Source organism: Microplitis mediator, chromosome 9 (genome assembly GCF_029852145.1).
Source record: "Microplitis mediator isolate UGA2020A chromosome 9, iyMicMedi2.1, whole genome shotgun sequence".
In the NCBI taxonomy this organism is placed as follows: domain Eukaryota; kingdom Metazoa; phylum Arthropoda; class Insecta; order Hymenoptera; family Braconidae; genus Microplitis; species Microplitis mediator.
Genome location: NC_079977.1, coordinates 17942159 through 18014247, shown reverse-complemented (window position 1 = coordinate 18014247; position 72089 = coordinate 17942159). Strand labels below are relative to the sequence as shown.

The 72089-nt window shown below is 29.0% G+C and overlaps 6 protein-coding genes across 11 annotated transcripts in view; 5 read left to right on the top strand and 1 right to left on the bottom strand.

Annotated features, from left to right (window-relative positions):
- The window catches only part of LOC130674697 (bifunctional 3'-phosphoadenosine 5'-phosphosulfate synthase 1), a 13262-nt gene extending 3597 nt beyond the window's left edge, over window positions 1–9665 (top strand). The window contains exons 1-4 of one of the 2 annotated variants that reach the window (XM_057480110.1): window positions 1018–1038; window positions 5538–6983; window positions 8954–9236; window positions 9327–9665. In XM_057480110.1, coding sequence (XP_057336093.1) covers window positions 1033–1038; window positions 5538–6983; window positions 8954–9236; window positions 9327–9427 — 1836 coding nt within the window. In that variant the 5' untranslated portion in view covers window positions 1018–1032 and the 3' untranslated portion in view covers window positions 9428–9665. Of the gene's footprint in view, window positions 1–1017; window positions 1039–5537; window positions 6984–8953; window positions 9237–9326 lie in introns of those variants that run through there. The other variant, XM_057480109.1, reaches the window with a different exon arrangement.
- Window positions 9666–12596: 2931 nt separating this feature from the next.
- Window positions 12597–17894, top strand: LOC130674804 (eukaryotic translation initiation factor 3 subunit M). The gene is made up of 6 exons (XM_057480228.1): window positions 12597–12757; window positions 12930–13109; window positions 14134–14228; window positions 14373–14860; window positions 15760–15903; window positions 17349–17894. The coding sequence occupies exons 1-6, from the start codon at window positions 12713–12715 to the stop codon at window positions 17570–17572; spliced, it is 1176 nt and encodes a 391-aa protein (XP_057336211.1). The 5' UTR covers window positions 12597–12712; the 3' UTR covers window positions 17573–17894.
- A 3260-nt stretch (window positions 17895–21154) lies between these two features.
- LOC130674125 (nucleolar protein 56) lies at window positions 21155–26196 on the top strand. Its single transcript, XM_057479382.1, has 2 exons — window positions 21155–21372; window positions 23975–26196. The coding sequence occupies exons 1-2, from the start codon at window positions 21370–21372 to the stop codon at window positions 25466–25468; spliced, it is 1497 nt and encodes a 498-aa protein (XP_057335365.1). The 5' UTR covers window positions 21155–21369; the 3' UTR covers window positions 25469–26196.
- Window positions 26197–26464: 268 nt separating this feature from the next.
- LOC130674124 (clathrin interactor 1) lies at window positions 26465–36185 on the bottom strand. The gene is made up of 8 exons (XM_057479381.1): window positions 36017–36185; window positions 35675–35772; window positions 34113–34192; window positions 33861–33982; window positions 31655–32702; window positions 29578–29697; window positions 29271–29495; window positions 26465–29203 (listed from the first exon to the last, which is right to left on the bottom strand). Exons 2-8 carry the CDS (start codon window positions 35713–35715, stop codon window positions 29136–29138), a joined length of 1704 nt encoding a protein of 567 aa, XP_057335364.1. The 5' UTR covers window positions 35716–35772; window positions 36017–36185; the 3' UTR covers window positions 26465–29135.
- Window positions 36186–38718: 2533 nt separating this feature from the next.
- On the top strand, window positions 38719–55296 carry LOC130674122 (liprin-beta-2). Of its 5 annotated transcripts, XM_057479380.1 has the most exons (10): window positions 38719–38961; window positions 39682–39842; window positions 44114–44277; window positions 48453–48614; window positions 49476–49607; window positions 49688–49952; window positions 51659–52038; window positions 53413–53961; window positions 54615–54968; window positions 55060–55296. In XM_057479380.1, the coding sequence occupies exons 2-9, from the start codon at window positions 39704–39706 to the stop codon at window positions 54774–54776; spliced, it is 1953 nt and encodes a 650-aa protein (XP_057335363.1). In that variant the 5' UTR covers window positions 38719–38961; window positions 39682–39703; the 3' UTR covers window positions 54777–54968; window positions 55060–55296. The 5 variants fall into 5 exon arrangements, with proteins under 5 accessions (XP_057335363.1, XP_057335360.1, XP_057335359.1 ...); XM_057479377.1 differs by lacking the exons at window positions 38719–38961; window positions 39682–39842; window positions 44114–44277 and adding exons at window positions 45630–45811; window positions 46830–47443 and having other exon boundaries at window positions 54615–54711; XM_057479376.1 differs by lacking the exons at window positions 38719–38961; window positions 39682–39842; window positions 44114–44277 and adding exons at window positions 45630–45811; window positions 46830–47443.
- A 9755-nt stretch (window positions 55297–65051) lies between these two features.
- LOC130674222 (uncharacterized) lies at window positions 65052–71069 on the top strand. Its single transcript, XM_057479490.1, has 3 exons — window positions 65052–65642; window positions 69812–70636; window positions 70709–71069. The coding sequence occupies exons 1-3, from the start codon at window positions 65052–65054 to the stop codon at window positions 70970–70972; spliced, it is 1680 nt and encodes a 559-aa protein (XP_057335473.1). The 3' UTR covers window positions 70973–71069.
- Window positions 71070–72089: the final 1020 nt, after the last annotated feature.

Here is a 72089-nt window from a genome sequence, read left to right as displayed (position 1 = left end):
GAATAACTCTCGTGTCTTGACCCGAAACTATATTATCTTCAATCGATACTATCGAATTCTTCAAGCAAGACCACTTGTCTTCAACTAAAAATGTCGTATTATTATTTTAAGAACTTTAAATTTTTGGTTCAAGTAATAATTCCTTGATAGAAGATGTTTTTAAAGTAATGAAAAAAAAAATTTTTTTTTAAATAAATTTCTACTTTAACATATCTGAAGTAAATGAATGTAGTCATAAAAAATCACTTTAAAACTTTTTATTTTTAAAATAAAAAAAAAAGTTTTTTTTCAAGCTGAGTAAATTGATATCTTGATTTAAAAACCTCGCCATTCTCGAAACGAGTCGGTAATGTCTTAAACCTAGATTTTGCCTATCTTAATCCAAGAGCAAGAAATTCTTGAACGAAATATGTCAGAATTTTGTTTCAAAACAAAAAAGGCTTCATCGAAAAATCAAATTCTCAAACAAAGAATTTTTTTTCTCTATCCGAGAATTTCAATTTTTTGGTTCAAGGACTTATTTCTTGCATTAAAACAATTAAAAATTTTAAAACAAGAACCACATTTTGAAGAAAAAATTTTTCTTGAATCAAGATAGTTTTTCTATCAGTGTAAGTTGTAAAATTTCAAAGTTGAAAAAAAATTTTCCCATGTTATTTAAATGGGAAATCCTATTTAAGCGAGCACGCGTTTGGTAATTGCGTTAAATGGCCCAACTTAGTACCCTATTTTTTTTATGTTGCATTCAACGTATGGGACCGAAAAAAAAACAATTATAATTGACATAGTCTTATATATATTCAACGTAAAATTTTTAAGTATCGAATTGAAAGTAAGCACTTATTGATTATTCAAACGTTTATTTTTTAAACAATATTTTTTTTTACCAGAAAACCCCTTTCTTTTTTATCATATCTGCATTGAAAATCAAAATTCCTCTCTGTTTAGCGGGAAAAAGTCGTCTTTTTTGCGCAAACAATCAGCGCATGCGCTATTCTTCTCTTAATCAGCGGCAAAAATTTAAACTTTTAGATGCAGGTATGGTGTAAAATAGTCTCTGATTAAAATCTCCGATTAAATCCAATTGAATCTGATTGAACCTCAATTGGGTTTCTGTCAGATTCAATCGGAAACGAACATTCAATCAGAATTGCTCGAAAGTGTTCGAAATATCCGATTTACATTTTTCAATCGGATTCAATCGGAGATTTTAATCAGGAGTATACACACCAGGAAAGAAGGTATCACTCCGAGAATTCAACGGTATTTTTTACACAAAAATTTATAAAAAATTTTTTCTAGTAATATTAGTATGAGAACAGTACACGGAAAGAAAATTATGGGAAGTTTTCCTATGCATTATGGGAATGGTTTCCATAATGGTATGGGAATAGTACCTATACTACTATAGGAATGGTTCCCATATATTATGGAACCATCCCCATAATAGTATGAGAATAGTTCCCATACTATTATGGAAATGTTTCCCATAATGGTATAGGAACCATTCCCATGCCATTATGGTAATCATTCCCATAATATTATGAGAACTATTCCCATATCATTATGGGAATGGTTCCCATATTGGTATAGGAACTATTCCTATAATATTATGGGAACTATTCCCATAATGTTATGGGAACCATCCCTATAATATAAAATTTTTTTTTTTGCACAATAGTGTAGAAATTTCCCAAAATTTGAATTTTCTTGAATGTTTTGTGCTGACAAAAAATTCTTGTTAAAAATTTTAATGTTTTTTTGCCATATACGATTTTTTTTTTCAATGTTTGAATTTTTGTTTTTATATTTAATAATATTTCTGTGTATTGTAGAAGTGATTAACACACTTCTTTAAATTAATTTTTTCATGATAATATGGGAACCATTCCCATAATATTATAGGAATGGTTCCTATAATAGTATGGGAACTATTCCCATAATATTATGGGAATGATTCCCATAATGGTATACGAACCATTCCAATTGCATTATGGGAATCATTCCCATAATATTATAGGAATGATTCCCATAATATTATAGAAAGTATTCCTATAAATTATAGGAACCATTCCTATAATTATAGGAACCATTCCTATAGTGTTATGGGTATCATTCCCATAATTATAGGAACTATTCCTATAATTATGGGAAACATTCCTATAATTATAGGAACCGCTCCCATAATTTATGGTCGTAATTCCTATGATGGTATAGGAAAAAATTTCACAAAATTATGGGAACCGCTGCCATAATTTTCTTTCCGTGTATGGAATTATAGTAAAAATTACTGATAACGTAGAAATTGTCAGAATACATTGAACAAAGTTAATAATGTGCATTTTAATTTTGACAATAAAGTAACAGATTTAATTTTATTTCTGAAATGTTTACCAGCTGCATCGTAATTTACGATGCTAAATTGTAATATTTAGAAAAATATTAGTTAAGAATAAAATTAAAGCAATAAATTAAAAAAAAATTATAATTAAAAGAAAGCCAGAAAAATGGATTAGGTGCATTCATTAGCCCGACATACGTGCAACCACTTAGAGCCAGTTTCTCAAACCGGGCTTATTTTTAATCCGGATTTAGATTATTATTATTGGTATATCTATACATTATTAATATACAGATATACCAGCAATATTAATTTAAACCTAGATAAAAATAAACCCGGTTTGAAAAACTCGCACTTGATAGCAACGAAATATTTATTTGAATCAACGTAAAGTTCTTTGGGTGTAGAAAAGTTCCAATTGCATGGTTGCCACTTTCGCGTTCGACTTAAGTAGGCAATTATCCACACGAATTGGAGTATCCTACTTTTCATCCTCGGTGTGTATACGGAAAAAAATAGATAGGAATGGTTACTGTGCTAGACAAGAATTACCGTAAAGTATGTAAAAATTAATCTTAGCACATTACTAGTTCTCGTTATAATAGGAATGGGTCGTTATTACATACGACTGAGTACGATCCACCATAGCAACCGTTATTACGTTACACCGACGATCAGAGTATAATCTGGGTATAATTCTTAAAACATACCGAAATATTTATCAATTTCTACTACACCGGAAATTAACCCAAAAGAAACTTAAATTTTCGGTATAAACAAATTCGCTAGGGATACGACTGAGTACGATCCAACATAGCAACCATTACGATGTTACACATTATATCGAAAACATCCCTAGCAGACCTGAGTTACCGTAAATTCACGGTATTTTTACCGTAAATCTACCGTAGAATACCGTAAAGTTCGAGTAGATTTACCGTAAATTACGGTAAATCCACCGTAAAATACGGTAAACCCACCGTAAATTGCGGTAAATCCACCGTAATTTACGGTAAATCGGTACTTTACGGTGGATTACCGTAAATTACGGCGGGTATACCGTAAATTTACCGTCGAATACGATAAATCTACCGTAAAAAAATTCGCTTGGATTACCGAATTACCGTAGTTTACGGTGGATTACCGTATTTCCGTATTTTACGGTAAATCCACGGTAAATTACGGAAAACCCACCGTAAATTACGGTAACACCACCGTAAATTACGGTAAAATCACCGTAAATTACGGTAAAACCATCGTAAACTACGGTAAATCCACCGTAATGTACGGTAAATCGGTATTTTACGGTGGATTACCGTAATTTACGGTAAGTTTACCGTAATTTGGGTCCGTTAGGGATGACTGGTTATCGTGTTCACAGTCACTATTCGCTTTCCAGATAATACAGGTTCCTTTCAGCAGTCGATGTGTTACTATATAAAATCGGTGTAGGTCCTGTGTGGAAATGCGAAAGACTCCCCGGATAAATGCGTTCCATTGTCGTTCAGCATAGTAACCATTCCTGTGCTGGACAGGAATTGTTGCTTTCAGTCACATGTCTGACTACTGTTTAGCGGAAACTAATGTTGTAAGCAGCACTCGGACATGTGACTCAAAATAACAGTTCCTGTCCAGCACAGGAATGGTTACATGCTGAACGACAATGGAACGCATTTGTCCAGGGAGTCTTTCGCATCCCCACACAGCGCCTATACCTATTTTACGTAGTAATACATCGACTGTTGAAAGAAACCTGTATTATCTGGAAAGCTAATGGTGTAACATAGAAAGCGACATAATGTGTAACATAGTCTACTACAGCCTCAAGACTTCACCGTCCTAGACAAACTGGGTCTGATACAGGACAGTTTGAACGTGCTAATCTTGTATCACAAAAGCCGTCACAAAAGCGATGAAGCCATAGATTTGAACACGTTCAAATCTAAGCCAAACATTTACTCGACCATCATCCCGAGAAAAGACCAAGCTGACTTCCACAGACTGGATGCAGAAAAATATTGATGGACCGATAAAAACTCAACAGAATACAGAGAACTGATTCAAAAGAAAGCCATCTTACATCCCTGATTAAAAAAAATGATTAAAAAGTATTTAAACTGATTTGTTTTTTAATCATTTTAAATACTTTTTAATCCTTCAAATCATTTCTAATCCTGTCTCTTATGGACATTTAACGTGTGAAATCATTTTTAATCATTTTTTTTAATCAAGGATAACCTTAGACGAGTTAATAACTTAAATATACACTTTATTCAAAATAAACTGAACCAAATGAGATAAAATATTATAATTATTATTATAATAAGTGCCTTCTCATGTAAATATGTAAATATGTACAAAATTAGTATTAAGTTAGTAATAAGTCAAAATTATGTGATTTAAGCTAAGGTTTTTTAATTAATGCTCTTTTTTCCCATACAGCTTATCAAAAAGTGATTTAAAGATAAATAAACCTCATTATCTTCAATTTAATTCAGATTTAAATATATTATAAAAAGATTGTTAGAAACCGAGCGCTGCTAACACCAGCCAGAGTTATCTCTAATTTATTATAAATTTAAGAAGATTTTTATTTAGTTTATTTACTTCATAATTATGTACGACTTTTCATTTTTGGCAATAATAAAGAAACTTTTAACAAAAAAAAAAAAAAAAATGTGTAACATAGTAACGGTTGCTATGTTGGATCGTACTCAGTCGTATATAATAACGAACCATTCCTATTACAGTCGACTCTGTCTAAAGGTTCTCTGCCTAAAGGTTCCCGCTGTCTATAGGTTCCAGGATACATTGCTTAAAGGTTCCCGGATGTTCCCCTACCCGCTTTCTCGAGTGACGAATCATAATTCAGTTTTCGAGCGCTAACTTTAAATGCACGTTTTTTTGAGGTTATGTTTACTGCGCAATGTGTTCGTTTTAGCGTGCGCCTCGGCGCTCGAGGGGAATATATTATAGGGGAAGTGCTGAGGGTGGGGAGGGAACCTTTAGGCAATGGTCCTGTCCCGACGTGGAACCTTTAGACAGAGTCGACTGTATAACGAGAATTCGTGATGTGCTAAGATTAATTTTTACATACTTTACGATCATTCTTGTGTAGCACAGTAACCATTCCTATCTATTTTTTTCCGTGTAATATACAAATTTCTTAGGTTACAAAATTTTAATTTTCCAACAGACTTGTACGAATGTTTCGGCTCAAGCCCATCAAGTTTCACGAGGAAACAGAGGTGATAAACTCGGTAAAGTAAGAGGATTTCGGGGTTGCACAGTTTGGCTAACAGGTTTATCGGGTGCTGGTAAAACGTCAATTGCCTTTAAAGTAGAAGCTATTTTAGTCGAACGAGGAATAGCTGCATACGGACTAGACGGAGATAATGTTAGAACAGGATTAAACTGTAACCTCGGATTCACTCCTGAAGATAGAAAAGAAAATATACGTCGTGTAGCAGAAGTTGCTAAACTATTTGCAGATAGTGGACAAATTTGTCTATGCAGTTTCGTGTCACCATTTGAAGAAGACCGTCAGATGGCTCGTAAAATTCACAAAGACTTTGACATTCCATTTTTCCAAGTATTTGTTGATACCCCTCTGCCTATTTGTGAAGCAAGAGACACCAAAGGGCTGTACAAAAAAGCACGTCAGGGAATAATAAAAGGATTTACTGGAATAGACCAAGTATATGAGGAGCCATCTAATCCCGACTTAGTTATAACGACTGAATATTGCACATTAGAAGAATCAGCTTCTAAAGTTATTGAGCTTTTAGAACGTCAATGTGTAATTCCTGCTTTACCTAAACCACAATCATTAATTAAGGAACTGTTTGTTCCTAATACAAGAGTATCCGATGCTAAGAAGGAAGCAAATGCGTTAGTTAGTATTGAAATAAATTATATTGATGTTCAATGGCTTCAAGTATTAGCCGAAGGATGGGCTAGTCCTCTTACTGGTTTCATGAGAGAGAATCAATATCTTGAAACCCAGCATCTAGGATGTCTGATTGAAAATAATTGTGAAATAAATCAATCAATTCCCATTGTCCTGGCTATCAACAGTGAGGACAAGAATAAAGTTGAGGAACACTCAGCAATAACTTTAAGATATAAAGGGCAGCCATTGGCAATATTAAGAAAACCTGAAATTTATCCTCATCGTAAAGAAGAAAGATGTGCGAGGCAATTCGGTACTACTGACATTAGACATCCCTATATTAGAATAATTTATGATTCGGGCGATTGGTTGATAGGAGGCGACATCGAAGTTCTTGATAAAATAAAATGGAATGATGGTCTCGATGATTATAGATTGACACCAAACGAAATAAAAGAGAAATGCAAAGAAATGAAAGCTGATGCAGTGTTTGCATTTCAACTAAGAAATCCCATTCATAATGGACACGCAATTCTCATGCAGGATACAAAGCAACGGTTATTAGATCGAGGGTTCAAAAATCCGGTATTGTTATTACATCCTTTGGGAGGATGGACAAAAGATGATGACGTTCCTTTACACACTAGAATTCTTCAGCATAAAGCTGTACTGGAGGAAAATGTTTTAGAAGAAAATTCAACGCTGTTGGCTATTTTTCCAAGCCCTATGATGTACGCTGGACCAGTTGAAGTAAGCTACTATTTAATATTTTTATTATTTAGACTTCCTGATAAAAAATGACCATATTTATGTACCTGAAGATCGAAACGTTTTCCGCGCAACGAAAATGAAAAAATTCATGTAATTTGACTATTTGCGGGGTAGTTCTGGAGATCGGGGGTGGCCTAAGATTTTCAGCTGACATACCAGCATCTATGTGCAAAACATTTCACAAATCTAATCATCCGGTAGATTTTTTACTTTCCGGTTTTTTTTTTGTCAGGCGAAAAACGTTTCGATCTTCAGGTGCATTCATATCTAGATGCCCATACAAGAATATAGTAGATAATCTTACCCTAGTCTGCTCACCAGTGCACTAGTTATCTACGTCTTTATATAACTATAGTTATATCTGATTGAACCTGAGCAAATATAAACGGTGGTTGGCCAGATATAATGAGATCTGATCATGTCTAAATATTTGATCTGATCAGATGTAATTATATCTGGTCAGATCTAATCATTTTCCCCGGGTATGGAATTTTTTTCTATTATCAATAATTATTTTAATACTTTCTCAACCTTAGCAGACCTGATTTACCGTAAATTTACGGTATTTTACCGTAAATCTACTGTAGAATACGGTAGCTTATCGTAAAATTTGGGCAGATTTACCGTAATTTACGGTAATCTACGGTAGATTTACAGTAAATAAATAAATTACGGTGGGTTTACCGTAAACTACAGTATTTTTACCGTAAATTTACCAGAGAATACGGTAAATCTACCGTGAAAAATAGGGCGGATTACCGAATTACCGTAATTTACGGTAAATCGGTATTTTACTGTGGATTACTGTAATTTGGGTCCGTTAGGGAACGCTTCAAAACTGCTTGAGATTTTGTAATAAATAGATAAAATTATCCGTTAAAAATTATATGTCCTAATGTATTTTGATAAATATACTATAATAACATACAAAATCTTCGAGTAATTTTACATTCATTATACAGCATTAAGCAATGAATGGATCTAATGTGAAAGGTCTTCAACTCGCATTTTAAAAAATGGTCAAATTCAATCACTGGTCTCCAAAATTATAAGTAAAACCATATAAACAACAGAAATGATCAAATATTTCCTTAATTGTCGACAAAAATTGAAAAAAAAAAAAAATCGAGTCTAGAAGTAAGAAAATAGCTGTCTTCAAATTTTTTGATTACGCTCTTCCAAACATCATACAAGTAACTAAGTTATTGCCAAATTTCAAACTTATCATCAATTATTACCAGAAATCAGGGCCAGATTTAAACTTAATTCCGCCCCTGGGCACCGGAAAAAATCCGCCTCAATACTGGAATTTTACTTAAACTTATAGTTCATATATTTTATTTTTCAAAATTTGCCGCGCTAAAAAATTTGCCGCCCTGGCCACTTGCCCCGGCTGTCCCTAGTGTAAATCCACCACTGACCAGAAATGTAAATATTCAAAATTTAATTTAAAAAAATACATGTGTTTTCCCATTTAAAACTTCCGCTGTCTTGGGGGCCGGATTAATATTAAAATTAAGAGCTACAGTCGAACTTCATTAACTCGAATTTCATTATCTCGGAACTTCCCCTCAATCTTGACCCCTACTACGAGCTACGCTGTCTCTCACCCGACACTATACATTTGTATGTCTCTGTCCATATTTATCTATACATCATTCATGTATATGCAAGAGCGCATGCGTTGTAGTTTACTTTTTAGAAGAAGGGGAATCCGTTAACTCGGAAATTCCAATAAATTTCCGCTCCTTCGTAAACCAACTGTCCGAGTTAGTTGATTTCGACTGTATTTGGAAGAGTTTGAGGGCGCGTAACAATCAAAAGTCAAAAGTGACCTTTATAAGGAACACCCTACTGATTACATACAGTTAGATCCTGCCAATATTTGGATCTCGATCTATCCGACTGTTCAAATTTTTAATGCCAAATAATTATTAAAATTTTAAAAGGTCCAATGGCATGCAAAAGCCAGAATGAATGCGGGTGCCAATTTTTATATCGTTGGAAGAGATCCTGCAGGAATACCTCATCCAGATAAAAATTCAACACCTGATGGCAATCTTTATGATCCAACTCATGGTGCCCGAGTCCTGACAATGGCTCGAGGATTATCTAGCCTGGAAATAATCCCTTTCAAAGTAGCAGCGTATGATAAAAAACATAAAAAGATGGCTTTTTACGACCCGGAGAGGAAGGAAGACTTTGATTTCATTTCTGGAACAAGGATGCGAGGTACGTCTTTAAATATCGAGCCTTCTTACCCTGATATAAATTCTTACGCAAGGAGCAACATACGAATTTAACACCAATAATTTTTTACAGGTTTGGCGAAAACGGGACAGAATCCACCGGATGGTTTTATGGCCCCGAAAGCTTGGCAGGTTCTAGCGGATTATTATAAAAAAATTGATCAGAATATTTAAGTATTATGTATATATATTTTACTATATGGCCTGAAGATGAGCCGCACATCTTCCGGTTTGTAAAATTGTATATTTTGTGTGGCAGGGAATTTAAAAAAAAATCAACTTGTTACTTCTCTTAGTATAAGCAAATGAAAATAAAATGAATTAATAATTATTTTTCAAATAAAAGTTTATGTAAATACACAATATTAATTATGTTATACGATAAATAAATGAAAGATCAAATTACTAAAAATTTCAAGTGACAGTTTGATTATAATTTATAATTATTATGATGAAGATATGAGATGTAAAAAATTATGCGAGAACTGACCAATTTGAGAATCTAAGAAAAAAAATAAACAAATTTTATGCAACTAGATCTAATTTTATATGAAATCCTATAAAACTTTAATAAAGTTATCATATACACGGAGAAAAAAATATTGTTCTCAGAAGTATACTGTATAGTTACAGTAACAATACGCTATAGTTATCTACTAGATTGTTACTGCAACGATTTACTGTATCGTTCTGAAAACAATACGGTGGATAGCTCTGAGACCTATACGGTATCGTTCTGAGCCCTATCTGACGTCACGCGCGTTGCAAATTATATGAGATATTTAAAAACCTTTATCATTCATAAATAAATGATAAGCAAATAACTTTGATTAAATAAAATAATTCATAAAACTGATTTATTAGTTAGTTATAGTCTAAATAAATTTTAAATATAAATATAAATATATCTTTTAATTTTCCCAATTTATTTATTAGTAATTTAATTTTAAATTTAATATTAATTCAGATCTCATTTGTTTATTGATTATTTTTCTTCTATTTACGTATCACATTTAAATTATAAAACATCGACTATATATAATATTTAGATTTTTGGTTATGAATGTATATTTGATTACAAAAAGCATAAAAAAACACTTATCAATAAATGTATCAACATAGTTATGGAGATTCTACTCTGTTAATTTATTAATTACCCGTGGGTCCATATTTCAACATCACAATTATTTTTTACACTATTTTTTTTATTAAACGTCTGCTAGCAACAATTATACAATATTCAAAAGTTGGCGCGAAAATGGATGTTTAGTTAGGTTAGACGGTGCCGTGTGAGGTGACGACTACGGAAAGTCGTATAGGGCTCACAGCTATCTAATAGATAGTTACTGGAACGATACGGTATTGTTACCATAAGCATACGTATTGTTGTGGTAACGATCTACGAGTTACTATACTTTAGATCGTTCGAGGAGCAATATTTTTTTCTCCGTGTACAGTTATTCAGGTTATTAAAGTCGTTTTGACTCAACTTCAACCTTGAATAACTTTCGAAAGAGTGAATTTAGCAAAAAATGTTAAGAAACCTCTTTTGTAGAGCATTAAATTTCCTTCAAAAATATGTATCTTGACTAAGAAAAATTTTAATATTTCTAGTAGTTACAAAAATCCAAAATAGAAACAAAGAATTAAAAAAACAAATTAATGTTCAAGACAAGGTGACAAGGACACAGCTCGTTTTACGTCAATTTACTAAGAGAGATTTTTTGTAGGGAATCTAATTTCCTTTAAGAATGTAAATTGTTCAAATGTTTCTGATGGATGATTTACGAGTTTTGGGTAAAAAATGAAATTTCTATCAAAAAACTACAAGTCGTAACGATACTCCTCTTAATATCAATAGTGAGGGCTCTAACTTGCACAATTATTTTTTTTGGTCACCAGGAATAATATTTTCAGTATCGAAAAAAAAAAAAAAAAATAGACGATTTTTTTGGCCCAGTCTAATATATATATTAGGGTGAGCCAAAAAAAACAACCTATCGAATTTATGTCTTAAAAAGGACCTATATATCGAGAAAAAAATTCTCCCATTGGGTAAAATTTTTAGCTCAATTTTAAAAGGTGTCGGTAGCCATTTCAAATTTCCCATTTAAATAACATGCAAAAAAAATTTTTTTGATTAAAAATATTATAACTTTTGAACCGTGTGAGATAAAAATTCGGCTCTGGAATATTCTTGTATGGCATTAAATTTCTTTAAAAAAAGTCTTAGGAGTCGAATTTGTAAACTTGATATTTCGTATACTAACAGGCCATCAAAGTCTATAGTAAACAGAATCATACAAATTTAAGGCTTTATTATTAAAAATATCAATACTACGAGAAAATTTGTTCTACATGTAGTGCAATGAAATCACCAACAATATCCACGTTGTTAGAAATAATATTTTGTTATCGATCACAATAAAAGAAAAGTATTTGGAAAATCCAAATAAAACCTTAAATTTGTATGATTCTGTTTACTCTAGACTTTGATCGCCTGTTAGTATACGAAATATCAAGTTTACAAAATCGACTCTCAGGACTTTCTTTTAAGAAATTTAATGCCCTACAAGAATATTCTAGAGCCGAATTTTTATCTCACACGGTTCAAAAGTTATAATATTTTTAATCAAAAAAATTTTTTTTGCATGTTATTTAAATGGGAAATTTGAAATGGCTACCGACACCTTTTAAAATTGAGCTAAAAATTTTACCCAATGGGAGAATTTTTTTCTCGATATATAGGTCCTTTTTAAGACGTAAATTCGATAGGTTGGTTTTTTTGGCTCACCCTAATATATATATTAGGGTGATCCGTTTGGAATGACTATTTTTTTTTTCACTCCCATTTGAAAATATTATAGTAGACTGAAAAAAAAAATTACTTGCAAGTTTCAGCCTTTACTCTTAATTTTAAGTACTTTACATTGATTCTGAAGTTTTCTCATTTGAAATACATGTTCATTCCTTCAATAATTTTATAAAATCATACATAATAATATATAACCATCCAGTTATAATTGAATAAAATTTTTTCCCGCTCGCACTCGTAATTTGACACAAGAAAAAAACATTAAAAATTTTCCGAGCGGGAAATTAATTCAAATTTGAAAAGATATCAGATCATACAGATCCGCGAGCTTAAAAACTGCCGCAAAAGGTCAATTTTTTTTAGTCAAGTTTGAATTTTACCGCCAGTAAAATTTCCCGCCATTTTTTCAAATCTCATATCGCTGCCGGCTATTTCCTCAGTATTTTAAAAACTACTTTACCTCTTGAGATTAAATACTTTTTTTTCTCTTACCCCACTCACCCCAACCCCCACCAATTATTTAAAAGACAAAATGGCCGCCATTACGTGTCAACCATCGATGAATTAAAATATTCAATTTAACGAAATAGTATTGAGTAAAAATTTTTTTTTAAAGAATAGTAAATAGTTTATAAAAAATTACCATGACTGTACCAGCAGTTTTTATGGATCTTCCACCCGAGGATCAGGTAATTAGTAATTTTATTATTTACCATAAGAATTTAAGTAAAATATTTTATTTTTTATTTCTAACCTTTGCGGCGTCTGCTTTTCTACCGAAAATTTTTTTTTGTTATCGCGACAGAAAAAAAAATTACTATTTTGGGTTAAATAAATAATTTAGTAATTAATTAACTACAGGCACAGGAGTTGAGAATTTATTTTAAAAGTCTTGGAGCTGAAATAAGTGAAGAAAAATCACCACGTGGAATTGAAGATGATTTACACAAAATAATTGGAGTTTGCGATATTTGTTTCAAGGAATCCAATGAAGCTGATATTGAGAATACATTAAATGATATCGTATCAATTTTAATACATGTAAGTACTCAATTTTATTATTATTGATTTTTTGTTTTAATTTTAAGTCGATTTTGTTATTACTATTAATTATTCATTCGTAATTTGAAGCCTAGGGCGTTAAATATTGAGTTAATGAAAAAAGTACAGAGAGCTTTTTTGTGGAGAATTTAAAGAGCTACAAAAAAGTATCAGTTGATTTTTTTGATATTTTTTATATTTAAGCTGAAATTTGAATTTTAAAGTTTCATGTCAAAGTTTTTTATTCAAAAATTTTTTTAACTTATGACTTTTTTACGATTTTTGTTTATAGAGCCGTAAATATTCAGTTTATGAAAAAATGTATGAGGACCTTTTTTGTAGAGAATTTAAAAAGCTACAAAAAAGTATCAGTTGACTTTTTTGATATTTTCTATATTTAAGCTGAAATTTGAATTTTAAAGTTTCATGTCAAAGTTTTTTATTCAAAAATTTTTTTAACTTATGACTTTTTTACGACTTTTATTTATAGAGCCGTAAATATTCAGTTAAGCAGCAAATTAAATTCTAAAGTTTCACGTTAGTTTTTGATTAAAAAATTTTTTTAATTTATAAAGATTTTTATTTTTTAAGCCTTAAATATTCGTTTTATAAAAGAATGTATAAATATCTTTTTTGTAGAGAGTTAAAAAAGCTACAAAAAAGTATTGGTTGACTTTTTCGATATTTTTGGTATTTACGCTGAAATTTGAATTTTAAAATTTCATGTTGAAGTTTTTTGTTCAAAAATTTTATCAATTTTTGAGTTTTTTATTTATAGAGTCGTCAATATTTGTTTTATGAAAAAATGTATAAAGATCTTTTTTGTAGAGAATTTGAAGAGCTACAAAAAAGGTCCTCATAAATTTTTTGATATTTCTGATATTTATTGATAAATTTAAATTTTTAAATTATTGTTTATTTTTTTCCAAAGAATTAAGATTTTCTTGCAACCGATAAAATAAAATTATTTGAAGTATGACCGTATTATCCGATGGATATAAATTAATTGTAAATTATTTTTCAGATCCCAGTTGAACGAGCTGAGAATTTAATTCTTGTATTTTGTGACAAATTAAAAAAAGCTCCTGGACAGAAACTTGGTTTAGTTTGCCTCAATGCGTAAGTTTAATTTAGACATTTTTCTAATTAGTACCATTCAATTACACGGTAAAAATCCATTTCAAAACACACGCATGACTCAAAAAAATATTGATAATTTTTTGAAAAAAAAAAATAATAAATAAAATTTAAATTCTGATACAGACTATGGCTGCTCTTTCAATCACTTGAAGAAAAGTCACCGATGCGATACCATGTGTACTATCATTTAGTTCAAGTCGCACGTAATGTCGGCCAAGTACACGCAGTATTCAGCGGAGTCGAGCAATTGAAAGAACAATTCAAAGCTTTCCCGCCAAATAACGAGCAAATGCAAAAATTGCTTCGTCTTCTCCACGAGATTCTCCTCAGCTGCAAGCAGGGCGACCAGGCAGCCGCAGTAATGGTCGAGTTACTCGGTACTTATACTGCTGAGAACGCTAGCGAGGCTCGTGAAGATGCTCAGCATTGCATTCAAGCGGCTCTTGCTGATCCCAACACATTTTTACTTGACCCGCTTCTGGCATTGAAACCCGTAAGATTTTTGGAAGGAGAATTAATTCATGATTTACTCTATATTTTTGTGAGAGAAAAATTACCTGCTTACCAGAGCTTCTATAAGGATCACAAAGACTTTGTTGAACACACTGTTGGTAAGTTGATAATTCAAATTTGTGTTTTAATTTTTCAGGGGATTTTATTTTTTTTAATTTGATCCCGAAATCGGGTAATTAGGAAAATTCCTTCTGGAAAGAGTACCCACATGACTATACCTCAGTAATTGTGTGACCTAGTAAATTGTTGTTTAAAATTAAACACTTTAATTTTCCAAAAAATTGGATTTCTTTGGATTTTACTACAGATTCGGGTAATTTGTGTAATTTCCTCTCAAAAGAGTACCCACATGACTATATTTGGATAATTACGTAACCCAGTAATTTTTTGCTGAAAATTAAAAATTAAAATTTTCGAAAAAAATGAATTTTATTGAATTTTACTACAGAGTCGGGTAATTTGAGTAATTTCCTCTGGAAAGAGTACCCACATGACCATATTTAAGTAATCGTGTAACCCAGTAAATTTTTGTTCAAAATTCCAAATTGAAATTTTCTAAAAAAATTTAATTTCTTTTAATTTTACTACAGAGTCAGGTAATTTGTGTAAATTCCTCTCAAAAGAGTACCCACATGACTATATTTGGACAATTACGTAACCCAGTAATTTTTTGTTAAAATTAAAATTTTGAATTTCTTATAAAATTTGATTTTTGTGTAAATTAACTTCATAATCTCGAAACTGGCACAAATTCCTGTAGAAAGAGTACCCACATGACCATATTTGAGTAATAATGTAACTTAGTAATTTTTAATAGAAAATTTCAATTTTTCAAAAAATTGATTTATTTAAAATTTGACTGAAGTCTTGTTATTTAGACAATTTCCTCTGAAAAGAGTACCTACATGACTACATTCAAATAATTAGAAAATTACTGAATTTTAGGTAAAATTTAAATTATTAATTTTACTTAATTGATTTTCTTTTATTATTCTAGGGTTAAATCACGAGCAGAACATGAAGAAAATGCGTTTATTAACATTCATGCAGTTGGCTGAAACAAACCCGGAAATGTCTTTTGAAACAATTCAAAGTGAATTGCAAATTGAAGAGAACGATGTCGAAAGTTTTATTATCGACGGTAAGTTTATTAATTTTCCAAATAAAGTTTTGAAAAAATTCCCAAAACAAGTTTTTAATTATTTTTATGATAAAAATAATTCATTTTGTCATGGGAAGAACAAAAGAGTTCATACTGGCTTGATAATGATTCAAAACATCATCAAGTTATCGAATAATTCGACAAAAACAAAAATCATTGAGTAATTTAATTTTGAAAAGTTGGTAAAAATTAATTAATTTAAAAATTTGATCGTGGGATCGAGAAGTATTCAAAAATTCCTTTGAAACGAGTACCCACATGACTACAGTCGTACGACTTTTAAACTCGATTATTAGATTGTCAATAAAATTTTTGAATTTTCGCAAATAGTCAATTTTGTTTTTATTCGAAGCCACCGTCGTATTATTTAGACAGTTTCCTCTGAAAAGAGTACCCACATGGCTGTGTTTTGAAAATTCGAATGCTTACATATTTTTAATTAAAAATTAAAATTTTGAAATTTTTATAAAATTGAATATTTTTGTAAATTAACTTCATAACTTCGTAACTGGTACAATTTCCTCTGGAATGAGTACCCACATGACTATAGTTAAATAATCACAAAACATTTAAAGTTTCAATTAAAAAGAAACATTTTTTAGTTTTTCAATAAAATTAATTTTTTAAAATTTTTACTCCACAGTCTTGTAATTTATAAAATTTCCTTTGCAACGAGTACCCACGTGACTGTATTTTGAGAATTCTGAAGTTTACAAATTTTTGACCAAAAATTAAAATTTCAAAATTTGACATAATTAAATTTTTTGTAAATTAACTTCATAACCTCGCAATTGGTACAATTTCCACTGGAATGAGTACCTACATGACTATATTTAAATAATCACAAAACATTCAAAGTTTCAATTGAACCAAAAAATTTTTTAGTTTTTGAATATTATTCATTTTTTCAAATTTTTAACTCCTCAGTCTTGTAACTTATGAAATTTCCTCTGAAATGAGTACCCACATGACTATATTCACAGAATTATAAAATTTTCAAATGTTCACTTGAACATATAAATTTTTTATTTCTCAAAAATATGGAATTTTACTGATTTTTACCTCACAACCTATAATTCCGATCATTTTATCTACATTGAATAAAAAAAATACTGAATCAATTTTTTTTTTTTTCATTAGAATCAAATTTTGAAAATTTTACAAAATTTCAATTTCGAAAAATCTAAATGTAAAGTCTTATTTTATAGACAAATTCCTCTGGAAAGAGCACCCACATGACTATGTTTAGAAAATTCTAAAGTTTACAATCGAATGCAAAATTAACTTTTTTGAAAAAATTTGATTTCTTCAAATTTTGACTTCATAATCTTGTAAATCATAAAATTTCCTCTGGAATGAGTACCCACATGACTATAATCAAATCAATACCAAAAATATTCTAATCACTTTTTTTTTAATTACAGTCTTGAAAACAAAATTGGTACGCGCACGTATGGACCAAGCAAATCGTAAAGTTTTGATTTCCAGTACAATGCATCGTACATTCGGACGCCCGCAATGGATGCAATTGCGAGACTTGTTGTCCGCATGGAAGACAAACTTGACCAGCGTCCAAGAAGGAATGAAGTCTGTCGCCAGTGCACAAATCGAGCTTGCATCTAAAGCTCAGTCAGCCGTCGCACATTAATTTATTCAGCGCAATTTCATTCGACACCAGACATCCGACTTCCAAAATTTAAAACGATACTGAAGTTAGCCGACGTTTAATAATTTTCGGATTTTTTCAAAAATGATAAAACATAAAAAAAATTGCACATATAGTTTTTTAAATTTTCTACATGTGCATATTTTTATTTTTTTATTTTTTTTTGTAATTGATTTGTTTAAAAAAAAGTCCGAAAATTGTCAATTGTCTGCTAACTTCAGGAGCATAAATTTAAATTCGGTTTTTTTTATTTTTAATTAAAATTGTAATCAACTACTTTATAAATTTACATTAATTATAATATTAAGAATTATTCATAAAAATTTGTAAAATTTTTTTTTTCTCAATAAAAAATTTTTTTCTCAAAATTTCTATAATTAAAAAACCATTAAATTTTTAGAAGTCAAAATTTAATTTTTTTAAAATTTTAATTGAATGAATTAATGAAAATTCGATGACCCTGAAGTTAGCAGACATTTGAAATTTTTAGAAATTTTGTTTTTCAAAAAATCAAATGCAAAAAAATAAAATGAAATTATGCACTTGTAGAAAATTTTTAATACTGCAGGTACAATTTTTTAAAATATTTTTTTTTCCTATGGTTTATCGTCCGAAAAAAAATTCAAAAATTACTAGACGTCTGCTAACTTCAGTATCATAAAATTAGATTTTAAAATAAAGAAAAAAAAATGCACACTAATTATTTGATTACCTCAGTGTGCATTTTGTTTATTTTTATTTTTTTTTATTTAAAAATCTAAAAAATTTTCAAACCTCTCCAACATTCATATAAAAAAAATATTATCCTGCAGTTTGCAGATGATACTGAAGTTAGCAGACGTCTAATAATTTTTGGATTTTTTTTTTAGATGATAAAACATAAAAAAAAAAATATTTTGAAAAATTGCACATATAGTTTTTTTAATTTTCTACATGTGCATTTTTTTAGTTTTTTTTTTTTTTCATAAATTTGTTGCAAAAAAAATTCCTAAAATTATAAATTGTCTGTTAACTTCAGGATCATAGTTTGCAGACAATTAAAACTTTTAGGGTTTTTTTTTAACAAATTAATCATGAAAAAAAATAAACAAAAAAAATGCACATGTAGAAAATTAAAAAAGCTGTAGGTGCAATTTTTCAAAAAATTTTTTTTTATAATTTATCGTTTTGAAAAAAATTTAAAAAATAATAGACCTGAAGTCAACAGACACTCACGTATTTTTTTTATTTTTTTTTCATCAAATCAATTACAAAAAATCAAAAACTAAAAATATGCACATGCAGAAAATTTAAAAAACTACAGGTGCATATTTTTCAATATTTTTTTTTTTTATAATTTATTGTTCAAAAACGAATCCAAAAATTATTAGTCGCCGGCTAACTTCAGTATCATAGTCGGCAGACATTTAAGAAAATTTGAAAATTTTTTTTCGACAGTTAAATTTAAAAAACTGCAGGTGGATTTTTTCCAAATATTATTTTTTTAAATTTATTGATTTTTTTAAAAATCCAAAAATTATTAGTCTACTAATTTCAGTATCATATAAAAATCAAAAAAAGTACTCATGGTTTTTTAGCCATAACTTTAAAACCATGGGTCCTAGAATATTGTTTTTGCGCTCATTCAATTCCTTAGACTTCAAGCTTTAATTTTACTACCAACTTTATATCTTTCCACAAACTTTTCAGTCATAATTTTATATTTCGAAATTCAAATTCAAATCCTCTCCCAATCCCAATAAAAGAAAATTTCTAATTTTTCCTCAAATCTTCCAATTAATTATCAACTAAAAAAATTTTATTTTCTTCTCATTAAATTTTCCATACTTCAATCTACAATTTTACTGCCAAATATATATATTTTCATATATTTTTAACTCATAATTTTATTTCAAAATTAAAACCCAAATTCTTTCCCGATCCCTATACAAAAAATTTTAAATTTCTCAAATTTTCCATCGAACCCTTGAATAAAAATTTTGATCTCATACCAGCCTTCTAGTTTTAATTAATTTTAAGCGAATTATATAAAAGTTTTAAAAACTCACTCGAATTTTTAATTCTCAGCAGACGAGCGGCAAAAAAATTTAATCACTTCACTCAATAATTAATCACTTACACAAAAAATATTGATCGTGAAGTTAGCCGACACCCGCCATTTTAAAAATGAAAAAGCTTATAACTTTAGAAAAAAAAAAATTTTCAAATTTAAAAAAAATGCTCGTGTAGATTTTTCAATTTTCTAGACGAGTATTTTTATAAAAAGATCAAAAAATAAATACTCGAGGTACAATTTGAAACTAAATTTTAAGATTACTTATTTTGTATTCAAAAAGTTTTACAAACCTCATTACTTTTTGATTTTTATATATAATTTTTCGAAATCTAGACGAGTATTTTTTTTATTCTTAACTTTTCCAATTTTTTAATCTGGAAATTAACCGTTTTCGAATAAAATGTCTTGTAATTTAAAAGAAAACAAAAATTTTGAAATTTCGAAAAAATACTCGTGTAGAGTTTTCAATTTCCTAAACGAGTATTTGTTTTAAACGATCAGAAATACTCGAATTATTATTTTAAATAAAAATTAATTAATAAAAATATCAATTATAATTTTTTTTTTATATTATATTTTTCAAATTATTAAAATAATTATAACTCGGACTTTAGCGACTTGACTCGTAGGACTTTTTTCGAAGGAAATAAAATTTCCTATAAAATTTCTATCAACATTTTTGATGTCCTACGAGTCAAGTCGCTAAAGTCCGAGTTATAATTATTTTAATAATTTGAAAAATATAATATAAAAAAAAAATTATAATTGATATTTTTATTAATTAATTTTTATTTAAAATAACAATTCGAGTATTTTTGATCGTTTAAAAAAAATACTCGTTTAGAAAATTGAAAACTCTACACGAGTATTTTTTCGAAATTTCAAAATTTTTGTTTTCTTTTAAATTACAAGACATTTTATTCGAAAACGGTTAATTTCCAGATTAAAAAATTGGAAAAGTGAAGAATAAAAAAAATACTCGTCTAGATTTCGAAAAATTATATATAAAAATCAAAAAGTAATGAGGTTTGTAAAACTTTTTGAATACAAAATAAGTAATCTTAAAATTTAGTTTCAAATTGTACCTCGAGTATTTATTTTTTGATCTTTTTATAAAAATACTCGTCTAGAAAATTGAAAAATCTACACGAGCATTTTTTTTAAATTTGAAAATTTTTTTTTTTTCTAAAGTTATAAGCTTTTTCATTTTTAAAATGGCGGGTGTCGGTTAACTTCACGGTGATAAAAAATAATTAAATTGATTGATTAATCACTTAATTAGTTTTAATATCTCATACATTATATTTAATTAACGTCAAACAATTACACAAAAAGTCGATTTCACCTCCGCAATGTAAGCGCGCGCCATTTTTATTTGACAGTTGACTAGCGACGATGGAGGGAAATTCAAAAACTACAGGCGGCGCCGCCAGCAGCACAAATTTGAATTAAATTTATTTTTTCAATTTTCCGCGCCTGCGCAGTAGGATTTCACGGAGACGGACTTCCGGAAAGATAGACGCGTGTTAAAATTGCGAGCGTGTGTTTTATTTAGAGAGCACATGCACCGCATGTGCCGAATTATTAATTTAATAATTACTTTTGTTATTAACTATTAGTAGTTATCAATGTGATTAACTATTTATATAAAATATTATTATATATTTTATTAATTTAAATAATTAATTGTTATTTAATTACTTCGTCAACTGCAGTTCCAACGATGGTAAGTTTTTTTTTTCTAACCCTAAAATTATTTCTTATTTTTATTATTAATCATAAATTAAATTTTGGAAAGTCTTTCAATCAATTTTATGAAACTAAAGTTAACTGACGTCGGATAATTTTTTTATTTTTTTTTTTTAATGAATCTCGAAAAATAAATATTTAGAAAATTTCCACCCGAAGTTTTTTTAATTTTCTACATGTGCATATTTTTTATTTTTAAATTGATAATTTGTTGGAAAAAAAGTCCAAAAGTTTCTAATTGTTTGTTAGCATGAGGTTCATATCAATTTCAGTTTTTTTTTGTAAATAATTTTTGTAGTTTTTCGACAGTGAATTGAAAAAAAAAAAAAAAAAAAAAAATTTTTTTTTTTTTTTGAAAAATATTTTTTTGAAAAATTAATTGGGAAAATGATGAGGATTTTAAAAGTCTTTTGGAATGAGTACCCACATGCCCATACGCAAGTCTGAGGGAAAATCAATAATGTGAGGGAGTTGGTGTTATTGATTTTGTGATATTAAAAGTTAGGGTTAGAAGTGAGGACACGGTTTTGTTAGTAATTAAATTTCCTCTTGAATGAGTACCCACATGACTATGATTGGAGAAAATGGTGATTTTATAAATTTCGAAAAAAATGAAAATTTTGATTTTTTTTATTTTAATGATAACGCAAAGTAGGGAAATGAATTTCCGTTTGAATGAGTACCCACATGACTATGATAATATACTTTGATTTTTTTAATTTTTGAATTTGAAATTTTGATTTATTTTTTTTTGATGGCTTAGACTTGTAGGTAATTCAATCTCAGTTAAAACAAGTACCCACATAACTATATTTGCGTAATAAAGCAATTTTTTAATTTGAGGGTAAAACTAAAGATTAAAATTTTTGAAATTCTATTTTCTTCCAAATTAACAATGCACGGCTTCAGAAAAATAAATTCTTGTTTGAATAATTACTCATATGATGTATTCAAATTTTTTGAAACCTCTATGGAGAATAGTAAAAATTTTGATTCTTTGAAAAAAATATTTTTAGTAATTCAACGCCCTAATTTTGTAGTTTATTAAATTTCCTCTCGAACGAGTACTCACATGACCATGCTCCCATAAGTACATAATCTAAAATTCTTAACTCAAAACTAACATTCAAATTTTGACAATTTTCCAAAAAACAAAACCGTAGTTTTGGAAATCATCAAATCGCTTTCAAAACAAGAATTTACACCCTCAGTAAAATTTCTCTCAATCAAAAACCAAATTTTTTTTTCAAAATTTAAAATTCAAAAATCACAGTCTTATAAAAAACAAAATTCCCTCTCAAAAGAGTACCCACATGACCATACTCCCATAACTACACAATTTTGAATTCTCTACTCACAAATAAACAATTCAAATTTTGAAAATTTCCCAAAAATCGAAACTATAATTTCAAAAATCACCAAATTGCTTTCCAAAGAAGTCCCCACACCCCCAGTCAAATTTCTCCCCATCAAAATAAAAAATTTTAAATCTAATTTTTTTTTTTTTTTTTTTCAAAATTTAAAATTCAAAAATCACAGTCTTATAAAAAATAAAATTCCCTCTCGAAAGAGTACCCACATGACCATACTCCCACAGCTACATGATCTCTAATTCCCCACTCAAAAATAAAAATCCAAATTTTGAAAATCTTCCAAAAATAAACACCATAGTCATCAAAATCACCAAATCGCTGTAAAAAAAAAAACCGTCAAATTTCTCCTAAACGAAATAAGAAACTCAAAATCCAAAATTTTTTTTTCAAAATTCAAAAATCACAGTCTTATAAAAAACAAAATTCCCTCTCGAAAGAGTACCCACATGACCATACTCCCACAGCTACATGATCTCTAATTCCCCATTAAAAAATAAAAATCCAAATTTTGAAAATCTTCCAAAAATAAACACCATAGTCATCAAAATCACCAAATCGCTGTAAAAAAAAAAAACCGTCAAATTTCTCCCAATCAAAATCAAAAACTCAATATCCAAATTTTTTTTTTCAAAATTCAAATTATCACAGTCTTATAAAAAACAAAATTCCCTCTCGAAAGAGTACCCACATGACCATACTCCCACAGCTACATGATCTCTAATTCCCCATTAAAAAATAAAAATCCAAATTTTGAAAATCTTCCAAAAATAAACACCATAGTCATCAAAATCACCAAATCGCTGTAAAAAAAAAAAACCGTCAAATTTCTCCCAATCAAAATCAAAAACTCAATATCCAAATTTTTTTTTTCAAAATTCAAATTATCACAGTCTTATAAAAAACAAAATTCCCTCTCGAAAGAGTACCCACATGACCATACTCCCACAGCTACATGATCTCTAATTCCCCATTAAAAAATAAAAATCCAAATTTTGAAAATCTTCCAAAAATAAACACCATAGTCATCAAAATCACCAAATCGCTGTAAAAAAAAAAAAAAACGTCAAATTTCTCCTAAACGAAATAAGAAACTCAAAATCCAAAATTTTTTTTTCAAAATTCAAAAATCACAGTCTTATAAAAAACAAAATTCCCTCTCGAAAGAGTACCCACAACCCAGTCACTAAAATATTTTTTTACTTCCAGAGTCGCCTATACGTCTTGTACGAGCACGCAGCAGGCTACGCGCTCTTCTCCGTCTCCGAGTTCGAAGAAGTAGGAATGCTGCTTCCCCAAGTGGAAGCCTCAGTGACAGACCTCTCCCGCTTCAACTCAATCGTAAAACTCATAAACTTCACGCCCTTTAAATCAGCCTTGACCGCCCTCGAGTCAATCAACGCCATCTCCGAAGGACTTCTTCCCGAAGATTTGAAACTTTTCCTCGACACCGCATTGCCGCCGAAAATTTCATCAAAAATAACCCTGGGAACCGCGGACCCAAAGCTGAGCGCTTCCATAACCGAGGCATTGTCCATAAAATGCGACCACACCGGCGCGATTCCTGAGATAATCCGCGGAATTCGTTTCCACTTTTCCCGCCTCGTCAAAGGTCTCACCCCCCAGAGTACCGGCGTCGCGCAACTGGGTCTCGGTCACTCGTACTCCCGTGCGAAGGTAAAGTTCAATGTCAACCGGGTCGACAACATGATCATCCAAAGTATCGCTCTCCTGGACCAACTGGACAAGGACGTGAACACTTTCAGTATGCGGATTCGCGAATGGTACTCGTACCATTTCCCAGAATTGATTAAAATCGTACCCGAGAGTTACATGTACGCACGCGTCACTAAATTCGTAAAGAACCGGAAGCTATTGAGCGACGACAAACTTCCGGAACTCGAAGAAATCGTGATGGACAGCGCGAAAGCACAAGCGATAATCGACGCGTCTAAATCCTCAATGGGAATGGACATTTCCCCAATCGATTTGATAAACATCGAGATGTTCGCCAGTCGCGTAATAGCACTCGCTGATTACCGCAAGCAATTGGCTGAGTATTTGCGCACGAAAATGGCCAGCGTCGCTCCGAATCTGGCGACGCTCATTGGCGACCAAGTCGGGGCCCGACTTATTGCGCATGCGGGCTCGCTCACTAATTTGGCGAAATATCCGGCCTCGACTGTCCAGATTTTGGGGGCTGAGAAGGCGCTCTTTAGAGCTTTGAAGACTAAGGGAAATACTCCCAAGTATGGGCTGCTGTTCCACTCGACTTTCATTGGCAGGGCGGGGGCTAAAAACAAGGGGAGAATTTCGAGATATTTGGCCAATAAATGCAGCATTGCTTCGAGAATCGATTGTTTCACTGACACGCCATCTAGTATTTTTGGAGAGAAGTTGAGGCAGCAGGTGGAGGACAGGCTCAAGTTTTACGAAACTGGGGACGTGCCGAAGAAAAATATTGAGGTTATGAAGGAAGCGCTCGCTGAGGCGGCGATTAATTTTGAGGAGGCGATTAATGGGGAGGGGGTTGAGGGAGAGGTGGAGGGGAAGAAGAAGAAGAAGAAGGGAAAGAAAAGGAAAGCTGATGAGCCTGAGCCGGAACCTGAGGAAAATGTCAATGGGGCCAATGGAGGGGAGAATGGGGAAAATGGAGAAGTTAAGAAGAAGAAAAAGAAGAAGAAGAAGAGCGAAGCTGAGTAGGGTCGTTTATTTTTTTGGGAATAGATATATGTTGTTGGTACTCGTTTGAGAGGAAATTTGATTTTAGATCTTTTTTTATTCTTTGGAAATTTTCGTGGGATCGATTTTTTGGAAGTTACGATTTGGAATCAAATTTTTTTTTTTTTAGATTTTGAAATATTAATGTGAGGAAAGTTTTCAGAAGATTGAGAGAAATTTGATTTTACGTATGTCAAAAATTTTTTTGATTTTGAGTTTGGATATTTTGAAAATTTGGAGATAAGTAGGGGTTGTTGGTACTCGTTTGAAAGGAAATTTGATTTCCAACAATTTTTTACTGAGATAAAAAAACGGTAGGATTGATTCCTTAGAAGATATAATTGATTAATTGATTTAATGAATTTTGAAAAATGAGTGGTAGTTAGTATCTTCTAAAGTATTGGGTTTAGGAAATTTTTCAAAGAGACAAAAGTTGTAGAGAATTAAATTTCCGGTGGAAAGAGTACCAACAACGTGTACTTAACTTTAAGAATTATAAACTTGTAGTAATTATTATTTTAATTAATTATAATTTGGGAGAGGATGAAAATAAAAATTTTATGGATTATTTTATACCAGCACCAAATGAGCATTTAATTAATAATAATTAAAATATATATGTATAAACAATTGACATAAACATTTTCTTTTTTTTGTATAATAATCATAATAATAAACAAAAAAAAACGGCAAAAAAATTTATTATAAATGTATTAATCATTACTATAATTAATTAATTACTATTAGTTGTTAATTTTATCTTTATAGATTTTTTTAATATCAATGTACAATTATATAATTATTCATTATCAAATGCATTAATTATCGCATATGTACATCTAAAAAAATGATAATTATAATAAAGACAAAATGATTAAAAATTATCCTGCTTAAATTAATTAACAATTTGTAATGGTTAACATTTTTTACTTTAAATAAAATTTCGATATATCGATTTATCGAATCACATTTCGATGTATCGATTTATCAAATCACATATCGATTTATCGAATCACGTTTCGATATACCGATTTATCGAATCACATTTCAATACATCGATTTATAGATTCACATTTCGATACATCGATTCAAGTTTCGATCTATTAAATTTTTATTCCGATTTCTTTAGTTCAGTTTCAATATACATCGAACTTGAAATTTCAATAAATCGATTTCGTTACATCGATTAAAAGTTCGATATATCAAATTTATGATTCGATATATTTAATTAAAAATTCCAAAATATATATTTTTACTTTTATCGATTAAAATTTCAATACATATCGATCCTAATTTCGATATATCGAACCAAAAGTTCGAATCGAGACTATGAATCCTTGAAATACAGCTATCGAAAAATCAATTCGAGTTTCGATATATTGAAATACAAATTACGATAAATCGATTCGAGATTTTATACATCGAATATAAGGTTCGATGAATCGAATATTTTGATAAAGTTTTGATAAATCAACTAAGAAGTTCCGATATATATTGAATACAGACTTCGATCTATGGATCGAAGTTTCGACAAATGGATTCGAGTTTTTATAAATCAAATTTAAGATTCGATTGATCAAATCGAGTTTTAATCAATCGAATTACGAGTTTCGATATGTCAAATTTCGGGCTTCGATTTATCGATCTAAGTTTCTCAGTATCGATGTATCGAATATCAAAGTTCGATATATTGGTTTACAAATCTCAATATTTTGATAAAGTTTCGATAGATCGATTGTAAATTTCAATATATCGATTATAAGTTTTGATACATCGATTGTAAGATTAACAATTTATCCGAATACGAATTGGGATAATATATTAAAGTATCAGTTTATCGAAAAAAAAATTTTGATAGTGATTCCAATTTCGATATATCGAACAAAAAATTTAAATCGATCGATCCAAATTTCGATAAATCGATTCGAATTTTTATATATCGAATTTAAAGTTCAGTAAATCAAGTGAAGATTTGATAAATCAAATCATTACAAGTTTCGATATATTCAATTACATACTTCGATTTATCGATCTGAGTTTCGATTAATCGATTTAAGAACTGATGTATTGAATATCAAAGTTCGATGTATTGAATTACAAATCTCAATATATCGATTGAAAATTTCGATATATCGATTGCAAATTTCGATACATCGATTGTAAATTTCGATATATCGATTGTAAATTTCGATATATCGATTATAAGTTTGGATACATCGATCGTAAGTTCATCAAGTCTCAATTTATCGAAATACAAATTTTGATAGTGATTCAAATTTCGATATATCGAATAAAAAATTTTTTACTCTACCTAATAATTAATACTAATTAACTTTTCTTTAACGCAGACAACCGATGAATTTTTATCTCTAACTTATTTTTCTTTCAATTAATTAGTAATTATAAATATACTTCTTTAACTTATCAGTGATTTTATTGCTTAGCAATTTAATACAGTCAATTAATTAACAAATTAACTAATTGTTATATGAAATATTGTACAGATATGTTTTTTTTTTTTTATTAACAAGTGATGTTTTTATTAATATTGTTTCCTTTTATTTATTCTTTTGACTTATTAATTCAATCTATTAATTCATTTTACATACCATTAATTATTTTCTTGCTAATTAGCTATATATCCGTGTAATTTACATTTATATATATTTATTTATAATATCGATAATCAATCTTTGTTATTTTTGGAATGATTAAAATAAAAAAACTTAAACAAAATTATTTTTATTAATTATTGCATTTTTAATATTTGGAATGATTTTAATTTTTCGTTTCTAATAAAAAAACCTTTCAAAAACACGAAATCGATTATTATAATCCGCTTCGTCTAGGACTAGAGCCGATTATCATAAAAAAAAAAAAAACGATGGGTAGAAAAATGGGCCATAATTTTTTTGAAATTGAAAATTTTGTAAAATAAAAATTATACTCGGAAAGTCGATGAAATTTCGCGTAAAATGAGTACCAACAACCCTGGATTTAAACCACAGCTTCCTGCGATGAATCTAGTTATTAATTAATCAATTATATGTTAATAATTTTTAATTGCGTGCACTTTTTTTAAATATATCGATGTGGGTACTCAAACGACAGGAAATTTTACTACAAATTTAACCCTACGAAAATTTTTGTATAAAAAGAAAAAATAAAAAATTTATTAATTCAAAATTCGAATTTTTTTTTTTTTAAATTTGAAATTTGAATTCGTGATAAAATTCCACGTTAAATGAGTACCAACAACCCTATGCTCCTATAAACATTTTCTCTCTCTGCCCTTAATTAATTAATCATCTTAATTATCATTAATTTGCACCGCGTCCGAAAATATCGATGTGGGTACTCATTTCACTCAGCATCGCATTCTCTAGCCCACTAGACGATTTATTTTTTAAAATTAAAAAATTACAAATTACAACAATAACATTTAACGTAAATGAATTTTCATATTTCACTTAAATTCGTTTCGGAAGCTTACGGTATTGTCTTTTTATTATTAATTATATTTTATAAAAAAAAAAAATTCTTTATTTTCTAATATCGTAAAAGACATTTTTAGCTGCAAAACTTAATACTTATTTATACTTAAAAAAAATTTTCAAAAAAAATTTATTAAAAAAAAAAAAAATTATACTCAAAGGAACGAAGGGAAAGTATTTGGATTTTGTTGGTTTCCTATTGACTGCATTCTCAATGTTGATTCTGAGAAATTATTAATTAAATTTTAATTATAATTTTGAAAATAGAAAAAAAAAAATTCAATACTTACGAAGTGGTTGATGTTGGGGACTTGTAGATGCTAATTGATTCATAGTAGGCGCTGGACCAGAAGGTTTATTTTTATTGCCCATTAAATTGTCTAAGTCAATTTTTAACCCAGCGCCGGCCCACGTCGATCCGATTTGCGATGGTGTCGTTGCTGATGAGGTTGTCAACAAATCGTTTGTTCTACTATTCATTGGTATTGGAGATAAAAATCCGGTATTGTTTGTACCTAGGGAAGGATTCTTTGTTAATATCTATGGTTATCCGATGATAAAGTGAATGAATTGTAGGGTTAATGGGTGGTAACTTACATGACAATAAATTGGCACTGTTGTCAAGTGTAGAATTATTAAAAATATTGACGTTTTGTTGTGAATTATTGGTAAATGAATTAAATCCGTCAAAATCTGATAATAAATCTGTTGATAATCCTGTAGAAGAGAAAAAAAAATTTTTATAAAAAAAAGTTCGATATATCGATTTGAAGTTCGAGATATCGATTTGAAGTTCGATATATCGACGTTCTTATTTGATATATTTTAAATTCGATTACAAAATTGTAATTCGATACATCGATGTTCTAATTCGATACGTGGAAGTTCTAATTCGAGATATCGATTCGCAGTTCGATATATCGACGCTCTCTTTCGATGTATCGACAGTGTAATTCGATGTATCGTACCAAAATTCGATTTACGAAACTGTTATTCGATACATCGATGTTCTAATTCGATATGTGGAAGTTCTAATTCGAGATATCGATTCGAAGTTCGATATATTGACGTTCTTATTCGATATATCGACTTTTTTCTTTGATATGTCGACGTTCTTATTTGATATATCGATTTAAAATTCGATTTACGAAATTGTAATTCGGTACATCGATGTTCTAATTCGATACGTGGAAGTACTAATTCGAGATATCGATTCACAGTTCGATATATTGACGCTTTCTTTCGATGTATCGACAGTGTAATTCTATGTATCGTATCAAAATTCGATTTACGAAACTGTTATTCGATACATCGATGTTCTAATTCGATATGTGGAAGTTCTAATTCGAGATATCGATTCGAAGTTCAATATATCGACGTTCTTATTCGATATATCGACTTTCTTATTTGATATATCGACGTTCTTATTCGACATATCGATTCAAAATTCGATTTACAATTATTGTTATTCGATACGTGGAAGTTCTAGTTCGACATATCAATATAAAATTCAATATATATATTTGACATTATATATCAATTCAAAATTCGATTTATCGGAGTCAAAAGTCAATGTATCGATTGAAAATTTGATGTATCGAAGTCCAAATTCGATATAAAGATACATCGATTTTATTCTTCGATACTGGGAATTCGAATTTTAATATCGAAGTCTAACAATGGTGAATTAAAGCTTCACTACATCGATTTAAAACTCCGATATATCGGTACAGAACATTTATATATCAAAATATCATTTAGATCTATCGATTTAGAATTTCGATTTCAAATTCCGATAATATTAAATTCAAACTTAAATATATTGATTTTTAACTTCGATATAATATTTTGATAAACTGAATTAAGTTTCGACATTTTTTCGACTGAATTTTGAGATTTACTACATCGACTGTAAATTTTGTCAATATTAAACTCCGAGTAATCGATACAAAACTTCAATATATCGATATCAATCTCTAATATATCGATATCAATCTACGATATATCGATGTAAATATTTGATACATTGACATTGAGTTACAATGACATCAACCGTCGATATATCGATATTGACCTTCGATATATCGATATAAAGTCTCGATATATCAATAATAATCTTCGATGTATCGATATTATTCTTTGATATATTGATATTAATCTTTGATATATCCGTATCAATCTTCGATATATCAACAATAATCTTCGATATATTGACATCAATCGTCGAAATATCGATATTGACCGTCGATATATCGATATAAACTTTCGGTATATCGATAATAATCTTCGATATATTGACATCAATCGTTGAAATATCGAAAGTTCATATCGATATGTCGATAATGATCTTTGATATATCGATATAAACTTTCGATATATCGATCATAATCTTCGATATATCGATAATAATCTTCGATATATTCACATCAACCGTCGATGTATCGATATTGACCTTCGTTATATCGATATAAACTTTCGATATATCGATAATGATCTTCGATATATTCACATCAATCGTCGATGCATCGATATTGGCCTTCGATATATCGATATGAACTTTCGATATATCGATATAAACTTTTGATATATCGATAATAATCTTCGATATATCGATATAAACCTTCCATTATAAATTTTTTAACTTCAAATATCGCAAAACATAAAAAAAACTTACCAGTATTATTATTGTTGCTCCTCGTAACCGCATTGTTCCCGAACAAATCACCCGTCGTATCTCCTGCCGTTACCGTTGGTCCCGCCGCCCAGTTGTCTATCGTAACTCCCGAATTGAACGCCGAGGTAAAGTCCGCAAACTCATCCGTACCATTACCTCCAGTCTTAACCTCTTCCTTCCCCTGTTTATCAAACGTCGCATTGAAATCAAAGTTCAAATTTTTCCCGCTTTCAGCGCTGTCTCTCGGATTAAAGTCATCGTCATAACCTCCGTTGTTTTGCGAGTCAAAAATATCATTAAATATATTTTTACTTTTCTCACTACTAATTTTATTATTATCCACATTGACAATATCATTATCCTTAACCTTATCTTTATCTTTTATTTTATCTTTATCTTTGTCCTTTTTGTTATCGTTAATAATATCACGACCATAGTGCGCAGCCGCACCCAGATCAACTTTTTTTAGTTGACGAGTACGACTTGGAGAATTATTTGTCGCTCCAGTCGAAACATTTGTGGCCGTCAATTTTCTTATTTTATCTAAAGTATCCAATGACTCACGTAAATCTTTATTTACGTTATCATTTTTTTTTGGCGACCGCGAATTGTTGACATTATTATCGTTATCCGAATCTTCGCGCTCTCCATCATCTGAATTATTGGTGTCGTCGTAATTCCGCCTGGTGTCGCCCCAGTCGTTGTAAGCTGAAGTCGGGGTGTCATTTTGTTTATTAGTCTGCCATTTTGGGTTATCGGACCACCGGTCACCCGAAGGGAAATTCATTCCCATCGCGTCGCTTGACATCCCAACATATTTATCTTTATTTTTCTTGGCTTTTTTACGCTCGTCCCTCAATTTATCGTCGTCCTGAATAAATTCTATCAATTCTCTCACTTTATGCCGTACATTAATACCCTGATCTTTGCCGATCTCGTCGACGAATGTGTAGTTTTCCAGAGACCGAAGGTCATAAATATGCTCACGAGATGACGTCACTACCCGCTCGGACCCATTGCGTACTAAATAGTTCAGCAACAGGAGACTCTAGATAGAAAAACATTTATTATGGATTTCTATTCTAAAAATTTGGGAAAACGAAGCGGACGTTTTTGGTAATTTTTGGGTAGGGAATAATTTTTTTTTAAAAGTGACCGAGATACTCTTTAAGAGCTCGCCATGGCGAGTTAAATGAGTACCAACATCGATGTGTTCTGATGAAGTTATTGGTAATTAATTAATTCGTTAATTACATCGACCATTTTGAAATTTTTGATATTTGAATTAAAAATATAGATGCGGGTACTCATTTTACTCGGTATTACATTTTCTAGCCAATAGTATATTTAATTTTGAAAAAAAAAAAAAAAAAAAAAAAAAAAAAAAAAAAAATAGTCATAAATATTTTTTTGAGTTTGATTTTGTACTTTTTTGAAAAATATGAATGTGGGTACTCAAACTACAGATAATTGTATCAGAAATTTAAATGAACCCATGATTTTTTATTTTGATAGACCAGTAAAAAAACTGACCAAAAATTTTCAAAATGACGAAAATAAAGTAATAATTAATACATTATTTCAATAGCTGTTCAAATTCTCTGTAAAATGAGTACCAACAACCCTATGATCCCAAGAAATCATCAAGTTCAAATTATCCATTAATCAGCAATTAATAAAAATTGCAAATTTTAATAAAAAACGACACACGACCAATCTTATTGATGTGGGTACTCAAATTACAGGCAATTGTGTCACAAATTTCAGTATACCCTCGATTTTATATTTTAGTAAACTCCGAAAAAAAAAAAAATAAAAAAAAAAATTTTCGAAATAAAAATGAAAGTGGAATCTTTATTTTTACAGTTGATAAAATTCCCTGTAAAATGAGTACCCACAACCCTATGATCCCAAAAGATCATCATTTTCAAACTACCCATTAATCATCAACTAATAAAAATTGCAAATTTTAATCAAAATCGACCCACGACTAAACTTATTGATGTGGGTACTTAAAGTTTCGGAAATTTTCCGACGAATTCAAAAATTTGACTTATTTTGTATACAAATTAAACCACAAAAAAAAAATAACTACTTCTGTGTTATTTACCGAGTTTAATAAAAAAAATTGTTAATGATACCCTCGGTATTGCCTTGTCATGTAAAAATATTAAGATATAAACAAAAAAAAATATGATAAATTTACCTTGTAGGTACGCCTCCAATTACGTTTATTTTCTTGCAACATACGTTTCCAAAGCATTGACATAACTTCAGGAAATTGTTCGTAAGTAAATGTTGCCTGTGCAAGTTCTTGCATCATAGCACCTGTTTATCAACCAATAAATAAATAAATAAATAAATAAATAAATAAAACACAAATTGATCGAAACATCAAGTAAATTTTCATTATTTGTTTTCAATTAAGTAATTATTTTTTTTTTAAATAATTAATTACCTGTTGGTCCCCAAGCGTCATCATTTGTAGCCTCCCTTACTTTGGCTTCTGTTTCTGTATAATTCATGACGACATTCGTCCTGAAAATAAAAATTAAATGTTTTTTTTTAAAAGAAGAATAAATAATTTTCAATAAAAATGTTTCTCTTGCTCGTATTTGTTCGAAATTGAGTTATGAGATAAAATTGAAGAGTAGAATTGATTAAACTTGTAGAAAGTTATGCTAATAATTATGCAGAGCAGGTCATAATAATAATGGTAATTTTGAAGTTACGTGAAAGCTTAAGTTTTGTAGTATATTTTGATGCATAATTTAATTTTCCGCAGTTCAGGCCCACATCAAAACATTTTAACACAAAAAAATATGGCATTAAATAAATTATCAGTTAATGAATTTAGTTAATTGAAAATTTTGTTTTTCTGGTCTAGGATTTTGCTACTGCATGTCATGCCGAGTAGAATGAATACCCACAACAATACATTTGAATCAATATAAAAATAGTTGATTGTAATGATTAATTATTATTTTACAAACTAATCAAAAAATTAGCAGAAGCAAAAGTAGGGTTGCGGGTACTCATTCTACGCAGAATTGAATCTACGACACGAATATCATCATCATTTTCTCGAAACTTTTTTTTTTTTTTCATTTACAAAAATGTAATTTAAATGAATGCCTTATTAGTACCCAGCGTGCGAGGGCAAGTGGAATGAGTACCCACATGACTATACTCTGAGGCCCATAAAAAATAAACAATTACCAGAATTATAAATAATTAATCAACAAAAAAGATGACTTATGACTTTTTCATTATATATCGATGTGGGTACTCATTTTACGCAGTATTGAGTCTACAACTTTAATATATCATTAGTTCTTCCAAAAAGAAATTTCTTAATTTTCTTTTTTTTGGTTTTGTTATTTTTAAAAAATTAAATTTAAAAAAATTAGCTATTAGTACCGGCATGCAAGGGCAAGTAAAACGAGTACCCACATGACTATACTTTGAGTCTGATAAAAAATAAAATTACAAGAATTTTAAATAATTAATTGAAAAAAAAAAACATCACTTATTATAACTTTTTTATAACATAGTGATGTGGGTACTCGTTTCACGCAGAATTGAGTCTACAACGAGAATATACTATTCGTTTTTTGAAAAACGAATTTTTTTTTTTTTTTTTTTTTTTTTTTTTTCAAAAATAAAATTTAAATAAATGCCGTATTAGTCCCCAGCGTGCGAGGGCAAGTAAAACGAGTACCCACATGACCATACTCTGAGTCTCATAAAAAGTGAAAAATTACCAGAACTATAAATAATTAATTAGCAAAAAAAACGACTAATTATTAGTTTTTCGTAACATATCGATGTGGGTACTCATTTTACTCGTCCTCGCACGTACTTTCAAAAAATTTTATTCATTTTTTTCCAAAAAATTTTTTTCTCTCAAATTCTCTCCCTTTTCATACCAAGGCCTCAAAAAATTCAAAATACTGGCTCACGTTTTTCAAGGTCATAAAGAACGTTACTCAAAGAATTTTTTTAAAAATAAAAACTTACGCCTTATCCATGAGCTCTCGAACTTTCCACATATTCATCATTACTGTTTATTTAATTACTCCTTATCAATAGCGATAATTATCTAAATCCTCACCTACCTAGAGAAGTAAAAAAAAATGATTAATAAATACTATTATAAATAATGAAAATAATTAAATGATAGAGTGAAAAATAATTAATAAAAAATTGATTGATTGATTAATAATTAAATTTGATAAGAAAAATGGAAGCGAATTAAAATAAGAGGGGGAAAAAAATATCAACAATATTGTGGTGAAAAAAAAAAATATAACTAAGTAATAATTATTATTTAAATAATAAAATAAACTTATTAGCACGCACTTGAACTTATTAATTAGATTGTATTAACAAACTGATGGTAATTAGCTCTTAAATAATTGTTTTGTCAGTAAGATGTGTGTTGTAATGTGAATTTACGGTATGACCATTTTCAGCTGATTATTTTACTCGTGTATCTTGTCCTTAACTTTTTTGTCTTCGTATGTATTTATATATATGTATATATGTATGACATGTACTCAGCAATTGTAATATAGATTTTATACACTAACGACATCTGTGTGCTTACTTTCCGGAACTAGATTTTTGAACTGTCATGTTGTCAGTACGGGCGGGGCTGTAGGAAGTGGGGACGTGAAGGGAAATTTTACGCTCTACAAAAAAGTTCTCTTATAATTTTTCGATATTTATATTTCTTCGAAAGTAATTCGAAGTTAAAATTAGATTGACGATAATTTTCTACATTTTTTAAATTTTTTGACGCAACCATCAACTTTATCGGAAAATTTTAAAGGACATTTTTTATAGAGCATTTTATTTCCTACAACTTATCTCAGAAAAAATTTTCGATATTTCACTTAAGTCATATGTTATTTGCAGTTAACTGAAAATTTTCTTAAATAATCTAAATTTTGTTGCTTAAAATTAATTATATTAAATTTTCAGTTAATTGCAAATAACTTACGACTTGTGAGAAATATCGAAAATTTTCTCTGAGATAATTAATAGAAAATAAAATGCTTTACAAAAAATTTCCTGTAAAATTTTCCGATAAAGTTGATGGTTGCGTCAAAAAATTTAAAAAATTTAGAAATTTATCGTCAATCTAACTTTAACTTTGAATAACTTTTGAAGAAATAAAAATATCGAAAAATTATAAGAGACCTTTTTTATAGAGCGTAAAATTTCCCATAAGAATATGTCTTGAACATTTAAAAGTATTGGTCCCACCGAGAGCTACAAAATTCCAAAGCTTAAAAAATAAATTTTCCCATGTTATTTAAATGGGAAATAGAAAATAGCGATGCGGCAGTTGTTAATATTAATATTAAGAGCTCAAACTTTCACAGTATTTTTTTTTTCGTCATTTCCAACAATATTGTCGATATAATGAAGAAAAAAAAAATTAGTCGATTTTTTTGAATCAGTCTAGTGCACACGTCATCAATCGGTCATTTTATTTTTAATCATTAAATTTATTTTATAGTATTAATTCATTTTTTTCGCTATGAATTTTTATTCAACTTATAAATATAATTAATTTCATTTTTTTTAAACATCCCGCGATTTTGTCATAGAAGTCGCGCTTTTATTTCAAACCCTATAATGTTTGACTTCCCTGATTAAAAATACTCATTGGAAGGTATTGAAAAAGATGAGAATTGAATACTTTTTAATAAATTCTATTCCACAAGGTTTTCATCTGGATATAAAATTAATACTTTGCAATTATATCGAATCTCCCTGGTTAAGAATTCCGATTGGTATCCGATTGAGTATAATCGGAATGAATCGGTTTCAATCAGAAAAAGTGTATAAAAATAAAAAAAAATTTGGAAAATCCAAAAGTGCACGCCTCGAACGCTCATGTTATGTTTTTTTTTTTAATTTAAATTTCGAATAAAATTGAATATCCCGCTCTTTTCCCATAGAAATTTCCATGGTAAATATACGGTAATAAAAGTAAAAAAAATAAATAAGGAGAACATTCCTAATGAAAAATGGCGGCAGTGTGTGTTTGTTTACATGTAAGATTGCCGGTTTTAACCGTAATGATTTATTTTTAAAAAAACGAGAAGGCCTACAGTAGTGATTTTTGAAAGGAACCTTCTTTGCTTATTTCTGAAAATTTTGAAAAAAAAATTAAGTAGTTTCGTCAAGTCGTTCTCGAGATATCCGTACCACGCCGTTTTTTTGAACCACAGACTAATGGACGTCCACGATAAATTTTTTTTAATGAACTTTTTTTTATATTAATACATATTAGACAAATTAAAAAAAGTATCAGGATTATTTATTAGTGTTTCAGCTTTATATTGATGTGTTTTTCATAATGTGTAAGAGTAATAGAAAAAAAATATATGCACTTTAATGAGTGGAAATCGTGTGACCTTGACAGGTTGGTTATAAAGCACAACCTCTCCGCTTCACTTCCGAGGCGTACAATATTATTTTCCGATTGAATCCGATTCAAATTTTTGAATGGGATTTATTCAGTTCACACTAATTCTTTACTCGCCTAAAGGAAATTTTTACTTACCCCAAGAAATTTTTTGCATTGTGGATAGAAAACAAAAATTTATTTAGAACTAGAAAAAATTACTTGGTGCAAGGAATTATTTCTTGACCAAAAAAATATTTTCTCGCTCCGCGACAATTTTTTTATTTAAATGATAATGCATGAAATTTCTTGGTGCAAATTAAAATTTTGTTGCGGCAAGAAATCCTTTTTTTCTGCGTATTTTATAAATTTACTAGTGATATTTGAGCAGTCACGTAGTGACTGCAGGTTGCTTGTTCCTGCGGAAATATAATACAGAGAACTAAAAATTCAAATTTTAAATTTTCGCGCCAAAATAATAAGACACCAGTGACCGGTAGTTTTTGAAATTATTCAGTCGTCTGTACATTAATTTCATTAAAATATTTAATATCAGATGTCATTATCATACATTTCCACATGTCACCACATATATACATATATATACAAAATATGAGAATGAGATATGATCCAGTTTCTAATCGAAAAAATTTTAATAACAAATTTTTATAAAATAAATTTATTTACATAATCTTTTATAATATTTTAATATAAATTTTATATCAATAAATATAAATGTAATTAATGAGAAAAATTAATCACCATAAAAATAATAATAATGACAATAATTAATTAATAAATTGAATTCTATAAATAAAAGTGATTGTAACCTAGAAAATTATTGTGGAAATATTTATTTATATATTAAAAAAAACCGACTAATTAAGTGAGTAATTACATAAAATTATTAATTAATAATTGAATATTACAGTAATTAATTATTTTATTTTTCATATATATTTTGAATTGTCATTTTTTTTATTTTTTAATTGAGCGCAACAAGTGTCTGTTGATAATTTTGACATTCTTCTTTATCTCAATAAATATGTACATATATAGATATATAAATATATAAATATATATTTAAATGTATAAAAAACAAATTAAAATCATGTAAGGAAAAATTTTATTTTTAAATTAATTTAAAAAAAAATTTCGTTTTTGAGTACAAAAAATTCCATGATTTTTTTTTTTATTTTTTAAAAAGTTACCAAAAAAATGGGCGTTGTTCTATTAATTAATTATTCATAGTAATTTTTTTTTTAATTAAAAAAAAATAATTTTTAAAATTTACTCGAGAATTTTTTTTACAAAATTCATTAAATTTACAAACAATTTTTTAAATTTACGAAATTTTATAAAAAATTCAAATTTTTTTTTAAATTTAAAAATAAAAAACTGCCGAACTTACCTCAATATTTCGTAATTAAAATTTTTTTAAAATTATTTATTAATTTGTACTTTTATTTCTTAATAACTGAGTGATTATTTTTATTTTTCGTCAAACGTAATTAGTAATTAATTAAATTTTTATTTTTTTAAGTTGATAATTTTTTTGTTATTTTATTAATTCTTAATTTTTTTTTTATTTTTTATTGATAATCAGTTAAATATATGTAATAATAAAAATGGGAAAAGGTGAAGATTCAAATGGATCCGAGGATGGAGATTCGACGAGCAGTGGCAATAAATATAATTCTTCATCAACAACTGAAGCCAGTAAAATGTTAGAGGCTGCATTATTACAAATGGATGGAATTATATCTGGTAATTATTTTTTTAAATTGTAATATTTTTATTTTCTTTGACCCAGAAAATTATGGAGAAAAAAAAATTTTTTTGTACACAGAAAAAAAAATTTCTTGGTGCAGAAATTTTTTTTTTGCTCTGAGAAATTTTGTTCCCATGCCAAGAAAATTTTGTTTGAAATTTTTGATGCAAAAAATTTCTTGAGGCGAGTAAAAATTTTTTTGCGCCAGAAAATCATTTTTTTCTGTGTACAAGAAAATTTATCTCTTGGAATCAATGATCTGGTCCACTGCGTCTTGGGACTAGAGAATTAACCCCCGACCGTTCATCCCCGTGACAACTGTTCCCCACAACAATTACTCCCAATAATATAATTTTATCCTTAAAATAGTATAATTAAGAGAAACGCAAATAATTAATTTTTTTAATTATAAATATTTTTTTTTCACGAAAAAATAAAAAATTTGGAAAATCCAAAAGTGCATGACTCATAATGCTCATTTATTATGAAATAATAAAATAATAATAAAAAAATGACGGGAAGCACGAATGAATTGAAAATACATAAAATTTTCTTTCATTAAAATTTGTTGTTTTTTTTTTTTTTTTTTTTTTTTTTTAATTATATTAGTATTTTTTTTATAATTATAAAAGAACCTACTCAAAATATCTCGATTAATAACAAAAAAAAAAAATATATGTAAATAAAAAAAAAAATTAAAAAAATTGAATTAAAAAAATTCTGGCTTAGCAATTAGCAAAATTTTTTCCGCCCCTGGTGGAATAAATGTACGTATAATGTATAGGGGGCATTCCACGCCAAATCGACCACTTTTGACCCCGACCCCTTTCGATTTGGCTGAAAATTTTTTTTCTTTTTATACCCGATTAAAATCATTTTTCAGAAAATTTTCAAATTTTTTTACCCAACCCAAAAAAAGTTATGAGTTTTTCAAAAATAAGGCTTTTATTTTATCAAATAGCTATAACTTCTTCAAGAATTGACTAATCGGGACGTTTTTTTTTTCAAAATTTTTGTCATTGAATGTACTTTAAAAAAAAAAATACAAAAAAATTTTATGATGATAAACTCTATGAAATTTTCAGTTTTTTTGAAAAAAACCGTGATTTTCTTAAAGTACGTCATGTTTTATTTTTTTTTTTATTTTCTCAAAAAAAACTTCATTTAATGCTGCAATTTTTCCCGCCAATCCTAGAGTGGGCCGACTATTCCTTCTATTTTTTTTTATCAATTGAAAAAAAAATTTTTGCCCAGTTGGGCTTATTTTGGAGGATTACCACTATCAATGAATTTTTTCGTCTCAATTCTTCAAAGCCGGATGTCATCTATAAATCCTCAAAAATTTCCAGACTGATGTTTAGCAAAATAAGCCCAACTGGGCAAAAATTTTTTTTCAATTGATAAAAAAAAATAGAAGGAATAGTCGGCCCACTCTAGGATTGGCGGGAAAAATTGCAGCATTAAATGAAGTTTTTTTTGAGAAAATAAAAAAAAAAATAAAACATGACGTACTTTAAGAAAATCACGGTTTTTTTCAAAAAAACTGAAAATTTCATAGAGCTTATCATCATAAAATTTTTTTGTATTTTTTTTTTTAAAGTACATTCAATGACAAAAATTTTGAAAAAAAAAACGTCCCGATTAGTCAATTCTTGAAGAAGTTATAGCTATTTGATAAAATAAAAGCCTTATTTTTGAAAAACTCATAACTTTTTTTGGGTTGGGTAAAAAAATTTGAAAATTTTCTGAAAAATGATTTTAATCGGGTATAAAAGGAAAAAAAATTTTCAGCCAAATCGAAAGGGGTCGGGGTCACAAGTGGTCGATTTGGCGTGGAATGCCCCATAGATACATCACCATCCATGTTAATTTTACATAGATATTAGGGTGGCCCAAAAAAACTGACTATTTTTAACTTCCCGCTAAGAAAATTGCAAATTTTCAAAAAAGGGAAGTTATTGGTTTCGGTCCGATTTTCGAAAATCGAGTTTTCATCAGATGTCGACGTTTTGAGGTCCTAGGAAACTATTCTGACTATTCCCGCGTGGACGTCCGTGTGTATGTGTGTTTGTGTGTGTGTGTGTGTGTGTGTGTGTGTGTGTGTGTGTGTGTGTGAACTTTTTTTTGTCCGACGATATCTTTGGAACGGATGAACCGATTTGAACGTACTTGGTGGCGATCTAAAGAGCTCACCAAAACTTAGTCTTGATTAGATTTTGGGGTAAATCGGTCATGTAGTTTACAAGTTATAGAAAGAATAAGAATTAAAATTTTTTTTTTATTTTAGTTTTTTATTGATTTCTCATAAACGACTTATACGATCAACTTCAAAATCTAATCAGCTCTAGAACTCAATAAAACGCGTCGATTGCCGCCTCAACCATCAAAATCGGTTCATTCGTTCGTGAGATATCGTGGGCAAAAGAAATGCCAAAAAACGGTTTTTTGCGAATATCTTTGAAACGACTTAACCAAACAATTTCAAAATTTAATCAGCTCTAGAACTCAATAAAACACGTGATTGCCGCCTCAATCATTGAAATCAGTCGATTCGTTCGTGAGATATCGTGGGAGAAAGAAATGCTAAAAACGGTTTTTTTCGAAAAGAATGGGATACAATAGTATTTTCGAGCTCGAAGAGCTCGAAAATGTACTCACAACAATGTTTTCGAGCTCAAGGAGCTCGCAAACAGCGGAAAGTTTTGGGGCTGGCCCGCAGGGTCAACCGATAGACAGATTTTTTTTTTCGAGTCTCTAATGAAAATTCGTTAATTTAAGATGTTTTAAGAAGCTTCTCCAAAAATCAGCTCGATAAAAAATTTTCAAGAGGTCGCTCACGAATTTTGAAAATATAAAAAATGATTGGAATTCGGATTTTTTGTTTTTGAATTTTTCTTCCTCGTGGCAACAATATTTTATATCTGTAAAATTATGACTATGCTGAAAATTTGAGCCCAATATTTAAATATTTAAACGGCGCTCAAGAATTTTGAATATTAACTGATAATATGTAACTAATACTTTGAAATAGTTTTTGTATTTTTTTATAACTCAATTATTGTCATTTCACTTAAATGTAACTTTTGCATAACCGAAAATATACAGGACAGTCTTAAACAATAAAATTAGGTAAGTTTTGAATAAGCAAAAAAACCTAAAAATTGAATTAAAAAATAAAAAAGTATGCAAATAACTTATTATTTATATTTCTCGGGTTGTATTTTTATTCATTATGATACAAATTGATGGTGAAAAAATTGAGAAACTTTATTATTAACATTCAAGGGTCGCTCGAAAACATCCAAGAGACAGTACTCGGAAACATTCAAAATTCTTGAGCGACGTTTAAATATTTGAATTTTGGGCTGAAATTTTCAGGGTAGTTATGATTTTATAAATATAAACTGTAGCTGCTACGAGAAAGAAGAAATTTAGAACAAAAAAATCCGAATTTCGATCATTTTTGATATTTTCAAAATTCGTGAGCGACCTTTTGAAAATTTTTTATCGAGCTGATTTTTGGAGAGGCGTCTTAAAACATCTTAAACCACCAAATTTTCATTAGACTCGAAAAAAAAAATAGTCGGTTTTTTTGGGCCACCCTAATAGATATATATAGATATAGTTATACAGCGTTTTTTATTATTTTATTAATTGTAATTAAACGACACTGAGTTACCTAGCCATTCGTACTAGGGGACCTACAAATTGTTCAAAGAAATTTAAAAAAAAAAATTTGATTCAATTACTAAATTTTTTCGCAAGTTATCAAGTATACGAGTTCCATACTTGACGGACAGGAAATTTTTTTAAACTATTTTGATGTTATTTCCGTTTTTATTGAACTAAATAAATTTTTGAAAAGTATAGAATTAATCTCCATTAAATTATCTTCAAAATTGTGTGCAAAATATCTTAATTCTGTGAAATAACAAGGCGTGCAAAAATGATTATCAAGAAAAAATTTTCTTAGTTCAACAGAATTTATAATCGAATCAAAAATCCAAATTCAAGATTTTTTTTGAATTATAAAATTTTTATTCTCTGGAAATCAGAATCAAAATTAATTTGCTCCTAGAAAAATTTTCTGTAACCAAGAAAATTATCACAAAAAAATTTTTTTTCTTAAAACTCACTCTTTTGTTCGTCGAAAAAATTTGATTTATAAAAAAAATTGAACGCAGAATTACTGGTACCGCCCGCTCGTATATAACTGCATATATTTGTTATTGATATATTTATAAATATATATAAATAATCTCGATAGGTACATGTGCAGATACAACAGACGTATCGCATTCTTTATGTGACTGGAAAGAATCCGTCAAAGAAACTACAAGAGCTCTAATATCAGCGATTCAAAATGCTCCATTTTTACCGCCACCTCCTGATCAAAATACTGTTGAATTTTTACTGCAATGGCTCAAACCGGTAAGGTTATTTAATATTCACCTTAATTATTAATTTAACCATTTTACAAATATTTACTATCGATTTTTATTTTCCATTTATGAAAAAAATATTTTTAACAAAAAAAATTAAAAGGATTTTTTTAATAAAAATAATGAAATTTTTTAATTTTCAATATTTTTAATAAAATTTTGTGTAAAATAAATCGTTTTTGTTTCAAACTCGACAAAAAAAATTACATTTCCCAAAAAATTTAAAACTTTTTATCGAAAATTCAAAAGTTATTAAAAAAAAAGTTGCGATTAGTTTTTGGAAAATAACTTTGTTAATATTGAGTTTTTAAAAAAATCTTAAGAATCCTTTTTTGTAGCACTCGAAATTCTCTACAAAAAAGGTATCTTACATTTTTCTCATAAATTCGATTCTTATCGACATATTTTGAGTTTAAAATTCAAATAATTAAATTTCTACAAAAAAAGTTTTTCTAAAAAAATTGTGATCCGTTATTTGAAAAAATCTTTGTATATATTGAGTTTTCAAAAAAATCTTAAGAATCCTTTTTTGTAGCTCTTTGAATTCTCTACAAAAAAAGTATCTTACTTTTTTCTCAAAAATTCGATTCTTATCGATATATTTTGAGTTTAAAATTCAAATAATAAAATTTCTACAAAAAAAGTTTTTCTAAAAAAATTGTGATCCGTTTTTTGAAAAAATCTTTGTAAATATTGAGTTTTAAAAAAAATATAAGGAATCCTTTTTTGTAGCACTCAAAATTCTCCACAAAAAAGGTGTCTTACACTTTTCTCATAAATTCAATTCTTATCGACATATTTTGAGTTTAAAATTAAATATTTAAATTTCTACAAAAAAAGTTTTTCTAAAAAAATTGTGATCCGTTTTTTGAAAAAATCTTTGTATATATTGAGTTTTCAAAAAAATCTTAAGAATCCTTTTTTGTAGCTCTTTGAATTCTCTACAAAAAAAGTATCTTACTTTTTTCTCAAAAATTCGATTCTTATCGATATATTTTGAGTTTAAAGTTCAACTAAAAACAATTTCAGTTTTCGTAAATAATTAAATGTGTCGCTTACATATATATTTAGTTCCACTAGAGTACGCCCGGTACTAGTATAGTACATTTCCCTATTAAATTATTGAATAATTGAAATACCGGAGAGATTTTCTAGTGAATAATTAAAATAAAATAAAAAATAATGAACTCGCTTCATAAGCTTATAAATTTATCAAAATAAAATTATTACGCTAGAAGGGATAAATACAGTATATCTATTTATAAATTAAGTCTGGATTATTTGGTGCGTGTTAATTTTAGACGAATTTCTAAAGGCACACCCGCTTAAAATCAACTCAGTTTGTCTGCATTCATTTCGTTTGTTGTTTAGAGTTATCACGAGCGTTGTGTTTTATTACCTTTTCATTAAATATTATCAACATTTTTAAGTGACAGTGAACTATTATTATTTTTATTTTACAATGGAAAATTGGAACGGTAAAGATTTGCATCCGATTATTGAAGAGGAAGATAAATCTAAAGGTTCTTTTTTTTTTTATTTTAGTTTTTTTAAATTGTCATATATACAAGGCTATAACTTTTTAAGGATTGGGTTTAGGAGAATTTTTGTAAGGGATAAATTTGTAGAGAATTTAATTTACTACAAATTTTTACTCCGTGAAAATTTATGAAAAGTCGATATTTTTCGAGTTATGATAATTTGAAATGGGTGTTAGCAAAAATTTGGAAAAATTTGAATTTTTTTTTTTTTAAATTACGATAACTTTGAAACTATTGATTTTATTGCAATTATCAACTAGAAAAAAAATTTAGAGAATTAAATTCTCTACAAATTTATTTCTTACAAAAATTACCCAAAATTTGATATTTTACGAGTTACGATAAGTTGATTTTATTATCATCAGTAATTACCTAAATTTGGAAAAATTTGAATTTTTTTTTTTTTAAATTACGATAACTTTGAAACTATTGATTTTATTGCAATTATCAACCAGAAAAAAAATTTAGAGAATTAAATTCTCTACAAATTTATTTCTTACAAAAATTACCCAAAATTTGATATTTTACGAGTTACGATAATTTGATTTTATTATCATCAGTAATTACCTAAATTTGGAAAAATTTGATTTTTTTTTTTTTTAAATTACGATAACTTTGAAACTATTGATTTTATTACAATTATCAATCAGACAAAAAATGTAGAGAATTAAATTCTCTACAAATTTATTTCTTACAAAAATTACCTAAAAATTGATATTTTATGAGTTACGATAACCTGATTTTATTATAATCAGTCATCACCTAAATTTGGAAAAAGTTGAATTTTGTTTTCTTTTTAAATCACCGTAACTTAAAAACTATCAATTTTATGACAATTATCAATCAGACCAAAAATGTAGAGAATTAAATTCTCTATAAATTCATTCCTTACCAAAATTACCCTAAACTCAATACTTAAAAAGTTATGAAACTTATAAACCGCGATTCAAAATTCGCTTCTATTATCGATATTAAAAATGTCTATTCAAATAAAAATTAGACTCGATATCCGAGTCCGATAGCTCGACAATAAAAAACTGGAAGAATCATTGGCGTCGTCAGCTTTACAGTCAAAATAACGCCGATGAAGAAGAAGAAGAATTCCAAGACTATGACGACATAGATGAAGAATATTCATCCCAAACTTCAACGGAGTCTCTCAAAAAAACATGCGAAGATTCATTTAAATCAAACTATTTTTCGTCTTTCAAATCAGTGAAGAATAAAAAAAAAATTAATTACCCCGAGTCGGTCGCGAAAGAGCTGAGCGGAATAAAAAGATGCAATGGCACTAAAACTTTGAACAAACAGTTGAAAAAAAATTACTCTAGTGGGCGATTTATAAACAACAGCCGCTTAATTAATTTAAACACTTGTGGGGCGAGTATCGCCGGCGGAGGGGGAGTAAGTGGTGGTAATTATCCAAGTGGTTCATTAGACAGACGGAGAAAACGGTTACGTAATCGTAATGAACGCGATCAACGCGCTAAATCTCAAAGTGACTTGTGCTATGAACGTGACCGCGTTACCCCTCTTCATTATTGCTCGCTGCAGCAATTTCATTGTCAGTACTCAAGTAATCCGTGCATTAATTGCTTCAATAATAACACTGAGGTACTAATTTCTATTGATCTTTTATTTTTGCTAATTATTTACAGACTCTAGGGTACAAAGTGAGGCTTGGAAGTAATTTTAAGATTAGTTCCTTGACTGTCCTCTAGATGGCGCAGGCAGTTATTTATTTTCTCACATGTAGAAACTTATTATATAATTGTTATATACAGGAAAAGTTTTGAGAGAATTTTAGAGTTAGTTTCTTAATTCGCCCCTAGATGGCGTTGATAATTTCTTTTTCTTACAAGTAGACACTTATTACAAAGTTGATATACACAAGAAAATTATCCCAAAGTTACGAAGTTAGTTCCTTAACTGTCCTCTAGGTGGCGCGGGCAGTTATTTTTTTTTCTCACATGTGTAAACTTATTATACATTTGTTATTAATAGGAAAAGTTTTAAAAGAATTTCAGTTAGTTTTTAATTAGCCCCTAGATGGCGTTGATAGTTTTTTTTCGCACACGTAGACACTTATTACAAAGTTGATATACAAAAAAAAATTATCCCACAGTTACGAAGTTAGTTCCTTGACTGTCCTCTAGATGGCGCAGGCAGTTATTTTTTTTCTCACAAGTAGAAACTTATTATACAATTGTTATAGATAGGAAAAGTTTTAAGATAGTTTTGGAGTTAGTTCTTTAACTCGCCTCTAGATGGCGCAGACAATTATTTTTTCCCACTAGTAGAAACTTTTAAAATAAACATAAAAATATATATGACAAATTTTGATGTTAGTTCTTCAACTTAACCCAAGATGGCATGGGATTTTTTTTCTCACAGAAACTCATTACAAAATTAATATATATGTAAGATAAGTATCTTGAAGCTAAGAGTTTAGTTTGTTGACTGCTCCTTAGATGGCGCAGACAGTTGTTTTTTCTCACTAATAGAAATATTATTCCGATCAATAAAAAACAATCGAATTTTGAAATGAACATTTATGAGACCTTTGAGTTTTAGACGGCATGTTCATGGAAAAAATAACAATAATAATAATAATAATTTTCAGGAGCGATTAAGAAAATTAGAAAATGATCGCGCAGGATTAAATATGGAAGTTGCCGTATTATCGGAACAAGTCGACGCTCAATCAACCAAAATAATGGAACTCGAACATTTGTTACAAGAAAAAAAAAATTGCTTACGACAATTAGATGACGCATTACAACAAGTACGTACTTCTATGAATCAATTTAATTTCCTGAAAAAAAAAAATCAAAAAAAATAAAAAATGACTATTTCAAAATGGCGGCATGTGGGTACTCATTTCAGAGGAAATTTACCAAAGAATTCCATGAAAATTTTTATTTTTAAAACAATTCAAAAATTAAAAATTTTTTAATTCAAAAAAAGTCACATATTCAAAACATAGTCTTGTGGGTACTCTTTCTTTCAGAAATCGTCTCTAGAATTCACTAGTCTAATCAATTTTCTAAAAAAAATTGAAAACCTGTTTTTCAATTTTTTTGTATAATAAAAAAAATGAACAATGACTTCTTAACAATGGCGGCTTGTGGGTACTTATTTTAAAGGAAATTTACTAACGAATTCCATAGAAAATTTATTTTTAAAAAAATTCAAAATTTTCAAAATTCAACAAAACCACTTATTCAAAACATAGTCTTGTGGGTACTCTTTCTTTCAAAAATCGTCTCTAGAATTCACCAGTACAATCGAGTTTCCAAAAAACATTGAAAGCCTTTTTTTCAATTTTTTTAAATAATAAAAAAATGAACAATAACTTCTTCAAAGTGGCGGCTTGTGGGTACTCATTTTAAAGAAAATTTACTACGGGATTCCATGAAAATTTTTATTTTTTAAAAAATTCAAAAATTAAAAATTTTTAAATTTCAAAAAAATCACTTATTCAAAACATAGCCTTGTGGGTACTCTTTCTTTCAGAAATTGTCTGTACAATTCACTAATCTATTCAATGTTCCAAAAAAAATTGAAAACCTTATTTTCAAATTTTTTGTCGAATAAAAAGAATTAAAAAATTAACAAATGATCGAATTAATTTTTATTTTTTCAGGAAATATTATCAAAAAGTGCGTTAGAAACTCAAAAGCTTGAATTATTAACCTCATTATCAGAAATGAAGTTGAAACAAGCAAATCTAGAGCACGAAAATATGACACTACGTAATGCTGCTTCAATTGCTAACGTACGTAGTGATAAATTATTTAAAAATAAAATTGATTAATTACCATTTAATATAAATTTAATAAATTAAAATTACAATAGGGTGAAAAATTTAGTCGGCACACAGGACAATACAGTAGCTTACCACGTCCGCCGACGGTACCAAAAAAAGGTGTCGCCTTTGGTAAGAAATTATCTTCATCTCCATCGACACCCCAATCGCAATCTCAATCAAATTTACCAACAATTATTTATAACCCTGGTTTGTTATCGCAATCACAAATTCACTTACAATCTCAATTAGTATCGCCACCCGCCAACGTGAGAGGAATTATCTCATCAAGATGTTTGTCCGCTCCACATTTAGGTTTTTTTTTTTTTTAATGCAATTTTAAAAGAAGAATGAAATTGTTTTATTGCCTTGTTTATTTTAACAATTTCCTCTAAAATCTCTAAATACGCTAACTACAATTGCATCTGCACGTTGCTTAAATGAAACCGCTGAAAAAAATCATAATCGGATGAAATAATTTTCTTTTTATCTTGAGATGGATAATAAAAAAATACTTGAATGATTTATTTTAAAATGTGGGGAGCTGTGGAGATTTATTAGCTCCTTTTGATGCCGCGAGAATTTTTTAAATCGGTTGATTACATCGCGAGTTATCAAGAATCCGTACATTCGAACATCCGTACACGGAAATTGAAATTTGCTCCAATATTCTTGAAAATTTTTTTAGGGCTTAAAATAATGTAATTAAAGTGAAATTTATCTTATAAAGCCTAAAATTTATTCAATTAATCTGTGAATTATTTTTTTAAAAATAATTAAAGAATTCGTTTTTTTCAAAACTTTAATTTTTAAATAATTCGAAAATTTTTTAATCGATTGATTTGAAAATTGACAGGGTTATCAAGATCGATTAACTTTTCAAACTGTCGCAAAAATCAATCCAATCGGATAATTAGATCACGAGATATAAGAAATCCGTACATTCGTACATCCGTACACGGAAATTTATATTTGCTCTGAAATTCTTAAAAAAATTTTCTGTGATTTGAAATTACCTAATAAGAGTAAAATTGGTTTTCTAAATCGTAACATCTATCAGATTTTTTTTTTTTAAATTTCATTTTTCATATAATTCGAAATGGTCTCGATCGATCGATTCGAAAATTTTCAGGGTTCTCAAGATCGATTAACTTTTTAAATTGCCGCGAAAATTAATCAAGTTAATTGATTAGATCGCGAGATATAAGAAATCCGTACATTCGAACATCCGTACACGGAAATTGAAATTTGCTCCAATATTCTTGAAAATTTTTTTAGGACTCAAAATAATATAATCAAAGTAAAATTTATCTTGTAAAGCCTAAACTTTATTCAAATAAACCGCGAATTATTTTTTTAAAAAATAATTGAAGAATTTTTTTTTTCAAAATTTTGATTTTTTAATAATTCGAAAATTTTTTAATCGATTGATTTGAAAATTGTCAGGGTTATCAAGATCGATTAACTTTTCAAACTGTCGCAAAAATTAATCCAATCGGATAATTAGATCACGAGATATAAGAAATCCGTACATTCGTACATCCGTACACGGAAATTTATATTTGCTCTGAAATTCTTAAAAAAATTTTCTGTGATTTGAAATTACCTAATAAGAGTAAAATTGATTTTCTAAATCGTAACATCTATCAGATTTTTTTTTTTTCAAAATTTCATTTTTCATATAATTCGAAATGGTCTCGGTCGATCGATTCGAAAATTTTCAGGGTTCTCAAGATCGATTAACTTTTTAAATTGCCGCGAAAATTAATCAAATTAATTGATTAGATCGCGAGATATAAGAAATCCGTATATTCGTACATCCGTACACGTAAATTGAGATCTGCTCCAAATGACTTGAAAATCATTTTCCAGGACTAAAATCGTTCAAATAACTTGAAAATCCTATCGAAGACTAAAAAATTTTGTTATTAACCGCATTGCATTTGATTGTTGTTCTTATTTTTATGTTTTATAATTATTGACAATAATAATTAAGGAACTAAACGTAAAAATTATTGTAGCCGAAGAAGACAAAATAATAATGAATGAGTCAACGATAAGTTCACCACAAAAACAAAAACTACGACAACAATTACAGCAAGAAGAACAACAATATTACAACCATAATAAACAAGAGGAAATAGAAACGATTTCATCGATATCGAAGTCGTTGAAAGATTTATCGATGGAAGAAATCGAGTACTGGCTTGCGCAATTGGGGTTAGAGTGTTATTCTAGTGAATTGAGACGATGGGGAGCCACTGGCACTAAATTATTGGACTCGACGCCTCATCAGATCGAAAAAGAGTTGGATATTAAAAATACGTTGCATAGAAAAAAATTAATGTATGCTATCGAATGTGAACGATGTAATGGCGTCGGATTTTTAGGTTCTGATAAAGTAAGAAAACTTTAATTTTATATTATTCCAAGTCTGATTTTTTTCGATCGATTTAATACATCGATTATTGATCATAAATCGATTCGAGATATCGATTATGAATTTACTAAATCGGTTGATAAAATATCGATTTTATAAATCGATACAACATGGATCGATGAATTAAATCGATGTATCAAAAATCGATTTATTAAATTGATGTCTCATAAATGTATCGAACTGAATCGATATATCTTAAATCGATTATTCTAATCGATACCTCACACATCGATTTTTGATCATAAATCGATTCGAGATATCGATTATGAATTTACTAAATCGGTTGGTAAAATATCGATTTTATAAATCGATACAATCTGGATCGATTAATTAAATCGATGTATCAAAAATCGATTTATTAAATTGATGTCTCATAAATGTATCGAACTGAATCGATATATCTTAAATCGATTATTCTAATCGATACCTCACACATCGATTTTTGATCATAAATCGATTCGAGATATCGATTATGAATTTGCTAAATCGGTTGGTAAAATATCGATTTTATAAATCGATACAATATGGATCGATTAATTAAATCGATGTATCAAAAAACGATTTATTATATTGATGACTCATAAATTTATCGAACTGAATCGATATATCTTAATTCGATTATTCTAATCGATAGCTCACGAATCGATTTTTGATCATAAATCGATTCGAGATATCAATGATGAATTTACTAAATTGGATGATAAAATATCGATTCTATAAATGGATGTATCGATAATCGATTTATTAAATAGATGACTCATAAATTGAACGAACTGAATCGATATATCTTAAATCGAGGATTGTAATCGATACCTCACAAATCGATTAAATCATATTGACATATCATTATCGAGTATTCTAGTCTATATACCATGAATCGATTAGAGTGCATCGATATATCATAAATCGACCTATCACAAGTTGATTAACAAAATTGATTTATAATGAATCGATTAATTTCATCGATGTATTATAAATCGCTTAAAATCGAATAATCCAGTCGATATGTCATAAATCGATTAATTTCATTGATATGTCATAAATCGATTCAATGATTCGATATGTAATATATCGAATACGAAATCAATGTATTGATACTGAAAATATCGATTTGAGATATCGCAGTATCGAACATCGATACATTGAGTATCAAATTGTTAAATCGATATATCGAAATTCGATTCGAGAATTGATCTAAAACTTTAATGATTAAAATTCACTACTTAAATTATCAAATTATACCTTTCGATATATCAAATCAAAAATCGATGAATCGATATCTCGAATCGAAATTCGATACCTCAGGAAGAAAAATTAAAAAAAATTTTTTTTTAGATGGATAATTCAGCAGTTTTACGTTGGTTAGATGACATCGGTTTGCCGCAACACAAAGAGTCGTTTCAAAATGCCAAAGTCGATGGTCGCGTGTTGCATCGATTGACTACCGAAGATTTATTGAATCTCGGTGTCACAGCTCAACTACACGCCGCGAGTCTAAGACGCGGTATCCAAGTTCTCCGTGAATTAAATTTCGAGTTCGATAATTTAGAGCGCAGATCATTGTCGGGCGATGGCGCTGATGGTTCAAATATTGCGTTTTGGACGAACCATCGAGTGATGGAATGGCTCAGGGTCGTCGACTTGGCTGAATACGCACCTAATTTACGAGGCTCTGGTGTACACGGTGGGCTAATTGTCCACGAAGGACGTTTCACTACTGAATTATTGGCAGCTATTTTGAGTATACCGCCATCTAAGACGCTTTTGAGACGACATCTTACTACTCATTTTAATGAAATTCTTGGCCGTGATGTGGTACAGCATAAAAGAGAAATGGAAAATACTCTGGGTTTCGTACCTTTGACTTTAACTGCGAGATTGAAGGTAATTAATTTTCTAAAATGATTAAATTAATCCCATGGAAATGTTACCTTGTGGGTACTCTTTTCAAAAGTATTTTTTCAAAGAATTCAATAATGACTTTCATTTTGAAGAAAAAAATAAATTTTTACAATTCAAAATTTTTAAAAGTATCACGTGTTTAAAGTATGGGCTTGTGGGTACTCTTTCCAGAGGAAATTTTCTTGTGAATTCGGCAATGATTTCAAATTTGGAAAAAGGATGAAATTTACGAAATTCAAAATTTTGAAAAAAGTCACTTGTTTCAAATATAGGCTTGTGGGTACTCGTTCCAGAGGAAATCCATCAAAGAATTCAGTATCGAGTTCAAACTTGAGAGAAAAAAAAATTTCCAAAATTCAAAATTATGAGAAAAATCACTTGTTCTAAATATAGGCTTGTGGGTACTCATTTAAGAGGAAATTAACTACAAAATCCATGGAAAATTAGCATTTTACAAAAATCAAAAATTTCTAAATTTTTAATTTTGGAAAAAAATTTTTATAAACATAGCCTTGTGGGTACTCTTTCCACCGGAAATCGTACTAAGAATCCACCAGTACCATCAGTTATTCCAAAACATATCCCGAATTCCCACCCTCTGAAATTAACTACAGAATTTTTTTTTTCAATTTAAGGTCGCCAAAAAGTCACAGTTTACTCTTAAGCGAAAAAAGAGCAAAAGTGAAGTTGACTACGCGAACTTAGTCTGCCCTCTAGAGACTTCGCCACCAGGTACACCGACTTCGAATAATTCATCGGCAACAGCAAGCCCTAATCTAAACTCGCCTTCGATTTAATTTCATTAATAATACATTCATTTATTATTAATTAATTTTTTTTTTAAATATCAGCTCTTGCTTTTGTAGCCATAGCCGCAATCATCTACATCAATAATAATAATAATTAATTTAAAAAAAAAAAAAAACAATTTAATCATCTAGCGAACTAACGCATCGTCAGACTAATCGACTAATAGTAGGCATAAAAAGGTTTTTAATTAATTAATTAATTATTTGTTTGCTTATTAATTGAAAATTTTTTCTTTTAATTTCTATTAAAATAAAATTTTTTTTTCCACAGATTTGGAGATCGTCGAGCATCGGAAAATAATCGGATGTATTTGAATTTAATTATACGCTTATAATTAATTTTATAATTACGGGACCAATTATTTTTAAAAATATTTTATTATTTTTATTTTTATTAATATTTTAAAATAGCTTTAGTGTACTGTAGATATTTACATGTATTTATATATATATATAATATATATGATGACTAATTGACAATAATAATTATTACGTGTAATTATGATTATTAATTGCGTTTTATTTAATCAATGAATTTTATGGGAGTGTAGGGTCATTGGTACTCTTTTGAAAGGAAATAGAATGGAGACTAACAATAAGAATTTTTTTTTAGAAAATTTTTATATTTTCAAAAATATTTTGTATGGAAAAAAATTATTTAAAAATAAGGCTGTGGGTACTCGTTTGAGAGGTCATTGATCAGAAAATACGAATTTTTATATCTCCTTTTCAAAGTCAGAATTTTTGGAAATTTTGGATAAAAAATATTTGAATGCTACTGCATATTAATTTCCGTTCAAAAATCGACTACAATAGACTTTTTGTGCTGATTAATCAATTCGAGTAATCAAAATGAACACACTCGAAGTGAGGATCAAAAATTAATTCTTTGATAAATCTTTTCACCTCCATACAGAACTGCGTCTTGCAGCGATATCCACAAGTCGAAGGAGATATTTGAGTAGCAAGGAAGGAATCGGTGCTAATTTTTTCGTATGATCACCTAAGTCAATTAAAATATTTAAAATGAAATGTGGCTGATGTGTACCAGTAAAATTGTGTCGAGTACTTTCGTGTTATTTGAAAACATCAATAGTTTTATTTAAAATTTAAAAATCGATATCACTGTTATGGTTCCAAATATATATACATATTTTTCCAATGCATCCTTGACGTGAACCTTGAAAGATTGAATCAGTTGTTGGGTGACTTAATTGGTTACAAACAGATAGGTACACACTTTGCAAGCGCTTGATTGCCTGAGTCCATAGAACAATTAGTAGAAGGACATAAAGATGCCTTTAGATAACAGCAAATATAGATAATTCGTCACGGTAGATTGTCGTAAAAAATATATTTTTGCAGCAACGACAGTTGTCATAGAGACATTTTGTGGTTTTATAATTTGTGATCCCTTGCGAAGCCAGTAGTTATTTTGCTAACGCAGCATACGGACGTACTTGAAAAATTCTCCATCAAAATAAGTCTAGGAAATTTATTGTTTGAAATGAAAATATAAGATTAATAATTTAAATTATATTTAGTTTGATTGTCTTCAATAGAGATTAAAGTCATTGAATATTGTGGCGTTATTCTGTCAGAATAATGAGGTGTAATAAAATAATATTATTTTGTTATTGTTTATTTATTGTCAATGTTACGTGCAGTAATATAAAAATTAACGCGTCTTCACCAGAAGAAGATTCATCAAAACGTTTCATTAGCCATGCGGTAATTTCTATTATTAATTTAATTTTTTAAAATTTATTTCTAATTAACGATTAATTAACAAATTATTTATTGTTATCAATAGAGAAAAATAGTGGAGAAATGTTTTACAAATAATTCAAATCCAATTATAATAAGTGCTGACTTGATTAATGTCGATGACGAAGTAAAAAATCCACCTGATATTAATAATATAAAATCGTCGTTCATTATCATTAACGAGCATTTCAAGCCAACGAAGATCGAAGGGTATATTCCTGCTTATCCGACGTATGTCCTTTTGTTTAAATCGTTTCTAAAACTGACAGCGCTTATTGAAGAGTTAAGGAAATCAAAAATCTGGAGTATCAAGTCTCCGTTTTTTGTTCTCGACACTACGAAAGATTCTCGATGTATGAATGCTCAACCCGTACTAGGAATGCTACGGGAATATGGTTTATTATCTGCGTATTACTTGTGTTATAACCATGACAGAGATTCGACAATTGTTTACACCTTAAATCCTTTCACAAATTACGCTCCCTCACCGTGGGTCCAACTTGATGCCAGCCACGTATTTGTAGATAAAGCTGACGAGAAGTGGACATTCTATAATCTAAAATATTCAAAAGGTATTTATTTGTTTTCAAAACACTTGCGTTTTATATATTTCAGACTTTTTTCAAACTCACATATTTACATATGTATTTATTAGGGGCGTGCGAATAGTTCAAACTTGTGAATCATTCGTATCAATTGAACTGTTCGATTCGAACTACAAATCGTATAATTCGAATTATTCGCAAGTTAACTCTCATATTTATTTGAAAATTTCCGAATAACTCACAAATTTCCTTTTAAACGACTAGAAATTGTAATATTTTATTCCATAATTCAAGTCTTGCTAAAAAAGGAACATTTGATTCAATTCGATTCGAACACGATTCGCAAACCTCTTTGTATGACAGTTTTTATATATCTAGTTACAGGTAAAAATATATGTCAGGATATAATTTTTGACAAAACGAAAAATTTAGGCCGCCATAAAATAAAAACAGTATCTCTTGAGCAATTTCCAAATATGACTTTGGATAAAAAAGAAATTGAGAAAAAGAATTATATGAAAACGATGACGAATAAAAAATTAACAACATTATACACATTAATCCCGTACATTAATGCAACATATTCAGTTCACTTCTCGGAACAAGGTTTTTCCAACGAAGTTATGAATAACGGTTACATTGAAGAGTTAGTACGAAAAAAGTATGATGCCCACGATAAGTTAGTGCAATTAGCAGACACTAATTATCAGTTTACAGATATTATGGAACAATATACTTTATATGAATATTCAATATTGACTAGAAAGTCGAATTACTTGACGGTGATCAGCGAAATAACTTACAATTTACAATTCATTATTCTTTCAATCGTTTTTCTGTTATTGATATTAGTGGTCATATTAATTAATAATACGTTCAGGGTTAGTGAGAGTATTATGGACGTGGTGAGAATGTTGGCTAATATGGGAGTTATGTCTCCAATGGATCGCTTATCCATGAGAATCATTTACTTCTCCGGATTTCTATTCATATTCATAATAATGCCCGAGTTTCAGGGGCAAATATCCGCAATGTTGTCAAAACCAATCCGACGTAACGTCGAGTCGCTGAAAGATCTCCGAGACAATAAATACCACGTTTATTATCATTCACTTTTACTGAATGATATGATCAATGAAAAGTTGTGGGTTACTGATGAGGACAGAAAATATTTACATCCATTGAGTATTCTAGATCTTAAGAAATGCGAATATGAAGCTCAGAATAATTCGACTGTTGCATGTATCGGTATAAAGACGTCTCAATTAAATTCCGCTTTAAAATTAAAAAATTTATATATTTCGAAAGATGTCATATTTAGAAAATATTTCGTATACTGGACCAGGAAGGATTGGCCGTTGAAAGATAGAGTCGATAAAATGGGTGCACTATCCGTGGAAACAGGTTTAGCTTACTATTTTAATGACAAACCGAACAAAGATTATTCAAAGAAATTAAAGAAAATTAGTAGACTTCAAGAAAAGGAAAAGTATGAGCAGATTGACTTTGATAATTTGGTGTTCAGTTACATGATCACTGGGGTGATTCTACTGTGGAGTGTATTCATTTTTGCAATCGAACTGCTCTTTTATAAATATTCAAAACTTCGCAAACAAGTTCTGATAAGGCGACGGTTTGGGAATAAAAAGTCATTGCGATCGCAACCGAGAATCGTTTTCTTTCCTGGGCGAATGGTTCTTCTCAATAGCCGTGAGTGATTTTTATCTCGAAACCAAGTATCAAATTAGTAGTAAATCCGTAATTAGTATTCACTGATTGGTTGATGTGGATTTGATAATTGCACTTGATGATATTCAAAGAAGGTGTCATCTGAAAGTTTTGGTGACTAATTGAATAATAATTTAAACTCTCAAATATCTTAATAAGTATTAATGATATCTAAAATACAACTCTCATTTTTCCGCAAAGCATAAAATAAAATCCAAAAAATGTTAATTCAACTTTTTTCTTCAAATAGACTTTCAAATCTCTAGAAACTCAAAGTTAGATAATGGATTTAAACTTGAAAAATATTAAACCGCTGCTTAAAAGTTGAAAGTGAAATAAATGTCGTGTTGTTTGTTATTAACAATTATAAATTTGCGATTTCCATGTATTGAGTGTATTGATTAATTAATAAAAACTTAATTGTAAAGACATCATTTGAAAAAACTTAAATCAGAAAACTTTTCTTAACATGTTCGTTTGTAGGCAGTTATATGAAAACGTAAACGTAAGTATCAAATTATCTAACATCGCATATAATATTGCAGGTAATTGAATGCTATACAAAAAAATTTTATCGCAATTTTATTTTAAATCAGAAATCTAAACTCTCGAAGCATTCGAAGATTTTTGTCAAATAATAATTTCAAAAATTTGAAGCAGCTGCTTTAAACTCGAAATAACTCCATAAACATTAAAAATATCCATAAACTGGTGATTGTTTTTTTGGTTGAGTATTTAGTTTCTTACAATTAAGTGTCTGTACACTTTTCATCTAAAATTGATAATTTCTTCACAAAAACGCACGAAATAAATTTATTATCATGCTAAAAAAATATTGTAATTTTTACGATTCACATGCAATCACCAGTAATGTACCATTCTAAAATATTTAGTAATTTTAAACTCCTCATCATTAACTCGTTATTAACTTCATTATTTTAATTGCTAAGTAAATGGAATCAGTGGCATGTAGTAGTAAGAGTCGATATTCAGTCATACAATCGTGTAATCCGGCGGTAAAATAATCATAATTGCTTTCCTTATTAACAAAATCCATGTGTGATGGCATGAGAACCCATAGAAATCCATATAGGAAAGTATCCCTCGCGGTTTTCATGATACGGTTTGAACACTGTATTAAAAGAGCATACACGTAGTCGATAACAAGTAGTTTTATCGTATTTATACGGTATGTTTGTGAAATTTAATTACGGTATTCCTACAGAGCTTATACTGCGTTTATACGAAGCTTATACGGCATTTCTACCGTATTAATACGTTATTTCTACCGTAATAATACGGTACTTCTACTGTATTAATACGGCATTTCTATAAGATTAATACTTAATGTATATGATATTAATACGAAATTTCTACCGTAACAATATGACATTGTTAGCGCAATAATACGGCATTTCTACTGAATTTATACGGCATTTCTACCGAGTTCACACAACAATTCTACTGATTTAATGAGGTGTTTATACGGAATTTATCCAGTACAAGGTAAAGAAAACTATATATAATTATTAATGATAAATGGCTCTATATAATTATTTATATTGCTTTACAATGTATTATGTCACTCGTATATTTTTAATCATATAGTAGAGATTCTATAGACTTTTGATTAAAATATTTTTGTTAAAGCTCAAGTTCAAATTCAGAGATAAATTATTTATGGAAACATTGATAATAAATATTTTTGTCATTATGTAATATAGGTTGTACTATATTACCATCAAAAAAGGTACTTATCACTCTATCAATTAACGGAGGAGTACCCGCGCCAGAATGGTCACAATTTCGGAATATAACACTTCTGAAATAAGTTTCTTACCAGGGACACTACAAATCGTAGGCGCTTCCTAGTGGCGCGCACCGAACTATTCTCGCTGCTGCTGCCTAGCACCAGTGACTTCCCTCTCTTCCATATATATCTTTTCTCCCAAGAAATTTTTCTCTCGGTTTGAGTAACTTTTTTTTTTTTTTTGGTTGGAGCATACGAAAATTCTTTTGTTAAACAAATAGTAATTATTCCAAGAAATTTTATTTTTTTCAAACAAAAAAATGCAATATTGCTACAATAACCTGGCACGGCTTTCTTCAATAAAATATCTCTTATTTTGAGAAATAAAAACTTTTAAAACAATTAAAAATTTTTCGACTAAAGCATAAAAATTTGTTAACTTGAGGAAAAAAAATTTTGATTCAAAGTAAAGATTTCAAAATAATTATTTATTTGATGTAAAAAAATTTTTATTTTCCGAATCTTTAAAAAAAATTTTCTTGTATCAAGAATATTTTTCTTAGTTCAAGTTAACTGTATTTTCTGTGTAGAGAAACTAAAATTTAAAAGACGCGTGAAGGTTTTTATAATGTACAAATAAAGAACTTGATGAGCTAAAAAAAGACTTTTATGTCAAAATACCCATACGACATAAACACTGCAGTGTTTAGACATGTTTCAATTGAAGAATGTAATTTTTAATCATAAAATAATCCTAGTTATTAATATTGATCCTAAATGTATTTCAAAATTATCTGATGTTCTTGCGAATCATTACTACATAGAAAAAACAATTAACTCGAATCAAGAAAACAATTCCTGATTCAAGAAATTTTGTTTTAACGATTCGGAAAAGTAAAATTTTCTTGCACCAAGTAAATAATTATCTTGAAATTTTAATCTTGAATCAAAATTTTTTTTCCTCAAGTAAACATATTTTTATGTTTAAATTGAAAAATTTTTACTAGTTTCAAGAGTTTTTATTTGTTAATGAGAGAAATTTTTTTGAAAAAATTTTTTTGTGAACGTAAAAATGAACTAGTTCATTTTTACAGCTGTACTTTTTTATTGAAAAATTGAAAGCAGAACATAGTGAAGAGATGAGCCATTTAAGAATGCAAGTAGTAGTAAAACATATTGTATCTGTTATAGAATCTGAAGATTGTTTGTTAATAAAACTGAAAGATATGAAAAGTATTTTTCAGCCTGTAAGAGTGAGACGGCATAATCACTGTATAAATGCGGCATAACCACCATATTTATACCGCATAAATACCGTTTAAATACGGTGCGAACATTATATGAATACCGTGTAACCACTGTTTAAATGAGGTATAACAACCGTATAAATACGGTATAACCGACGTTTAAGTACAGCATAAAAACCATATAAATGGAGTATAATCATTGTACAAATACGGTATAGCGAGAGCGTAAATACGGTATAAACACAGTATAAATACGGTACAGTCCCTATATAAATTTGGTATCAACACAATATATTTACGGTATTAATACGGTAATAAAATTTCACAAACACACCGCATTTATACCTAGGGTATACCGTAATAATACTTATACCCAAAAAATACTCGGAAAATACCGTAGAAATACCGTTATGGCAATTCCGCGAGGGTTAACTATAACTTGATTGTTTTAGAATAAGTAAAGAGAAATTGTTTTTATTATAACTGTTGATTTAAAGTTAATATGAAATAGTTGTTATAAATATAAATCTAGTTAATGAAACTGAAATTTCGTAATTACTTACTCTCTTAAAATGAACCAGTGAAATTCCACTGATTCAACCAGTGAGTTTCACTGGTTGAATCAGTGAACGTCGCGCCCACTGGTTTTAACCAGTGAACTAAAAGTATGTAAGCGCGCGGGTACAGCAGCATTATGTACATGAGTATATTTAAGTGTTTTATTATGTCAATAAATAAGTAATATTTATTGATTATCTTCATGTAATATTTTAACTAACTTTTATAGAACAATAATAATTATATGACACAATTTTTACAGAGTTTAAAAATAAATAACTTTGGAGTAATTTCAATAGCTTGGAGCTAACCTCAAAAATGAATGACATAATTTTAAAATTGAACAATATAAAAAGCCCATTGAAAATGGAAACAAATTAAATATTTATAAATCCTAATAAATATTATTTATTTTACTACTAAATAATTTTTAATTAAATATAATTGTTATTAAGACTCTTTTTGTTTGACTTCACTTTGTTTATAAATAAACGTTTATAATAAAATAAAATTAATCTAACCTATTTTGTGTTTATATTTATGTAGTACACCGGCGTATCACTGGTTCAACCAGTGAGCCAAGCGATCATCTTATTCCACTGGTTGAATCAGTGAATTTCACTGGTTCATTTTAAGAGAGTATACCTTAATTTACCGTAATTCAGATCCGCTAGGGAGTGCAATACTTCACTTTATGGTACAATACTGTAGGCTTGCCGCAATTTAATGGTAGATTACCGTTCTCTGACTGCAAATCTACGGTCAAACCACCGAACGTTTGCCGGAAAATATTGTACGTTTACCTTAAGACACCGTATTGTACTGTAAATTACGGTAATTACCCGTGAACAGGTTTGCGTAAGATTTCAACAAGGTTTTTATGAGAAATACTTCACATGTTAGCACTCTAGGTCTGTAAAAAATAATCATCAGCTTTCAACCGCTTATGAACATACCCTGATTAAAAAAAATGATTAAAAATGATTTCACACGTTAAATGTCCATAAGAGACAGGATTAGAAATGATTTGAAGGATTAAAAAGTATTTAAAATGATTAAAAAACAAATCATTTTAAATACTTTTTAATCATTTTTTTTAATCAGGGTAAACAAATGTAGATTTATTGAAACTATATTAAAAACATTACAACATTTTACAAAAATTATCGTCTCAAATTCAGCCGTCGCTCAATTTAGGCACCATAAGAAATTCATATTCACTGATCACATCTTTCAAATCACTATTACTAAAGCAATCCATTATTTTACGCATACAAGGATACGGTAAGTAACCAATAATATTGAAAATAGTTAGCTTATGAGCCTCATCTAATAATTTCTTCCTCACCACACCCTTGTAGAAACACCCTCTGATAACATTCTCATACTCCGTAAAATCGCTTCGCTCGTGCCTGCGCACCTTCGACTCGTGCTAAACGCATCGCGCTGACACATTATGAATCACTTACCCTACTAGTTACGCCAATAGCTATTTTCCAACTAACTGCTTTATTTACTGAGGAGGGCTTGAAAAAAATTTGATTTGACCTAAAATTTATTTTAATCTTTTTATTTTAAATTATTTACTAGTTTAATAAATTTTTTTCATATAAATTATATTACAATCTATTTTCTACTGGAGGACGTCAGGGTCAGTCCATTTTTTTCATTTATTAGAACTTTTTGGGAAGGTCAGAGTTTTTCACTCATTGATTCGTTCAAAAATCGTCCGGGAAATGAGTAATTGGAACTAATTTTGAATTTTTTATAAACTCACAAAATTGACAATTCAAATCAATTCTGCTTAAAAAATAAAAAAAAAAACACATTAAATAAACATTTTAAAGTTCCAAAAATATTCAAATCAACCCTGCTTAAAAAATCCGATAGATTCTCATAGCTGCATGTATAAGGCTCTGTACTTAACTATAGCACTTCTCATAGAACTCATTTATTCTTATCAAATTTCTATGGGAATTTATGAGAATCTAATGGATTCTATGAGATTTTCTAAACAGGGAAAGCTCAAAATTGTTTCAATTTTGAAAGTTCACTGTAAGAAAAATTTTTGGAACATATTTTTGTTATACAGATAAGTTATCATTTTATTCTCTGGTGATTATTTTGATCACGAATCTTTAAAAAGTCCTTTTATTCCGTATATTTTTATGCGATTTAATTATAGGTAAATTTTTCGACAAAATTTTACAAGACATACGCACTCGCTCAGGGTGGCATTCACTGAAAAGTTGTCCTTGGAAAGAATTCGCTAGAAAATACTTAAATAAAATTATATATAATCATATAGACGAGGAAATTGTTTTTGTCAAAGATAGTAATTTTTGTTCCGTCAAGTCAGAAAAGTATAGATATCCTAAAAATTATTATAATTTATTATAATGGACAGAGTTATAAATTCTACAAAATGTAATTAATGATTATCGCTTGTAGCAGATAAGAAATTAATAATCATTAAAAAGTTTTTTTATATTTCTTTGACCAATAGAAATCCCAATTAATTTTCGTTAAGATAAAAAATTAATGGAAATCATTAATATCTAATCTACAACATTGTTTTTTTGAAACACACTAAGTTTTATTAAACAAAACGAATAATCAGTTGGTCACAATACGTTCGATAAAAAAACGAGTGCAATAACTATATAAAATGTACGCAATAAAAACTAAATTATTGTTCAATATCATCATTGCACTTATCACAATAAGTATAAATGCTGAAACAGTGCCATTATTGGAATTGTCTATTGGTGACATTGTTAATCTAGACGATTTCAACGCATCATCAATTGAAACCTTTGGAAATATGTTCGATGGTTATAAAGCAGTGGAATTTACTAAAACCGACCTTCTTCATAACATCCATTATGTAACTGTGAAAAAAGAAAAATGTTTACCTCTAAGATCTTTAGTGCCTTATTCTTATCCGGAAATAATAATTGATGATACAGCAGCCGATCCACTAGAACTATTTAACAGCACCGATAGGCTAAAGTATAATTACTTTGGCATTCGCGACAGTTATATTGACGATAAATATTCATATGGTATTGTTACAATATGCAAGACTAAAAAAATTCAACATTTTAATATTCGAATAATTGATGAAGAGAATCTTTCATTTATTGATAATCAAATAAAATATAAACTATTACTTGATGAAACAGCTGTTTTACGATTGAAAGGAAATAGAAGAACACATTTTGTGAAGTCTATCACTACCGGGGAGTGTCTATTCCAAGTAAGAAATTGCTTAAATTTAATTTGAAAATAATATATTGCGTGGCATAGAATGAAATGAGAGTTCATTAATTAGTCCAGTCGAGTTAGGTCCAAAAAGTAACTCTTGCTGGTGATAATTCCTGGCCGAATAATTTTTCCACAGAATGATTCAGAATATGCTAAAACTACGACAACCGAAAAAATCCACCAAAAAAGTGCGTCGCAAATATGTTTTTTTATAACAAAATGGTCAAAATTCCGGTTTAACGCAAATATCTAACAAACTATAGCACATGGATAAAAAAACCCTTAATAAAACTTGAAGAAAAAAAAACAATGAATAAAATGAGCCCTCATTTAAGTTCCTACGAGCTGTAATTTGTAAATTATTTAAATGTTAATTAATTTTCTCGTCATCTCGATGTTATTTTTTATACATCAGCTGTCCCGACGCCGAAACTTGTCGAAGTGTGATGATGTATGACGAAGCTGCTCGCGCGCTCGTTCGGGACATTTAAAATTTGAAAAATGTATATAATTATAAGGTAATTTTTATTAATAATTTTAAGAAATTTGAAAAAATAGGCAATCGATTGTGACAAAAAATAAAATAAATTACGGAAAAGAACATATTTTTAATTTTTAATATTGTTTGAAAACATTTAAGCTAAGAATTGAACCACTGTAACTGCATCTGCTTCAAATGACAACTTAACAAACATACCCTTTGGGTAACTCTAATGCCGGCGGTAAAAAAAATTTTAGGAATTTTTTTTGACAATGATAAATCATTGCAGATACAACAAAAAAAAAAATTTGAAAAAAAAAAAAAATTTTTTCAAAATTTTTTTTTTTCCAAAATTTTTCGATACTTGATCTTTTTGATCAAAGAAATGAAGATTATCGGTAAAAAAAACCATTTTCAAATCGAAAAAATGAACAAAAACCGAGAAACTACCAATTATGGTGATTTTTGACAAAATCGATAAATTTAAAGCTTCGGGGCACTAAGAAAGAAAAATCGCAGCGATTTGAAATTTTTAGGGTTTTTTCAGGACACTTTGAGGTTGAAAAAAGTCGAAAATATCCTTTGTTCATCCGTTATATCCAAAGTTATAGCAAGATTCCGAATATCCTTAAATTTGTGAATTTTGACCTGTTTTTTACCAAAAATATCGCTTTAAAAAAAATTTTTCTATCAAATGTCACTAATTTTGCCTGATAGAGAATGTTTTCCAGTTTTCAAAACCCTGCTTCCATTCTCTGTACGACCAATATTTCAGGAGTTATTGATTATCAAAGCCAAAATCGACTTTTTTGCTTTGATCAATGATAACTCGGCGCCAAATCGTCGTAGAGACTTTTTCAGGCCACCAAATTAAAGGGCATAAAATTTCCGAGAAAAGTCAGACAGTCGGATTATTCAAAAAAATTTATTGTCGCCCATAGAGGTATTGAAAGACCAGCAAAAATTTTGAAAATTTTTTTTTCGTTGGTTTTCTTATGATTACTCCGGAACCGTACATGATAAAAAATTTTGAGGTCCAGATCTGAAAACTAGAAACTTGAGGCTAGAATTTGCTTTTTTTAGTTTTTTTATACGACCATTTCTCACCAAGTTACAGCATGTTGAAAATCACCTAAAAATTTCGGATTTTTTTTCTATCCCTTAATTTCTGTGACCAGTGTATATACGTCAAATGAATAAGTAAGAAGTTACAGGGCTTGAAATGTCAACGAAAAGTCAAGTTTAAAAAATATTAAATTTTGGAAATTAACTGTCAACGAAAAAATGAACTTCATTTTTTGTTGACATTTAAAGACCTGTAACTTTTTTCTTATCCATTCGACGTATATAAGATAACAAATGCTTTTTGTAGGAAATTAAATTTTCTACAAGGAAGTGCTCGTCAAAATTTGAAAAAAAAAAATGTTTGATGGAATAAAAATGAAAAATAATAAAAAATAATTTAACACTGATGAAACTGAATTTTTGTTGATCTTTGAAACCCCGTAACTTTTTCCTAGTTCGTTTGACGAATATGATGCATGAACACTTTTTTGTAGAGAATCTAATTTCCTATGAAATTATACTATGCGGAATTGGAAAAAACAATTTTTTTCATAGTCTTAATAACAAAAAACTTAAATAAAGAATTTTCGCGTGTATTTTAAATGGGAAAGGTGACCCCCATTTGTGATAGCTCAATTTTAAAGATATCTGGCCGAAATTCGGTAAGGATTTTTCTTATAATATAAAGTAACTTTTGAGCCCATAAGACGTTGAAAAAAAATTTGTTTGTTTTTTTTTGCGACACCCTAATACTTGTATATTTTTTTATACTATTGGGAAATATTTTAAACGTTGATACAGAAAAAAATAAATTATAATAAAAAAAATTTTCTACGTAGGGGAGGGTGGGGCAGAGCGGCCCCCCTAAGCCAATTATTATTTTTTGTGGCTTTCAACCATAAGATCACTTTACTTTTGTCCTATTTCGAACAAATTTATGGGCATTTTGCCAAAATTCTGAAAAAATTTTTTTTTTTTTTGTGGGGCAGAGCGGCCCCCCTTCAAAAAGTGATAAAAAAAATTTTTTTTTCTTTTTTTTTTTTCTTTTAATTGTTTTCATCATTAAGAATGTATTTCTTTCTCTTGACAACTATTTTTGGTTTTATATTACTCGAAAAAAATTTTTTAAAGCGTAAAAAATCGTTCACTCTCGATTACCTTAATTACTAATTGTTATTTAATAAAAAAAAAATCAATTCTATAATTTTACTTTATTTCAAAAATTTATCAACTAAAAAAAAAAATTTAATTTTTATAAATTTTTAGTGACCAAATTTGCCTCTTACATAGAGAAACGGCCGAAAAATATGAAAAAATAATTTTTTCGGAAGTTTCGGCTGGTCCATTTTGCCCCAGGTGTTATGCGTAGGGCTAAAAATGTGGAATTATAATAATTTTTTTTTAATTTGACGATAAAAACATGAAAAAATCACTTTTTCAAAATTTTGGGCTTGTCCATTTTGCCCCAAATGTCATGCGTAGGGGTAAAAATGCGCAAACATATCGGATTTATAGTAATTAGTAAAAAAAAAAAATTTTTTTTTTGGTCAAAATTTCAGGGGGGCCGCTCTGCCCCACCCTCCCCTACTTATTTGAACTAAAAAAAATTTAAGTTTGTTAAAACGCAAGATTTTAAGAAAAAAATGAGTTTTTAATTTTTTTTGAATTGATCCACCACTTCAAAAAATTCAAAAAAATTCCTAGGTATAGAGGAGTATGAAAGACATTTTCTGACAAATTTTGGTGAGTGACATATTTCAAAAAGGCTAAAAAAAAAAAAGATCATAATTTTCTTTTCTCCGTTAAAAATCGGCTTTCCGTTTGAGAATCACGATCATATGATTTTTTTATATTTTGGACTCGTAAGAATTAGGAAAAAAATCACCATTGATTAATTCCGAATTTTACTATAAAAATGAAGTCTTTCTGTCTTATTCTTCTACTTTTACATTCGTATACATCTCGCTCTGTTTTTTGAACGTATACTATCTATGTATGTACTACTAGCGTCCCCTTCAAGAAAATACATGCCTTCCAAAAGGCAAAGGGACCCTTAGTTTTTTTGCAATCCCTGAAAACTGTGTATTGTGGTCCCAGTAAGAGAATGCACCTCGGAAATTTCCCCCACTACCAAACATTTGTAAACTGCGCATGCGCACAGAAAAGTGGGAGAACATTTAGACATAAAACATCTAGAGTGGAAGTAAAAAACGACAACACTCGAGATGCATTCTCTTGGTGAATCGACAATAATATGTAATATTATTAGTATATACAATTATTCGTAATTTCTGATTACCTATGATTAAATGTAACCATAGTTGGCAATTTTTCACATATAATTATATATGGTTATTTTTCACGGGTTCTTTTAGTATTATCTCTTTACCACACTATCGGTCAGAAGTTAGCCTATTTTGACGGGCTGTAGAATTTGACCTCCCAGTTTTGATGCAGGCAAGAAGGAAAATATAATGCGTGGAACAAAATAAATTACAATTTTAAGCTCCGCGTGATGACATCCCTGGCCTTTGACGAAACTTTACTCTTCGGTAAAGGCAAATTTGTTGATAGTTGCGTAAATAAACTCAATATTCATGAAATTTGGTTTTCAGGTTTATGTCAACAATGCAGAAATGTGTGAAGTACACGGAAAATCTCAGGAGGGACTAAATTTGGAAGGTGATTTTTTCGAACCTCCTAGGCATAAAGGCCGCGTAGTAACAGCTAGCAATAGACACGACCTTGAAAATAAGATCAATGGTGATTTAAATAAATCTGGGAAATCACTTTTTGATTTGATTCATGATCCAAACAAATTCTCCAGTATTTTTGATCTTCTTGGTGAACACGCTGTTATTGGTCTTAAATTACATTCACTTCCTGAATTACCAGAATCACAAACCACATTGGCGCTGGATCCAATTACTCATAAAACTCCGTTGAAATACTTGATTCCTGGTGACATTATCAATGTTTATGATTTAAAAAATATCAGTTCATCTATTGTAGTCGATAATATATTAGTCGAGGTACCCGATGGAACAGTTAACCCATCCACATCGATAGTTTACACTGATTGTTTTAAATACGACGATAATGACGCACCAAAACTGGACTATGTCACTTATCAAAAGTACAGTCATTATCCCGCAGAATCTTATTATAAATTTGACGTATTTGACGAAATGGTTAAACGCAAAGACTATGGAGTTGATCGCAAATATTTAAATAATAATTACAGATGCGTAAAGATTACTGTTTGCTCTGAACTTGAAAGACGAAAATTAATTATTCCGACAGTTCGTGTTATCAATTTGAGCGAACGAAATATTTATTATTCATATATGTTTAAAAACGAAAATATTATCCTTCGCTATAAGATAAATAACGAAACGCACTATGTTGCTCGTACAGAAAAAGGCAATTGCTTGTTCCAGGTAATTTTTAATAATTATTATTTCGCAAAATTATACTGTTAATTTGACATAATTTTATTATTTTTATTTAAGGCATTAGTGTATCCAAATGATGATGACCATCTCAAATATAAGAATTCGACTCTTTTATACATAGGTAAAATAATATCAGCAACTGATGATCCTGTCTTGGAAAAACGGGCAGAAAATTTTGTTAGTAATTTGACAATTACTACCTCCAAAACCCTTATAGCTGCAATAAGTAATCCTGCATCCAAAGCGTCTTTGTTCTCCCAAATGTTCCTTCGTAACCGGAACACAACTCAACTAAATATTTATTTAGACCGTCTGTATTAAATTTTCTGAATTCAATAATGGAAGTGTTCTAAATACCATGAAAATTATTAAAAATAAACAAGGTTATAAGGATGCTAATTTGCACCCCAATATTTTCACCTACACTCTCGATGAAAAAAGATTTTATACTATTGTTTAAAATTATATATAAATTGGATAGAAAAAATGGCCCGATCCAATTGTATACAATCGTACATAATTATATCTAATTGTATACAATCATATACAATCGTATACAAATTGTATACAAATATATACATTTGTAAATGATTACATACTGTATTCGTATAGATTATATATAAGTATATACAATTCTATATAATTGTATACAATTCTATACAATTATATTCAATTGTATATAATTTTATTATTCTTTTTTGCATTTTTAAATAGAAGTATATACGATTGTATATAATTGTTTATAATTATACCAAAATTTTATATAATTATGCAGCACCTTTATCTAATTGTATATAATTCATATATAATTGTATACTAGACCGGTTAAAAAAAATCGACTATTTTTTTTTTTCAAAACCCGCAGTGAAATATCTTCCGAGTCATGAAAAAAAAGCCTGTAAAAATGGGAGCTCTCAATGGCAATTTTGAAAAGTCGCTCATCGCAAATTTCTATTTTAAGTTTAAATAACATGGAAAAAAAAATTTTTTAACTCTGGAATTTTACAACTCATTTTGGAATTAACATGTCGGGGTGAGAGATACATATTTTTGAAGAAAATTGAACGCTCTAAATAAATTGTCTCTTATGTTTTTTCTCTAAGTGTACTCCTTTAAAAGTTATTCGAGTTTAACGTTCAGCATGTAATTAATTTAACCTTTTTTTCTTAATTTTTCTTAATCATTTCATAATTGTTATTGAAAAAAAAATTTGTCTTAAAATAGCAAATTATCAAGTTCAACGTCGTTGACAAAGTAGATCTTTATTGTTTTACTATGAGGAATAAATGACTTTTCAATTTAAAGAATCTGTCTTTTGGTTGACCCTGCGAGCCGGCCCCAAAACTTGCCGCTGTTTTCGAGCTCCTTGAGCTCAAAGAGCTAGAAAACATTGTTGTAGATACATATCCGAGCTCTTCGAGCTTGAAAATACTTTTGT

Bases quoted from the DNA above. Each gene is read 5' to 3' on its own strand.
- LOC130674804 (XM_057480228.1), top strand. From the start codon at position 12,713: ATGACTGTACCAGCAGTTTTTATGGATCTTCCACCCGAGGATCAG. The intron at 13,110-14,133 runs GTAAGTACTCAA...ATTATTTTTCAG, and splicing joins TCGTATCAATTTTAATACAT to ATCCCAGTTGAACGAGCTGA. The intron at 14,229-14,372 runs GTAAGTTTAATT...ATTCTGATACAG, and splicing joins GGTTTAGTTTGCCTCAATGC to ACTATGGCTGCTCTTTCAAT.
- LOC130674124 (XM_057479381.1), bottom strand. From the start codon at position 35,715: ATGATGAATATGTGGAAAGTTCGAGAGCTCATGGATAAGGC. The intron at 32,703-33,860 runs GTAAATTTATCA...TTTTCTATCTAG, and splicing joins ATTGGAGGCGTACCTACAAG to AGTCTCCTGTTGCTGAACTA. The intron at 29,204-29,270 runs GTAAGTATTGAA...ATAATTTCTCAG, and splicing joins TCCCCAACATCAACCACTTC to AATCAACATTGAGAATGCAG.
- LOC130674122 (XM_057479376.1), top strand. From the start codon at position 45,751: ATGGAAAATTGGAACGGTAAAGATTTGCATCCGATTATTGAAGAGGAA. The intron at 45,812-46,829 runs GTTCTTTTTTTT...AATAAAAATTAG, and splicing joins AGAGGAAGATAAATCTAAAG to ACTCGATATCCGAGTCCGAT. The intron at 49,608-49,687 runs GTACGTAGTGAT...AAATTACAATAG, and splicing joins ATGCTGCTTCAATTGCTAAC to GGTGAAAAATTTAGTCGGCA.
- LOC130674222 (XM_057479490.1), top strand. From the start codon at position 65,052: ATGTACGCAATAAAAACTAAATTATTGTTCAATATCATCATTGCACTT. The intron at 65,643-69,811 runs GTAAGAAATTGC...TTTGGTTTTCAG, and splicing joins CCGGGGAGTGTCTATTCCAA to GTTTATGTCAACAATGCAGA. The intron at 70,637-70,708 runs GTAATTTTTAAT...TTTTTATTTAAG, and splicing joins AAGGCAATTGCTTGTTCCAG to GCATTAGTGTATCCAAATGA.